The sequence below is a fragment of the Mytilus californianus genome, unplaced genomic scaffold, assembly GCF_021869535.1.
Source record: "Mytilus californianus isolate M0D057914Y unplaced genomic scaffold, xbMytCali1.0.p SCAF_77, whole genome shotgun sequence".
In the NCBI taxonomy this organism is placed as follows: Eukaryota; Metazoa; Mollusca; class Bivalvia; order Mytilida; family Mytilidae; genus Mytilus; species Mytilus californianus.
This window is the reverse complement of record NW_026262731.1, coordinates 458,310-530,398: the sequence shown is the minus strand read 5'-3', so window position 1 is coordinate 530,398 and position 72,089 is coordinate 458,310. Positions and strand designations below refer to the sequence as shown.

General features: G+C 33.7%; 2 protein-coding genes and 1 long non-coding RNA gene across 3 annotated transcripts; all 3 read right to left on the bottom strand.

The window, feature by feature from the left end:
* Positions 1–16,871: 16,871 nt before the first annotated feature.
* On the bottom strand, positions 16,872–36,558 carry LOC127710408 (uncharacterized). The gene is made up of 8 exons (XM_052216238.1): positions 36,504–36,558; positions 35,747–35,800; positions 32,268–32,324; positions 30,154–30,252; positions 28,589–28,630; positions 28,335–28,373; positions 26,831–26,938; positions 16,872–17,032 (listed from the first exon to the last, which is right to left on the bottom strand). The coding sequence occupies exons 1-8, from the start codon at positions 36,556–36,558 to the stop codon at positions 16,872–16,874; spliced, it is 615 nt and encodes a 204-aa protein (XP_052072198.1).
* A 4,100-nt stretch (positions 36,559–40,658) lies between these two features.
* Positions 40,659–57,264, bottom strand: LOC127710407 (uncharacterized). The gene is made up of 6 exons (XM_052216237.1): positions 57,159–57,264; positions 50,965–51,011; positions 48,868–48,960; positions 43,694–43,766; positions 40,916–42,547; positions 40,659–40,675 (listed from the first exon to the last, which is right to left on the bottom strand). Exons 1-6 carry the CDS (start codon positions 57,262–57,264, stop codon positions 40,659–40,661), a joined length of 1,968 nt encoding a protein of 655 aa, XP_052072197.1.
* Positions 57,265–60,200: 2,936 nt separating this feature from the next.
* On the bottom strand, positions 60,201–63,218 carry LOC127710416 (uncharacterized). The gene is made up of 3 exons (XR_007986177.1): positions 63,148–63,218; positions 62,608–62,696; positions 60,201–60,318 (listed from the first exon to the last, which is right to left on the bottom strand). It is a non-coding gene; the product is annotated as an uncharacterized LOC127710416 (long non-coding RNA).
* Positions 63,219–72,089: the final 8,871 nt, after the last annotated feature.

The following is a 72,089-nucleotide window of genomic DNA, read 5'->3' as shown; positions in this document are numbered from 1 at the left end:
GATGGTACAGTTGACAACAATGTTACAGGTGACAGTAGACGGTAAAATTGACAAATGATGTTACAGATGACAGTATATGGTACAGACGACAAATGATGTTACAGGTGGAAGTAGATGGTGCAGTTGACAAATGATGTTACATGTGGCAGAAGATGGTACAGTTGACTAATGATGTTACAGGTGGCAGCAGGTGATACACTTCACAAATGATGTTACAGGTGGCAGTAGATGGTACAGTTGACAAATGATGTTACAGATGGCAGCAGATGGTAGAGTTGACAAATGATGTTACAGGTGGCAGTAGATGGTAGTTGACAAATGATGTTACAGTTGGCAGTAGACGGTACAGATGATGAATGATGTTACAGGTGGCAGTAGATGGTACAGATGACAAATGATGTAACAGGTGGCTGTAGATGGTACAGTTGACAAATTATGTTACAGGTGGCAGTAGATTGTACAGATGACAAACAATGTTACAGATGGCAGTAGATGGTACAGATGACAAATGATGCTACATATGACAGTAGATGGTACAAATGACGAATGATGTTACAGGTGGCAGCAGGTGGTACAGATGACAAACAATGTTAGAGATGGCAGTAGATGGTACAGTTGACAAATGATGTTACAGGTGGCAGAAGTTGGTACAGATGACAAATGATATTACAGATGACAGTAGATGGTACAGTTGACAAATGATGTTACAGGTGACAGTAGATGGTACAGATGAGGAATGATGTTACAGGTGGCAGTAGATGGTACAGATGACAAATGATATTACAGGTGGCAGTAGATGGTACAGTTGACAAATGATGTTATAGATGACAGTAGATGGTACAGATGACGAATGATGTTACATGTGGCAGTAGATGGTACAGATGACAAATGATGTTACAGGTGGCAGTAGATGGTACAGATGACAAATGATGTTACAGATGGCAGCAGGTGGTACAGATGACAAAAAATGTTACAGATGGCAGTAGATGGTACAGTTGACAGTAGATGGTACAGTTGACAAATGATGTTACAGGTGGCAGTAGATGGTACAGATGAGGAATGATGTTACAGGTGGCAGTAGATGGTACAGATGACAAATGATGTTACAGGTGGCAGTAGATGGTATAGTTGACAAATGATGTTATAGATGACAGTAGATGGTACAGATGACGAATGATGTTACATGTGGCAGTAGATGGTACAGATGACAAATGATGTTACAGGTGGCAGTAGATGGTACAGATGACAAATGATGTTACAAATGGCAGCAGGTGGTACAGATGACAAACAATGTTACAGATGGCAGTAGATGGTACAGTTGACAGTAGATGGTACAGTTGACAAATGATGTTACAGGTGGCAGTAGATGGTACAGATGACGAATGATGTTACAGGTGACAGTAGATGGTAGTTGACAAATGATGTTACAGTTGGCAGTAGACGGTACAGATGATGAATGATGTTACAGGTGGCAGTAGATGGTACAGATGACAAATGATGTAACAGGTGGCTGTAGATGGTACAGTTGACAAATTATGTTACAGGTGGCAGTAGATTGTACAGATGACAAACAATGTTACAGATGGCAGTAGATGGTACAGTTGAGAAATGATGCTACATATCACAGTAGATGGTACAAATGACGAATGATGTTACAGGTGGCAGCAGGTGGTACAGATGACAAACAATGTTACAGATGGCAGTAGGTGGTACAGTTGACAAATGATGTTACAGGTGGCAGAAGTTGGAACAGATGACAAATGATATTACAGATGACAGTAGATGGTACAGTTGACAAATGATGTTACAGGTGGCAGTAGATGGTACAGATGACTAATGATGTTACAGGTGGCAGTAGATGGTACAGATGACAAATGATGTTACAGGTGGCAGTAGATGGTACAGTTGACAAATGATGTTATAGATGACAGTAGATGGTACAGATGACGAATGATGTTACATGTGGCAGTAGATGGTACAGATGACAAATGATGTTACAGGTGGCAGTAGATGGTACAGATGACAAATGATGTTACAGATGGCAGCAGGTGGTACAGATGACAAACAATGTTACAGATGGCAGTAGATGGTACAGTTGACAAATGATGTTACAGGTGGCAGTAGATGGTACAGATGACAAATGATATTACAGATGACAGTAGATGGTACAGATGACTAATGATATCACAGGTGGCAGTAGATGGTACAGATGACTAATGATGTTACAGGTGGCAGTAGATGGTACAGTTGACGAATGAACTTACAGGTGATAGTAGATGGTACAGTTGACAAATGATGTTACAGGTGGCAAGAGATGGTACAGTTGACAAATGATGTTACAGGTGGCAGAAGTTGGTACAGTTGACAAACAATGTTACAGGTGGCAGTATATAGTACAGTTGACAAATGATGTTACAGGTGGCAGGAGATGGTACAGTTGACATATGATGTTACAGATGACAGTAGATGGTACATTTGACAAATGATGTTTGTCAAATGACGTTACAGATTGCAGTAGAAGGTACAGTTGACTAATGCTGTTACAGGTGGCAGTAGATGGTACAGTTGACAAATGATGTTATAGATGGCAGTAGATGGTACAGTTTATAAACTATGTTACAAGTGGCAGTAGATGGTACAGTTGACAAATGATGTTACAGATGACAGTAGATGGTACAGATGACGAATGATGTTACAGGTGGCAGTAGATTATACAGTTGACAAATGATGTTACAGGTGGCAGGAGATGGTACAGTAAACTAATGATGTTACAGGTGGCAGTAGATGGTACAGATGACTAATGATGTTACAGGTGGCAGTAGATGGTACAGTTGACAACAATGTTACAGGTGACAGTAGACGGTAAAATTGACAAATGATGTTACAGATGACAGTATATGGTACAGACGACAAATGATGTTACAGGTGGAAGTAGATGGTGCAGTTGACAAATGATGTTACATGTGGCAGAAGATGGTACAGTTGACTAATGATGTTACAGGTGGCAGCAGGTGATACACTTCACAAATGATGTTACAGGTGGCAGTAGATGGTACAGTTGACAAATGATGTTACAGATGGCAGCAGATGGTAGAGTTGACAAATGATGTTACAGGTGGCAGTAGATGGTAGTTGACAAATGATGTTACAGTTGGCAGTAGACGGTACAGATGATGAATGATGTTACAGGTGGCAGTAGATGGTACAGATGACAAATGATGTAACAGGTGGCTGTAGATGGTACAGTTGACAAATTATGTTACAGGTGGCAGTAGATTGTACAGATGACAAACAATGTTACAGATGGCAGCAGATGGTACAGATGACAAATGATGCTACATATGACAGTAGATGGTACAAATGACGAATGATGTTACAGGTGGCAGCAGGTGGTACAGATGACAAACAATGTTAGAGATGGCAGTAGATGGTACAGTTGACAAATGATGTTACAGGTGGCAGAAGTTGGTACAGATGACAAATGATATTACAGATGACAGTAGATGGTACAGTTGACAAATGATGTTACAGGTGACAGTAGATGGTACAGATGAGGAATGATGTTACAGGTGGCAGTAGATGGTACAGATGACAAATGATATTACAGGTGGCAGTAGATGGTACAGTTGACAAATGATGTTATAGATGACAGTAGATGGTACAGATGACGAATGATGTTACATGTGGCAGTAGATGGTACAGATGACAAATGATGTTACAGGTGGCAGTAGATGGTACAGATGACAAATGATGTTACAGATGGCAGCAGGTGGTACAGATGACAAAAAATGTTACAGATGGCAGTAGATGGTACAGTTGACAGTAGATGGTACAGTTGACAAATGATGTTACAGGTGGCAGTAGATGGTACAGATGAGGAATGATGTTACAGGTGGCAGTAGATGGTACAGATGACAAATGATGTTACAGGTGGCAGTAGATGGTATAGTTGACAAATGATGTTATAGATGACAGTAGATGGTACAGATGACGAATGATGTTACATGTGGCAGTAGATGGTACAGATGACAAATGATGTTACAGGTGGCAGTAGATGGTACAGATGACAAATGATGTTACAAATGGCAGCAGGTGGTACAGATGACAAACAATGTTACAGATGGCAGTAGATGGTACAGTTGACAGTAGATGGTACAGTTGACAAATGATGTTACAGGTGGCAGTAGATGGTACAGATGACGAATGATGTTACAGGTGACAGTAGATGGTAGTTGACAAATGATGTTACAGTTGGCAGTAGACGGTACAGATGATGAATGATGTTACAGGTGGCAGTAGATGGTACAGATGACAAATGATGTAACAGGTGGCTGTAGATGGTACAGTTGACAAATTATGTTACAGGTGGCAGTAGATTGTACAGATGACAAACAATGTTACAGATGGCAGTAGATGGTACAGTTGAGAAATGATGCTACATATCACAGTAGATGGTACAAATGACGAATGATGTTACAGGTGGCAGCAGGTGGTACAGATGACAAACAATGTTACAGATGGCAGTAGGTGGTACAGTTGACAAATGATGTTACAGGTGGAAGAAGTTGGAACAGATGACAAATGATATTACAGATGACAGTAGATGGTACAGTTGACAAATGATGTTACAGGTGGCAGTAGATGGTACAGATGACTAATGATGTTACAGGTGGCAGTAGATGGTACAGATGACAAATGATGTTACAGGTGGCAGTAGATGGTACAGTTGACAAATGATGTTATAGATGACAGTAGATGGTACAGATGACGAATGATGTTACATGTGGCAGTAGATGGTACAGATGACAAATGATGTTACAGGTGGCAGTAGATGGTACAGATGACAAATGATGTTACAGATGGCAGCAGGTGGTACAGATGACAAACAATGTTACAGATGGCAGTAGATGGTACAGTTGACAAATGATGTTACAGGTGGCAGTAGATGGTACAGATGACAAATGATATTACAGATGACAGTAGATGGTACAGTTGACAAATGATGTTACAGGTGGCAGTAGATGGTAAAGTTGACAAATGATGTTACAGGTGGCAGTAGATGGTACAGATGACAAATTATGTTACAGGTGGCAGTAGATGGTACAGTTGACAGTAGATGGTACAGTTGACAAATGATGTTACAGGTGACAGTAGATGGAACAGATGACAAACAATGTTACAGATGGCAGTAGATGGTACAGTTGACAAATTATGTTACAGGTGGCAGTAGATTGTACAGATGACAAACAATGTTACAGATGGCAGTAGATGGTACAGTTGACAAATGATGCTACATATCACAGTAGATGGTACAAATGACGAATGATGTTACAGGTGGCAGCAGGTGGTACAGATGACAAACAATGTTACAGATGGCAGTAGGTGGTACAGTTGACAAATGATGTTACAGGTGGCAGAAGTTGGAACAGATGACAAATGATATTACAGATGACAGTAGATGGTACAGTTGACAAATGATGTTACAGGTGGCAGTAGATGGTACAGATGACTAATGATGTTACAGGTGGCAGTAGATGGTACAGATGACAAATGATGTTACAGGTGGCAGTAGATGGTACAGTTGACAAATGATGTTATAGATGACAGTAGATGGTACAGATGACGAATGATGTTACATGTGGCAGTAGATGGTACAGATGACAAATGATGTTACAGGTGGCAGTAGATGGTACAGATGACAAATGATGTTACAGATGGCAGCAGGTGGTACAGATGACAAACAATGTTACAGATGGCAGTAGATGGTACAGTTGACAAATGATGTTACAGGTGGCAGTAGATGGTACAGATGACAAATGATATTACAGATGACAGTAGATGGTACAGTTGACAAATGATGTTATAGATGGCAGTAGATGGTACAGTTTATAAACTATGTTACAAGTGGCAGTAGATGGTACAGTTGACAAATGATGTTACAGATGACAGTAGATGGTACAGATGACGAATGATGTTACAGGTGGCAGTAGATTATACAGTTGACAAATGATGTTACAGGTGGCAGGAGATGGTACAGTAAACTAATGATGTTACAGGTGGCAGTAGATGGTACAGATGACTAATGATGTTACAGGTGGCAGTAGATGGTACAGTTGACAACAATGTTACAGGTGACAGTAGACGGTAAAATTGACAAATGATGTTACAGATGACAGTATATGGTACAGACGACAAATGATGTTACAGGTGGAAGTAGATGGTGCAGTTGACAAATGATGTTACATGTGGCAGAAGATGGTACAGTTGACTAATGATGTTACAGGTGGCAGCAGGTGGTACACTTCACAAATGATGTTACAGGTGGCAGTAGATGGTACAGTTGACAAATGATGTTACAGATGGCAGCAGATGGTAGAGTTGACAAATGATGTTACAGGTGGCAGTAGATGGTAGTTGACAAATGATGTTACAGTTGGCAGTAGACGGTACAGATGATGAATGATGTTACAGGTGGCAGTAGATGGTACAGATGACAAATGATGTAACAGGTGGCTGTAGATGGTACAGTTGACAAATTATGTTACAGGTGGCAGTAGATTGTACAGATGACAAACAATGTTACAGATGGCAGTAGATGGTACAGATGACAAATGATGCTACATATGACAGTAGATGGTACAAATGACGAATGATGTTACAGGTGGCAGCAGGTGGTACAGATGACAAACAATATTAGAGATGGCAGTAGATGGTACAGTTGACAAATGATGTTACAGGTGGCAGAAGTTGGTACAGATGACAAATGATATTACAGATGACAGTAGATGGTACAGTTGACAAATGATGTTACAGGTGACAGTAGATGGTACAGATGAGGAATGATGTTACAGGTGGCAGTAGATGGTACAGATGACAAATGATGTTACAGGTGGCAGTAGATGGTACAGTTGACAAATGATGTTATAGATGACAGTAGATGGTACAGATGACGAATGATGTTACATGTGGCAGTAGATGGTACAGATGACAAATGATGTTACAGGTGGCAGTAGATGGTACAGATGACAAATGATGTTACAGATGGCAGCAGGTGGTACAGATGACAAAAAATGTTACAGATGGCAGTAGATGGTACAGTTGACAGTAGATGGTACAGTTGACAAATGATGTTACAGGTGGCAGTAGATGGTACAGATGAGGAATGATGTTACAGGTGGCAGTAGATGGTACAGATGACAAATGATGTTACAGGTGGCAGTAGATGGTATAGTTGACAAATGATGTTATAGATGACAGTAGATGGTACAGATGACGAATGATGTTACATGTGGCAGTAGATGGTACAGATGACAAATGATGTTACAGGTGGCAGTAGATGGTACAGATGACAAATGATGTTACAAATGGCAGCAGGTGGTACAGATGACAAACAATGTTACAGATGGCAGTAGATGGTACAGTTGACAGTAGATGGTACAGTTGACAAATGATGTTACAGGTGGCAGTAGATGGTACAGATGACGAATGATGTTACAGGTGACAGTAGATGGTAGTTGACAAATGATGTTACAGTTGGCAGTAGACGGTACAGATGATGAATGATGTTACAGGTGGCAGTAGATGGTACAGATGACAAATGATGTAACAGGTGGCTGTAGATGGTACAGTTGACAAATTATGTTACAGGTGGCAGTAGATTGTACAGATGACAAACAATGTTACAGATGGCAGTAGATGGTACAGTTGACAAATGATGCTACATATCACAGTAGATGGTACAAATGACGAATGATGTTACAGGTGGCAGCAGGTGGTACAGATGACAAACAATGTTACAGATGGCAGTAGGTGGTACAGTTGACAAATGATGTTACAGGTGGCAGAAGTTGGAACAGATGACAAATGATATTACAGATGACAGTAGATGGTACAGTTGACAAATGATGTTACAGGTGGCAGTAGATGGTACAGATGACTAATGATGTTACAGGTGGCAGTAGATGGTACAGATGACAAATGATGTTACAGGTGGCAGTAGATGGTACAGTTGACAAATGATGTTATAGATGACAGTAGATGGTACAGATGACGAATGATGTTACATGTGGCAGTAGATGGTACAGATGACAAATGATGTTACAGGTGGCAGTAGATGGTACAGATGACAAATGATGTTACAGATGGCAGCAGGTGGTACAGATGACAAACAATGTTACAGATGGCAGTAGATGGTACAGTTGACAAATGATGTTACAGGTGGCAGTAGATGGTACAGATGACAAATGATATTACAGATGACAGTAGATGGTACAGTTGACAAATGATGTTACAGGTGGCAGTAGATGGTAAAGTTGACAAATGATGTTACAGGTGGCAGTAGATGGTACAGATGACAAATTATGTTACAGGTGGCAGTAGATGGTACAGTTGACAGTAGATGGTACAGTTGACAAATGATGTTACAGGTGACAGTAGATGGAACAGATGACAAACAATGTTACAGATGGCAGTAGATGGTACAGTTGACAAATTATGTTACAGGTGGCAGTAGATTGTACAGATGACAAACAATGTTACAGATGGCAGTAGATGGTACAGTTGACAAATGATGCTACATATCACAGTAGATGGTACAAATGACGAATGATGTTACAGGTGGCAGCAGGTGGTACAGATGACAAACAATGTTACAGATGGCAGTAGGTGGTACAGTTGACAAATGATGTTACAGGTGGCAGAAGTTGGAACAGATGACAAATGATATTACAGATGACAGTAGATGGTACAGTTGACAAATGATGTTACAGGTGGCAGTAGATGGTACAGATGACTAATGATGTTACAGGTGGCAGTAGATGGTACAGATGACAAATGATGTTACAGGTGGCAGTAGATGGTACAGTTGACAAATGATGTTATAGATGACAGTAGATGGTACAGATGACGAATGATGTTACATGTGGCAGTAGATGGTACAGATGACAAATGATGTTACAGGTGGCAGTAGATGGTACAGATGACAAATGATGTTACAGATGGCAGCAGGTGGTACAGATGACAAACAATGTTACAGATGGCAGTAGATGGTACAGTTGACAAATGATGTTACAGGTGGCAGTAGATGGTACAGATGACAAATGATATTAGAGATGACAGTAGATGGTACAGTTGACAAATGATGTTACAGGTGGCAGTAGATGGTACAGATGACAAATTATGTTACAGGTGGCAGTAGATGGTACAGTTGACAGTAGATGGTACAGTTGACAAATGATGTTACAGGTGACAGTAGATGGAACAGATGACAAACAATGTTACAGATGGCAGTAGATGGTACAGATGACAAATGATGTTACAGGTGGCAGAAGTTGGTACAGATGACAAATGATATTACAGATGACAGTAGATGGTACAGATGACAAATGAAGTCACAGGTGGCATAAGATGGTACAGATGACAAATGATGTTACAGGTGGAAGTAGTTGTACAAATGACGAATGATGTTACAGGTGGCATAAGATGGTACAGATGACAAATGATGTTACAGGTGGCAGTAGATGGTACAGATGACGAATGACGTTACAGGTGGCATAAGATGGTACAGATGACAAATGATGTTACAGGTGGCAGTATATGGTACAGTTGACTAATGATGTTACAGGTAGCAGTAGATGGTTACAGTTGACAAATGATGTTACAGATTGCAGTAGATGGTACAGATGACAAATGATGTTACAGGTGGCAGTAGATGGTACAGATGACAAATGATGTTACAGGTGGCAGTAGATGGTACAGTTGACAAATGTTGTTACAGGTGGCAGTAGATAATACAGTTGACAAACAATGTTACAGGTGGCAGTAGATAGTACAGTTGACAGTAGATGGTACAGTTGGCAGTAGATGGTAAAGTTGACAAATGATGTTATAGATGGCAGTGCATGGTACAATTGATAAATGAGTATACAATATCTCTGTATCAGGTGTGGAAACAGTCTTGTAGTATTCAATATCTCTGTATCAGGCATGAAAACAGTTTTGTAGTATACACTATTTCTGTACTCTTGGAGAGGAACAGTCTGACATCATGTTAGTTCAAGTAGTAAACAAATATTTATAAGCTTACCATAAACTGCATCATGTTTTGCACCAGGCACCTACTGCACTACCTACAATAAAATAAAAATTGAATATTTCTTATAATTGCCACTTTAATAATTACACTGTGGATTGATAACATTTTGTGTGGTACCAATTTTACTTGATTTCTTTGGTATAGGGAACTCAGGAATTTTAATTTAATGGCGTATAATTTGACTTACAGCTTGTTTACAAATTAATGATACATGAAAATACCTATTTTCCACAAAAATAAATGAATCTACAGTATTGTACAATTGTCAAACAATGAAGTTTGGTTTTATAAATCCAACATATGCCCAAAACAAGAAACATAGAAAGCATGCAAGATAATTGGCATATTGTCATGATATCTTCAACTGAATCAAATTTTATGATTGTTGTTCTGGCTGTGAGCTATTAGAGTATAAACTACAGGTAGTGATGTCAAATCAAACAGTTTTGCCTGAACAGTAGGATAAAATTTGACAGATTAACAGGTTAACTGGTATCTTTATATATATATATATATATATAAATAGTACCGGACAATTGTACATTATCGTGATATGATAAGTTTATCCTTTGGCATTATAAGGCTCTTTGAGCGTTCCCAGTGAAGTTTTTAATTTTTACTTTAGATAATCGATTTTTTTGTAAAAGTTAACAGACAACTGAGTCAGATGAGGCCAAGTTATGATAAATGAAATCATGTAGTAAATGGTAAAATTTAATCTGCTTAAAACTGTTAAAAATACATATATATATTTAGGTTTACAAGCTGGTTAACAATAGCAACAATATACTGGACAATAGATCTGTCAAATCAATTACCCCAGACAGTATTAATACTTTTAATTCACATTTATATAAAATCTATTGTAATTGCCAAAAAAAACTGTTAATCGGTTAGTATTTTTTGTATTTCATATTGGGTCCTTCTGACAGTTAACCAGTTAAAAGTTGACAACATTAGTATAAACAAAGCAGTTCTAAATAGTTTGGAAAGTAATACAAATTGTTTATTTCTGGATCTTTATTCTGTCTTAATTTAACACAAAATGATACTTTTTTTACAGAAAATATATTTATTGAAATATCAACATTTATAGAAAAAAATTATTAATGTCACTTCCAGGACATGAAAGGTGCAGAAGTTTGATACATGACTGATAGCAGTTTCACTCGTTTAATTTTACATGAAATACGTAGTAAATAAAGTACTTTAAATTGTGAAAAATTTCCATTATCCACATAATTCAAAAAAAGTTTTAATTTTTAAATCAGAATTGGTGATAGTCTTTGCTGAAAAGTTTATAAACAATGAAGTGATACTAATTTGTCACAGAATTTTCTTTACAATAATAACTGTACTGGACAATTTTTGTGGAACAATTTGCCAATATCATTACGAAATATAACACATGTTAATCTTTCAAAAATAAAATAACAGATCATTTATTGAAATCAACCAGTTGAAAAAATATTGAATATTTTTCATCATATAGATATAAGAAGATGTAGTATGAGTGCCAATGAGACAACTCTCCATCCAGGTCACAATTTATAAAAGTAAACCACTATAGGTCAAAGTACAGTCTTCAACAAGGAGCCTTGGCTCACACCAAACAGCAAGCTATAAAGGGCCACAAAAATGACTAGTGTAAAACAATTCAAACCAGAAAACCAACGTTCTAATCTATATAAACTAGCATCTTCGCTAGCCAAGGGTTACGATCCACTTCCCTCCTCTCCACCCTTGGCAGATTAAGCCAACATTTGTGATAACAATGTGGCGCCATCTATCGGTAGATTAAAGTCACGCCCATTCCGAACACATTATTCTTGACCAATGGTAGCACTCGAACTCTTCAATTTGGAGGTAAAAACACTGTAGCGTCTAAATTCTACACACTTGGAAAAGCAGGAAACGAAAATATACGTTGACATTCATGCATTTGTGCAAGAAACATACACAGGAACTTCTATTAGTTGATTAAAAACATCCAAATTGTCACTAAGTATAGTCGTATGTTTAGGGATGTAAAGACTTGTTGCACAATAAGCACGTGGCAATTGTTAACATACACTTTCTACATTTACACGTGATCATGTTATAGGTGCTTTATGATTGGATGCAGCGAGTTTCGACTGCAACCAATGAAAATCATAACCTTGTGTCTCCGAAATTCTATCTCAATCCGCCAAGGGTGGAGAGGAGGGAAGTGCATCATAACCCTTGGCTAGCGAAGATGATAAACTAGAGGCTCTAAAGAGCCTGTGTCGCTCACCTTGGGCTATGTGCATATTAAGCAAAGGACACAGATGGATTCATGACAAAATTGAGTTTTGGTGATGGTGATGTGTTTGTAGATCTTACTCAACTGAACATTCTTGCTGCTTACAATTATCTCTAACTATAATGAACTTGGCCCAGAAGTTACAGTGGAAAATATTGTAAAAATTTACAAAAATTTACAAAATTATTTGTAGGTCTACTTTGCTGTACATTATTGCTGTTTACAGTTTATCTGTATCTGTAATAATACTGAAGATAACCAAAAGCTGCAAAATTTTCTCAAAATTACCAATTCAGAGGCAGCAACCCAACAACGGGTTGCCTGATTGGTCTGAAAATTTCAGACCAAATAGATTTTGACCTAATGAACAATTTTATCCTCGTCAGATTTGCTCTAAATGCTTTGGTTTCAGAGATATGAGCCAAAAACTGCATGTTACCCTATGTACTATTTTTGCCATGTCGGACCATCTTGGTTCACTGGTGGGTTCATCGGACACATTTCTTAAACTATATACCCTAATGATGATTGGGGACAAGTTTGGTTAAATTTGTCTTAGTAGTTTCAGAGGAGAAGATTTTTGTAAAAGATAACAAAAATTTACGAAAAAATGTTAAAAATTGACTATAAAGGGCAAAAACTCCTTAAGGGGTCAACAGACCATTTTGGTCAGGTTGACTTATTTGTAGATCTTATTTTGATGAACATTATTGCTGTCTACAGTTTATCTCTATCTATAATAAAATTCAAGATAATAACCAAAAACGGCAAAATTTCCTTAAAATTACCAATTCAGGGGCAGTATCCTTGATTTAATAGATCGGACGAACAATTTTTCTGTAATAAAATTGTCATAAATTGGTCAAAAGATTAGCAATTATCACAACATTAGAAAAATGCCAATCAGAGAACTTTCAAGTGAACAAGCTAACAATCTAAATGCAATTAAAAGGAATACCCTGAAATCAGATTAACATTCTACATATTTACATGCCTTTAATTTGTCTAAGCACACAGTGGTTCAACATGTTTATTGAGGACTACGCCAGAATTTGTCCAAATGTGTCAAAACAATCAGGTATCTGAGTTAACGTCGAATTCATAAGTTGAAAAACTGCTTGAATGATCTACCAAGTATAAAAAAGAAAATTTAGTATAAATGCCAATGAGACAACTCTCCACAAGAGATCAATGACCCAGAAATTAACAACTGTAGGTCACCGTATGGCCTTCAACAATGACCAAAGTCCATGCCGCATAGTCAGCTATAAATTTAAAACAATTTAAAAAGAAAACTAACGGCCTAATTAATGTACAAAAAATTAAGGAAAACAAATATTTAACACATCAACAAATGACAACCACTGATCATGCATTAAATTACAGGCTCTGACTTTAAACAAGAACATACAGAATGTGGCGGGATTAAACATATCAACGGGTGCCAAACTCTTCCCCTAACCTGGGACAATGGTGTAACAGTACAACATAAGAACAGACTATAAAAATCAATTGAAAAGGCTAAACTCATCAGATGGGTACAAATAAAAATACATCTAACACAAACACAAAGTGGACGTGGGAGGGTACTTGTACATCCCAACAACAAAATGAAAACTAAGAACAGATTTAAGAATACTTGTAGTTACTGACAGCTTGTTCAAAGAAATTAACAGCTACTAAATAATGTCATGCATCTAAGACTAAACTATCCATCATTACACATCCAATGAATTTAGTGTAAAGACGTCTTAAGCATAATTCATAATGGTCTTGTTGTATAGATTATAGGTACTGACTTTGTTTATCATTTAAATGACGTTGTATGGCGTTATTTTTAACCTTTTCGGTTTGATCCATTTTTAAGGATATTGTTTTGGCGTGGCTCCGTACTTATACATCCCGCCATTGTGTTATCATGCTGCAGTCATTATTGTGCTCGTCTGTTTTTTGTTTTTCGCACATGTCCTTTGTCTTTATGCAATTTTGTTTTTCTTGGTTGAAAATAGTTTTGTTTTAAAAAGAATAAAATTATAAAACAATGTTGACTGCTGTACCCTATTTTTACATATTATATCTGTTTGTTTTGCTCACACATTGTTGTCAATATAATGTTTTATTATGTAAAATTGAGAATGGAAATGGGGAATGTGTCAAAGAGACAACAACCCGACCATAGAACAGACAACAGCAGAAGGTCACTAACAGGTCTTCAATGCAGCGAGAAATTCCCGCACCCGGAGGCGTCCTTCAGCTGGCCCCTAAACAAATATATATACTAGTTCAGTGATAATGAACGCCATACTAAACTCCAAATTGTACACAAGAAACTAAAATTAAAAATAATACAAGACTAACAAAGGCTAGATAGAGCCTCCTGACTTGGGACAGGCACAAAAATGCAGAAGGGTTAAACATGTTTATGAGATCTCAACCCTCCCCCTATACCTCTAGCCAATGTAGAAAAGTAAACGCATAGCAATACGCACATTAAAATTCAGTTCAAGAGAAGTCCGAGTCTGATGTTAAAAGATGTAACCAAAGAAAATAAGTAAAATGACAATAATACATAAATAACAACAGACTACTAGCAGTTAACTGACATGCCAGCTCCAGACTTCAATACAAGTGAGAGGCTTAGCAAGCTATAGAACTAGGTTTAATCTACCATTTTTTTTCAAAAGGAAATGTCTGTACCAAGTCTGGAATATAATTTTAACAGTTGTTAGCAATTAGTTTGATGTGATTGAGCTTTTAATTACATTTTGACATTTGCTTAAAGACTTTCCGTATTCAATTTTTCTTGGTGTTTTCGTTATTTTACTTTTTTCATTATAAGCGATATGCATGTCTTGGTTGAAACGCATGTTTCATCTGAAATCAGCTACATAAGTTCCTTCTTCTACCTATATATAGCTAAGTAGACATGCTGCTTGCTTGGCTATATAGAAATACAGAATAGGTAGCATAATCAATATATGTTCACACAATATAGTACAGGAGTTGGTTTCACAAAAAAACTTACGACTACGATTGGTCTTAAGTTATGAACAAATCAGTATACTTACAATCAATTTTAGTCGTAAATTTTTTTGTGAATCGACTCCAGACTTTCAAGAACAATTCTGATACTGCTTTATGATGATTTCAATAATTTGAGACACTAATTTCATCTCAAACGAGAAGGACAAACGTATAGAAATGAAATCAGTTACAGATATCTATATTTCCAGTTAAGTATATCAACAGCAATTTATTTTTTTCAGTTACCCATATCATCACGTTTTTTGGACGACCGATTTCTCCTTTTAGTGGTTAAACTATGAAAAATCCCATTGTATTTCAGTTTCAAATTTAGGAAATTAGTCTTATAAGACAGGAAATACCGAAGAATAGAACATGGTTATTTCACAATCTACAAAAGAAATATTGACTAGAAAGTCGTCCACCTTCTTTGGATATACGTAACTGCAGTTACGGAGATCACATTTACCCAAGTGAACCCAACAACAGGTTGTCCGTTTCATCTGAAAAATTCAGGGCAGATAGATCTTGACCTGATAAACAATTTTACCCATGTCAGATTTGCTCTAAATGCTTTGGTTTTAGAGATATAAGCCAAAAATACCCTATGTTCATTTTTTAGCCATGGCGGCCATCTTGGTTGGTTGGCCGGGTCACCGGATATATTTTTAAAACTAGATACCCCATTGATGATTGTGGCCATGTTTGGTTAAATTTGGCCCAGTAGTTTCAGAGAAGAAGATTTTTATAAAAGTTAACGACAGATGACGAACGCCAAGTGATGAGAAAAGCTCACATGGCCCTTTTGGCCAGGTGAGCTAAAAACGAGAAACACTTATGAACCATATGAACAAATGACAACTACTGAACATCAGTTTTCCTCACTTAGGACAGGTGCAAACAATTGCAGTCGGTTTACACGTTTTAATAGGTACCAACCTTCACCCTTATCTGAAACAATAGTGTACCATCACAACATAGAAAGACACACTATAAAATATCAATTGAAATGGCTTAACTCAATCAAAAGACATATTAACACAAGTGAACATACACTAAATGAATTAATTTAATCCATGATATAATGTAAATACAAAATCAATAAAATAAGGGGTGAATAATTAAAGTAACAGTATTATACCGCTGTTTATTTTGTTTTATCATGTGTATTTTCATATCATTTATGCAGTTGTATTGAAAATTTTCATTTTACTTGACTTTCATACTAATATATGCCCTTTATGTTGCATATTTGTTAATGCTTTTCCTATGATGAGGGCCTCAGGGAAGATCAGTTAAATAGAACTGTGTTACCCTCTAAAAATAAAGTTGTTGTTGTTAGTTCTGAGCCTGATTATGAAAGGTTTTGCCACCTACAGCAGTGGTAATTAATCTATTCTAGGGGTAGATAAAGTATTTCGAACAATTCAAAGTTTATAAACACTTAGTTTATTAAAATAAACACATACCTTACATGGAATATTTATTCTTCCTCTGCTGATAATTTTTCCTGGTCTTATTTCTTTCATTGAAGACTTTGTATTTTATAAGATCTCTCCTAATAACAGGGTCTGTTTCATTGGCCATTACTTTTGGATATTTTTTCATAAATACTTCAATGGCCTTAAAACCTGAAATACAATATTATTTTAATGACTTTTTTAAAAGTTTTTAATGTTCAACACCATTAACTGTTAACACAGAGATATGTCACGCTTTTTTGTAATTTTGATAACGCAAATGTTGAAATTAAAAAAGCAATACTATAACATGAAAGTTATGCAAATATTCAAAGTGAATGAACCATGACTGATGGTACATGGCTAAACAATCTCCATGGAAATGAGATGTGCCAATGCTAATACAACTGCATACCAAATATCATTGACTTATCATAAGTCGTTTCCTTTAAACAAACCTACACACAAACATAATTAATTTAACTTGTAAACTATGTAAAAGTTTCATAGTCAATGATCCATGATGAGGGGGTAACGCGACTATATAATCTCCATGGAAACAAGACTGGGAAATGTGATGTGCTAATCCTTATACAACTGCATACCAATTAACATGGGCCTACCACTAATCATTCAGGTTCCCCTACCCTTGAACTGACCTGATCACAAACTTTAATACATGTAAACTAAGCAAAAGTTTCAAAGTAAATAGACCATGACTGAGGGGGTGGTGCCAAATAATATCCATGGAAACGAGATATTCCAATGCTTATACAACTGCATACCAAATATCATTGACCTACCACTTATGTAAAGTGATTCTCCATAAACTGACCTAGTCACAAACTTATACATGAAAACGTAGCAAAAGTTTCAAAGGAAATAGACCACTGGGGGGCAGGTCTAAATATTCTCTGTGGAAATAAATGTGTCAATGCTAATACAACTGCATACCAAATATCATTGAACTACCACAATTGTTTCACCATAAAATAGACCGAATCACAAACGATTACAATTGTTGACGCCGTTGCCTGAAACAGCATATCTATGTCTTGCTATTTGGCCCTGTCAAGGGGAGACAAAAATCAGAGTATTACTAAAATATCTCCCTGTTTCATTTCATTTGAGTTTGGTTCATAGTTTGTTTTCAGTAGCACTCAAATTGACAAACCTTGGTATACAAAAGCATCATACAGTGAAACTTCTCAAAAACAGCAACCAGTCGGCTCACATAAAACGGCCAGTTTCTGGGGTCGGCAGGTTTGTTTAAAATTAAAATCAATCCAGAGTTACTTCACTTCAATATTTGTGTTTGATTTTATATGAAAATGTATTTCACGTTAATCAGAATATATGTTTTTCTCTGTGAGTTTTAGTTTTGCATATTATTATTCATTTAAAATATATCTACAACTTCTATTTTATGGAACTCATTTTTTTAAATTTTGCAAGAAAATATTAAATAAAATATACCCTCTTTTAATGATATTTTTGTAACAGTCTATTAAAATGTTCTCTGTCATTATCAAAATCATGTATTATGATTTAAAAATAACTGCATGTGTTACAATATAATAGCACTATAATTATTTTTACTTGTCATCACATTATTAGCTTGGGTACTGACATGAACTTGAAAGGTGAACAGTAGTCACTGGCATGCAGGTGAACTGATTGGCTGAATTATAATCTTTGGGTATATAACAATTATAGGTTAGGATTAAGGATTTCAGATAACAAGACCGGTTTTATGAGGTGAAATGTGATTTATTTTGATGAACCAAATACAAAAATACTAAAGGGCCGTGGCCAGTTTTATAACGTGAGATTAAATGACCATTTAATTGAATACAAATCAGCTAGTACTTCCTGATCTGGCCAGTTCTAGGTGAGAGCCTGTATTCAGAGAGACCGGTTTAGAGAGGTTTCTTTGTACTGACTTTGACCACGTACTGACAGTACTGACCCTATGATAAGAAAATATTGATTGGTTTGTGTATGGTGCATAAATTTTTTTATTAAAGCTCTAAGATTGCAAAAGCATCATAGGATTGATGTCAGGTCACTCTGACATTGACTCCTATAATAGTTAATTGTTTTTCCAAAATTAGGTCAACATAATTTCAATGATACAAAATGTATGTTGAGGGCATGAAGACAGACTTACCCTTCTGTAGCACTTGAGATCACCCCCTGTTTTTGGTGGGGTTCGTGTTGCTTAGTCTTTAGTTTTCTATGTTGTGTCTTGTGTACTATTATTTGTCTGTTTGTCTTTTTATTTTTTAGCCATGGCGTTGTCAGTTTATTTTCAATCTATGAGTTTGACTGTCCATCTGGTATCTTTCGCCCCTCTTTTATATTCCTATTAACACACCAAACTTTGTTTGTATGGAGTGTATAACAAGGAAAACTTAACATTGACGAGGGAACAGGAAAATGAGATAAAGGACAGATAATACCTGCCAAACAGACATGCTCAGTGGTTGTCGTCTGTTTATGTGGTTCATAAGTGTTTCTCGTTTTTTATATAGTTTAGACCATTGGTTTTCCCGTTTGAATGGTTTTACACTAGTAATTTTTGGGGCCCTTTATAGCTTGCTGTTCGGTGTGAGCAAAGGCTCCGTGTTGAAGACCGTACCTTGACCTTTAACGGTTTACTTTAATAAATTGTGACTTGGATGGAGAGTTGTCTCATTGGCACTCATACCACATCTTCCTATATCTATGTACAATGTACAATTAACCCATACACCAAATATAGTAGTCTTATAGCTTATAGTATCAAAATAAGCTGTTGACACAGAAATATGTCTCACATTTTTGTAATTTTTATAGTATAATGATAATATTGAATCCAAAAGGAAACATTTAAACATATAAATGCAAAACATTCAATGAACCATGACTTAAGGTACAGGACCAAATGATCTCAATGGAAATGCAAAATGCCAATGCTTATAAAGCTGCATACCAAATACCATAAACTTATCCTTAGTGGTTTCCTAAACATTAACATAAATACAAACGTTAACTTATGTTAACATTTATGTTTATGTTAATGTTTAGAACCCAATAAGGATAAGTCAATTGTATATTGTAATCTTGTTAGGGGTTTGGCCAAATTATCTCCATGAAAAAGAAGACTGCATTTGTTTGCACCTGTCCTAAGTCAGGAACCTGATGTTCAGTGGTTGTCGTTTGATAATGTGGTTTCATTATTTTATATAGATTAGACCGTTGGTTTTTCTGTTTGAATGGTTTAACACTAGTCATTTTTGGAGCCCTTTATAGCTTGCTGTTCCACCAAGCGACCCACAGGTCTGTGTTGAAGACTGTACTTTCACCTATAATGGTTTAATATTACTTTTACAAATTGTGACTTTGATGGAGAGTTGTCTCATTGGCACTCATACCACATATTCTAGATCTTCTGTCTTTTGAAAATGCTAATACTATTATTTACTTTAAATTAGTGCTTCATCTTAAACTGATATAATCACAAACTTTAACAAGCAAACTATGCTCTGAATACTGTATTTTGGTCATAAACAAGCTCCTGTCTAAATGTCATAAAATTCCATGTAAAGGTTTCTCAAAGTTATTGATGTCTAAAAAAGCTTTAGCCTTAGACTTTATGTCCCTTTACTGAACTTAGTTAAGTGTAAATCAGGTGCCTTTTTTATCTGCACTGTAACTCTTCAGCATTCGGTCAGGGCACCAAAGACATAGCAGACTGGTTATTAGTACAACTGACATATATACAGCATAAGGGAGGATCTGGGTGGGACAGTGTTATGAATTAATCTTAGACTATATCTGATGTTAACTATAGAAAAACATATTATCCATTCATTAATAAAATATGAAAAAAACGAAAACAAATATTTTCTAAATTTCACTCTGGGTACTGTCTTTTATAGTCATAAACAAGCTTTTGTCTCAATTTTATGAAATTCCATGAAGGCTTGACAAAGTTATTGATGACTGAAAATCTTTAACCACAAGTCTTAATCTGAGTGTTAACTGTAAAAAAAAAACTAAGTTCATTTAGTAGTAAATAATGAATAAAATTCGTAAGGGTTCTGCGGAACCCAGTGTCTCGCCTACTTTTTCTGTTAATCGCAGGCTCAACAAAAATGAGGAAGTAAATCAATAAAAATATTCCTCTTGATACTATCTTTTGATTGTAAGATTAGCTTCTGTCCAAGTTTGGTAAAAATCCAGGATAGTTTATGAATCTAATAAATGTTTAATAACTAAATTAACTGCAGACTGAATTTAATGTTAATTGGAAGAAAACAAAATTTCCTTCTAGATATTAGCATATGATCATAAACAAGCTTCTGTCCAAGTTTGGTACAAATCCAAAATAGTATAAGAGAGTTATTAAAATTTTAAAAACTTTAACCACAGAGTGAATGTGTTGTTTCCTGGCAGAAAATCTAAGTCCATTTAAAAGTAAAATACGGAAAAAATGGATTTATTTTTTTACAAAATGTCCTTCTAGATACTAGCTTTTGATCATAAACAAGCTTCTGTCCAAGTTTGGTACAAATCCAGGATAGTTTAAGAAAGTTATTAAAATTTTAAAAACTTTAACCACAGAGTGAATGTGTTGTTTCCTGGCAGAAAATCTAAGTCCATTTAAAAGTAAAATAAGGAAAAAATGGATTTATTTTTTTACAAAATTTACTTCTGGATACTATCTTATGATCATAAATAAGCTTCTGTCCAAGTTTGGTACAAACCCAGGATAGTTTAAGAAAGTTATTAAAATTTTAAAAACTTTAACCACAGAGTGAATGTAATATTTCCCGGCAGAAAAACTAAGTCCATTTATAAGTAAAATACAGAAAAAATGGAATTTTATTTTTACAAAAAAAACTTCTGGATACTATCTTATGATCATAAACAAACCACTGTCCAAGTTTGGTAGAAATCCAGGATAGTTTAAGAAAGTTATTAAAATTTCAAAAACTTTAACCACAGAGTGAATATTTGTGGACGCCGCCGACGACAACGACAACGCCGACGGAATGTAGGATCACTATGTCTCGCTTTTTCGACTAAAGTCGAAGGCTCGACAAAAATCAAATAAATATTTTCATAATTTTGCTCTGGATACTGTATTTTGATCATTAACAAGCTTCTGTCCAAAATTAATAAAATTCCACATGAGGCTGAAAAATTTAATCACAGACTGAACCTAAATGTTGATGCAGATGAAAAAGGAAACTAGGATCCCTTTGTTGTGCTTTTGCAAAATAACTTTTCAGAGAGGTTGCGCCCTGTGCCCTTTTTAAAGTTTCCAGGGTGCCTTTTGCCTTTTTCATAGTGCCCTGACTTTTTGAAGATCGATTGTATTTTATTTTGTTCGTTTTGTTACATCGAGATGACCATGAGGGCATTCCAATGTATTGCTATCGCCTGGATTTGCACACGTAACTTTCATTTTGGGTTTGTAACCGATCTATAAACATGATAAATATGTGGATATTAACTAGTGCAAACTAACATTCCTTATCGTTTGTTATAAATACATCTCTTCAATGAATACTGATAAAAATATGTTTGTTTAGAACATAAATTAATAATATGAAAATGTTTTGTCGTTAGATATATATATATATAAATAAGTAAAAAATCATTGATAATATCTATGCACACGTACCGAAAAATTGTGTTAATTAAAGCATGCAGAAGAATATCTCAAAAACGTTATGCGACAATCCCGGCAAGGACCGGTAACTCTGTAATTATTTTTGCGGGAAAATATGAATGCCTACTCATATCCAATCTTTTAGAAAAATCGAATTTTTACAGAAGAATGTCCACCATGCACTTGCACTGCACTATTATTAGAATAGTAGAATAGAATGATATACAAATGGATGAAAATTATATATACATGTAACTGTTATATTAGTATAATATATAACAACAAACCAGTGTATACTGATTTGTATCACTACAATATAATAGTTATTACGGTGAGGTTGAATTTCCTGTCATTTATTTATCATCCACGCATGAAATTGTCTCAAAAAAAAGTATATCTCTGTACATTAACCTCAGTTTCAGGTATAGAGATGTGATTTTTTCTGTGACAAGTGCTTTTGACCTTCCACAAGAACTTGCGGTCATTCGATGTTCAGTACTTCAGTACTTTGATTATGATCTGCTATTTCGAAATTAAACTGCCTTGTCAACACTGCATGCTCATTGTAATATAAATAGGTAAAAATATGTTTAACTGTTGTTAACAGCTGATCAGTACACAAGTTATTTAATGATGATTTGAACTCATTAAATAAGTATCTATATAACATTATGAGTTTATGTTTCTTGTCTTATTCCAATCACAATGCCCAAGTGTGAAAGACGTTTACAAGATGAAATTAAAAAATCTAAAGAGACGAAGTCAGAAGTTTGGTCGACATTTTTAGTACTATGTGGGTCTTCTGTGTCAATTTTGTCAGTTCCAATTTTAAATTGAGTATTTGATATTTGTAGAAAAACTTCGAGATTTTTTAACCTTTTAGATTTTACAAATGAAACTTTCTAACAATAGTCCTGGGCTATGATGATAATTGAACAAAAACATCTTAAATTTTTAAAAACCTTTTTGATGTTTCAAATCATTCTTTCTAAATTCTAAAAACAAGAAAAAATATTTTTTTCAGAATTTGGAATGGAAGTAGTAAAAATGAAAGTCCAAAAAAACATGATGATAACTTAAAAAGAAAAAATCTAGAGTGTAGGGCCTCCACATCTACAGAAAGCCCTAATAAAAGAAGAAAACATAACAGTGGACATGGAATTGGTTTTGATTACATATGGCAGTTCGGTAGACCATGGCTACAAAATATTCACGATGCCATAATTTGTCTGATACCGTATAGGCGGTTATTTTCGCGGGGTGTTTATTTTCGCTTATTTTGGCGGATAAACGAAAATCGCGAAAATTTATGCATACGTTTGGTAGTTTCGAAGTTAACATGGTTAAAGGATTTTGTAAACGATCTATTTTTCCCTGTTGGCAGGTCAATAACAGTATATGTTAGTTTTAACAAGATAAATGCCAAAGGGCATTGTACATAAATGTATTTTATAAAATGACTGTCAGGTGTGTATACCCTTATTAATAAGTGTCAATTAGAGTAAGAGTGTAAGGTACTCTTATCAGGTAATTATCCCATATTAATAAGTGTCAAACTATATAAGAGTTGTAAACACTCATGATAATTTTGTAACCTAATTAGTAAGTACATCAAAGGTCCGGTCAAATCTAATCAATCGTAAAATTTACAAATCATTTGAATACTTGTAACAAATAATTATCTAAGTTAGTGGTATTCTAATGATTAACTGTATCAGAAACTAATCAATAAATAAGAGGTCATTTCGGTAAAAAAAATAATTAATTGACCATAACAATAGACACTTGTTTGTCAAGTTTTACAACTTTTTAACTGCAAAAATTTCAGTAACCACCAAAATATTTAATTGGGATTTAAGAATCCACCAAAATAAAAACCGCCAAAATTTTTCGTATACTTTGTTGCCCCCAAATCGCAAAATTTTACACCCGCGAAAATAACCCGCTATATGGTATGTCAAAAGCACAGTAAAATTGATATATGGAGTAATGCCGGATGCAAAACCTTGCGGTTAGATAAAATAAAAGAACATGAACTATCCTCTGAGCACTTGGCCTCTGTTAATCGAAATTGACAAAGAATTTTAATGCTTAGTATACAAGTTGGATAATTGTAAATGAATTACTTAAACTTCTGAGTGATGAAGTAAGAGAAATATGTTCAATGATATGAGAAAAAGCTCAACCTACTCATTCATGGTTGATGAGGTTATGGACATCACCAATAAACATCTTGCTATTTGTGCTAGATATATAAATTATGAATGTAATATAAAGGATGCTTTTATATGCGACCCACTGATAAATGATGCAGTCAAGAAAGAACAATCATGGCTTGCCGAAATTCTTATAAAATGAAAAATTAGATTTAACTACACTATATCCTAACATTGTGCATTTACTGAGTACAGCTGCTGTATTTCCATTAGGCACAGCAGAGGTAGAAAGGTTTTTTCCTAGGTAAAGCTTTTAAAGTGTGACCATAGAAACAGAATAAAGCAGGACGCCTTGCAAAACATACTGCATAAAAGCTAAACTGTGACAAGCAATACTTTGAAAACTTGTGTAACAAGGTGCTTGACAAGTTTTACAGCTTAATCAGACACATTTTGTTTAACTAGATACTCTTATAATGATGATTGTGGTCAAGCTTAGCTAAATTTGTCTCACAGGAGAAGATTTTTGGAAAAGATTTAAAAAATTTACAAAAAATTGTTAAAATCTCACTATAAAAGGCAATAAAATGCTTCGCTGAGCGCAGCCTGATACGACCGCACAGGTCGAACCCTGAACAGTTGGGGCAAATTTGGACACAATATTCAAGCTTGATACTGTCTGAATTTGGATTGTGATCAAATTTTTGACATAATATAGGTTTCTGACACAAAATAAATGTGGTCAAAGATCGTATAAATCCATTGTGCAATACTGTGTAATTGAAGATTTCTTCTTGAAACTTTTCAAAAATTCGAAATTTTAAAAATTTGGAAAAAAAAATATGTATCCCTTAAAAAAAATTGGGAAAAAAATCCCCCCCCCCAACTTTTTGAAACCACCCTTGGAGCAATAACCCCAAAACTCAATCCCAGCCTTTCCTTTGTAGTATGGAACCTTGTAGTACAATTTCAGAGAGATCCATACACTTACACACAAGTTATTGTCTGGAAACTAGAAAAATGCTTGTTTTTGGCCCTTTTTTTGCCCCTAATTCCTACATGTTTAGGGCAATTAACCCCAAACTCAATCCCAGCTTTCCCTTTGTTATATGGAACCTTGTGGTACAATGTCAGAGAGATCCATACACTTACACACAAGTTATTGTCTGGAAACTAGAAAAATGCTTGTTTTTGGCCCCTTTTTGGCCCTTAATTCCTAAACTGTTGGCCCAATAACCCCTAAAATGAATCCCAACCTTCTACTCGTGGTATTAAACATTGTGGTACAATTTCAGAGCAATCGAAATACTTACACACTAGTTATTATCCTGAAACTAGAAAAATGCTTGTTTTGGGCCCCTTTTTGGGCCCTAATTCCTAAACGGTTGGGACCATCATCCCAAAAATCAATCCCAACCTTCCTTTTGTGGTATTGAACCTTCTTAAAAAAATTTCATAGAAATCCATTCACTTAAACTAAAGTTATTGTCCGGAAACCAATGTGTCTTCATACGACGACGCAGACAACGCAGCTGACGACGACATCATACCATTATACAATCCCAAAAAATTTTTTGTGGTCGTATAAAAACTCCTTAAGGAGTCAATTGACCATTTTGGTAATGTTAAATTTTTTGTAGATCTTACTTTGCTGTACATTATTGCTGTTAACAGTTTATCTCTATCTATAATAATATTGAAGATAATAACCAAAAACTGCAAAAAAAAATTTAAATTACAAATTCAGGTGCACGACACAACAACACATTGTCTGATTTGTCTAAAAATTTCAGGGCAGATTCTGATCTTGACCTGATGAATAATTTTACCCCTTTGTCAGTTTTGCTCTAAATGCTTAAGTTTCAGAGATTATAAGCCAAATCTACATTTTACCCCTATGTTCTATTTTTAGCCATGGCTGACACATTTTCTTTTAACTAGATACCACAATTATGATTGTGGCCAAGTTTGTGTAACTTTGGCCCAGAGGAGAATATTTTTGTAAAAGTTAACGACGGACAATGGACACCAAGTGATAAAAAAAGCTCACTTGGCCTTTTTGGCTAGGTTAGCTAAAAACTTATGCAGTGTCAAAAAATACTTTTTTCATACTGAAACCTTTTAAAAACTTGCCCTTATACTATAACATACCAGGTAGTGATCCTTTGGACTTTTCTTTAGACACGTCTTCGACATAATCCTTGAAGTATGTTCTTACAACCTTTTCATCCTCCTTATTCCAATTAACATATCTCCTTCCTACAATGAAAATTACTATGGTCACTTAGTACTGTTTCAATAAAGGTACAAATTTAATAACAAACCCAGTAGTTTCAGTGAAGATTTTTTAATAAGTTTACGACGACAGACATCGACAACGAATGACAGACGCCAAGTGTGATGACATTAGATCACATAGGCACTTTTGGACCCCGGTGAACTAAAAATGATACCTGTTGCTGTAGTGCCCAATTTGAAATTGACTTCAAGATGATAGTTACTTTCATTCAATGCTTTAAAAATGGTACTTGTTACCTGGCTATGTAATTAATACTTGAATAGTATAATCTTTTAAACATCTAATCACTAATCTCAGTGTCATCTATTTATGGTTAAGCACAACTTCATCAGTAATACTACATGACTGTCAGTCTCAAAGTACAATCTTTCTTACTATTGCAATAGCCTGATCTAAATTAGAGGTTCAAAGGAGCCTGTGTCCCTCACCTGAAATTTTTGTTTACAATTGATGGATGAAATGATGCAACCATTATACTTTTGCTTTAGTTTCAGAGATATAAGCCAAAAACTGCATTTTACCTCTATGTTCTATTTTTAGCCATGTCAGCTATGTTGGTTGGCAGGCGGGATCATTGGACACAATTTTTAACCTAGATAACTTATGATGATTGTGGCCAAGTTTGGTTAAATTTGTCTCTGTAGTTTCAGGAGAATATTTTTGTAAAAGATTTCAAAAATTTACAAAAAATTGTAAAAAAATTACTTTAAAGGGCAACAACTCCTTATAGGGTCAATTGACAATTTTGGTCATGTTGACTTATTTGTAGATCTTACTTTGCTGAACATTGCTGTTATCAGTTTATCTCTATCTATAATAATATTGAAGATAATAACTAAACATGCAAAATTTCCGTAAAATTACCAATTCAGGGGCAACAACCCAAAGACGTCTTGTCTTGTTCGTATAAAAATTTGTGGCAGATAGATCTTAACCTAATGAACATTTGTAAACCTTGTCAGGTTTGCTCTAAATGCTTTAGTTTCAGAGATATAAGCCAAAAACTGCATTTACCCCCTATGTTCTATTTTTAGCCATGGTGGCCATGTTGGTTGGTAGTTAGGGTCATCCAACACATTTATTAAAACTTAATACCCCAATGATGATTGTGGCCAATGCAAGTTTGGTTAAATTTGGCCTTGTATTTTCAGAGGAGACGATTTTTGTTAACGGACGACGCTGGATGACGGACACCAAGTGATGGTGAGCTAATGTCACTTTTTTCATAATAAAATTCAGCTTATCAATATTCTGAGTGCCAAAAAAATCTAACTTTTAAAGTTCAAATTATATCATACTCAATATTGAAACTTGCATAAAATTAAGGAGATATGGTAACATTTTTTTAAAACTTACCTTTCTTTTTACTTCTGATTTGTTCTTCAATTTGGTCATCTGCAATTTAAAAAGAGAGGACATAACAAAGGAAAGATTCATTCTCATAAGTTAGCCAACCAAACAATAAATTTTCTAATTAGAATGAATTTGATATAATTCAAATGATTAGCTGATGTATAGAAATTCATACATTCATATATTTCAAATAAAATTTGTTGATAAAAATTTATAATAGTTAATATCCACATGATCGATAATACTTAATCTTTTACCTTTACTTTTTCTTTTTAACCCTCTCTTGTGTGAACTGCTGCCTAATAAGGAAAAAAAAAGAAACATGGACTTTTAAAGAAAAATATGCTATAAATCCCTTAACCATGTTATTGCAATACTAGTTGCAGTGCATGTCAAAATAAAGTTGATAACTACAATTATGTATTTATAGGATTAAAATGTCTATGTGGATATTTTAAATCACTATAAAATCTACATTTGGTTACTGACATAATAAAATGCCTTTGAATACTATAGTGGTTTTCAATATTCAGACAAACAAATGTTGTCTCATTTTTACTGTAAAAGGTATTCAAATGTAGTATCATGTCAGAGTCCTGATCTTTACCATAGAAAAAATAAGAAGATACCAAGACAAAGCATACCATAAACCTTACTAAAAGTCAGGAAATACTCCTCAAATGCTTTTCTATGATAAACATTTCCAGCTTCACTAGTTGTAACCTTTGTGTTGTTCCTTAGAAGCGAAAATATGGTGACAAGTTTCATTCAGTGAATAATAAAAATTAAAGATAGAGATACTTTGGCTGCAATAAATATTTCTTTTGAATGGGCCATATCAAGATTGTGTGAAAATCAGGAATTGTATTCTTTGATCTATTTTCACATTATGACTAGGAATAGCAACATTATATTGCATACTTCATACTGTAAACCAACTTATTTTCGCAACAAATTATGCGAATATAAATCGTCGTGGAAAGTAAAACTTGGATGTTTCCTAATTAATCTTCCTCGAGTTAATTTGAGAATCGCAAAATTAAATCTCCGCGATATGGGATAGAAACAGCTAAACGCGAAATTAAGTATCCACGAAAAATAAGTTGTTTGACAGTATTTCTTTTAATTGATTAATTTTTGTTGTTGATAATTCACTTCTATATACTGACTAGTGTTAGTTTTATCCTGTTGTAGACTAGACATAGTTTTGGTTTAAGTAAAAAATCATGAGTGCCTAGTGAATTGAATGGTCTTTTCTATTATTTTCTTTCAAACAGTTTTATTCTTATGTAGTAATCAATGTTTATTGAGAAATTGATTAGTGTTGATGTTAGTATTCTAAAAAGAATGAGACAAGGGTTTCCTATCTGGAATTCTTTTTAGGAGGGTTGACTATCTCACAGGTGTTATTAAACCAAGGTTTCTGAATTGTTTGATTGAGATATACAAATTATTTTATCACATCCATGGCAATAATACCAAATCTCCTTATTTACAATAGTTCCAAATTCTGGAACGATGTGTGGGAAATTATTAAAGAAATGCCATTTGAGAAATTGCACAACTTTAATAAGGGTGCAATCTTTCTGTAAATTTTTTCAAATATCCTAGGATTAGTAAATTACCAAAGATGGTACCTTTTTCAACCTGCTCCCGTAACATTATTGTACTGGTTTTTGTTCATCATTGAAGGCTGTACTTTGACCTATATTTGATTACACCCACATCACTTAATCTTCGGTAGATTAAACTATTTCAATTGTAATCATACCACACATCCTTACAATTTTCATTTTGTGTTCAAGTAAGCCAAAATATATACCTTCACCATAATCTGTACTATAGTCACTTTCTATACTAGAATCATTCTCTGAGTCACTTTCTATACTAGAATCATTCTCTGAAGAACTGTATACCACGACTGAAAAATAATTATCAGAAGTTATATTTTAACAATAGATAACCTAATATAAACATATGTTCATTGAATTCTTTTCTGAACAATTTTAAAAATACCAATTAGTTTAAATAAGATTTTGAAGGAAATATGTTAAGTAAATTTTCTCAATGGCTATTCTGCTTGAACTGAGAGAATCTAGTGTCAAATACTTCCTCTCCTGCAAACACTAAACACTTATTCTTTTCAAGGTTAAATTGTCCCCTTGGGTGCAGGACATTTTAGTAACAAATTTGTAACTTCAGGGGTACTCTTGAGTTTAGCATTTTAGTGCTAATATTATAGTCCTTTTAGGCTCTGGATTAATCCATTTACCTGTATTTTCTATGGCCCATTTGAGCAAAAATTTATACCTAGTTGAATAATACTACAAGGCCTATGATAAAACCATGAACAGTAATGTATGCTAGGTTAGTGTCTAGTTTGTTTGTATTTAAAATTTTGTTAAAAATAGAAATAAATGTTGTTGAAACAAACAGAAGATAAAAATGCAATATGTGATGGTGTTTCTGTATACTATTATCAAATTACAATTCTCCAAAATGTCCTCCACAGGTCTTGTTTTAGCAAGGACATTATCAATTATAAATTCACAAGAAAATGTTCTTGTAAATAGTAACAATAAAAACATCATTGAGATAAAAAAAAAAATATATAAAAAAATGGTATGGTATAACTTCCATACAATGATATTATTTCCCTACTCCAATAGCAAATGAGGAATACAGCAGGCTATAGGAGCTTTGAGTAAAATTGGTTTAAAATGTTGCTATATAAATAATTTCTTAGAGTACAAACTTCAATTCATTTTTGATAGGTGAATACCTCTCTTGAACTTGCCAATATTTCAAATATGTATCCAGCTATAGATGAGAGAAGTTCATTTTTTAACAATTTTTTTTTTTATTTCACCTTCTAATGCAATTAACTCAATAAATAATGAAAATAAAACATCATACATGTTTGCATATGTTTCTAATAACACATGCACAGTAATGTAAGATTGTTTAGAAATAATTTTATTTATATCATAAGTTACTTTTTCTGATAGTTTATGAATCTAATAAATGTTTTAAAAACTTAAACATGTTAAACTGCAGACTGTGTGTAATGTTAACTGGAAGAAAAACTAAGTCCATTTATAAGTAAAATACGGAAAAAATGGAACAAAATTTTAACAAAATTTCCTTCTAGATACTATAGCTTTTAATCATAAACAAGCTTCTGTCCAAGTTTGGTACAAATCCAGGATAGTTTAAGAAAGTTGTTAAAATTTTAAAAACTTTAACCACAGAGTGAATGTAATGTTAACTGGCAGAAAAACTAAGTCCATTTATAAGTAAAATACGGAAAAAATGGAATTTTTTTTTTACAAAATTTACTTCTGGATACTATCTTATGATCATAAACAAGCTTCTTTCCAAGTTTGGTAGAAATCCAGGATAGTTTAAGAAAGTTATTAAAATTTCAAAAACTTAAACCACAGAGTGAATGTAATGTTTCCTGGCAGAAAAACTAAGTCCATTTATAAGTAAAATACGGAAAAAATGGAATTTTTTTTTTACAAAATTTACTTTTGAATATTATCTTATGATCATAAACAAGCTTCTGTCCAAGTTTGGTAGAAATCCAGGATAGTTTAAGAAAGTTATTAAAATTTCAAAAACTTTAACCACAGAGTGAATATTTGTGGACGCCGCCGACGACAACGACGACGACGCCGACGGAATGTAGGATCGCTATGTCTCGCTTTTTCGACAGAAGTCGAAGGCTCGACAAAAAGACAATGCAGACTAAAAAATCTGAAAGGTAAAACATATCATCGTAATAATAAATGGTATAATTTGATATTTTGAAGGTCTTTTACAGCCATTTCATACATTTAAGTGATAATTTAAAGCATATAATTGAGGTGGTTAATTATGCTTAACCCTGTATTTTTGTGCAACTCAAAGTTAAAGTAAGAAAATACATATTACATTTCTTTTGTCCTTTCTTTTCAGTACTTTTTGTCAATTCACTGCTACCTTCATCTACTAAAAGTGGAAAAAAACAGTAATTCTTTAATTTTATATACAAAAATAATTTATTAAAATTAATTAAATAAACTAAACACAAGTGAACCTGAACGCCTGGTAAATCTTCTGTCAGTAGATTTCATACAGTGGTATACAGGGTTGTTACAATAAAAACATAAAATGAAGAAGGTAAGGTAACAACAACACTTTAAGGACAGACAATTAAAAAGTCACAATGTTGCTATGGTGAGTAACGTTATAAATAACAATTGAAAGAGAAAGTGAAAGTAAGTAGATTATATGGAAGTAAACTATTAAAGGGGCTCTAGCTGTCAAATTCATGTTCACCAATTTAACTAAAATTCTCATATTTGATTTATAACAATGTAAACATTTGTCCAAACTATTGAAAGTTTTAAATTAACAGTTTACAGGTCATGAGCTCTATAATATGTAGCTTCGTTTCGTGTGTATTTTAGTCCAGACGCCATCATATTAAATATCGAGTTAACCTTTGATGACCATATAAGCGATTTAAACATAAATATAGATATAAATAGATTAAGCAACTTGTGCAATTAGATTTTTCTAGGTCTGTTTAATTTCATATTATAGATTAAAAATATATGTTTATTATTGTTTTTACCTGTATAAGAATGATTTTTTGTGGATCTAATCAGTCAATCAAATAATTAACCTTTGTTTCACTTTAAATGTTGACATTCTTTTCCCTTAAATAACTTTACACGGACAATTCATGCATTATCCATCTCTAGCTAAGGAGTTACATTGAAGTTCATATGAATACGGATGCATTGGGATTGAATTATTCACTTGCAAGTGAATAATTCATCATCAATGTTTCTTAGATTAATTTGACAAAATTGAACCATACTGGCTGCTTAAAGCCAATAATTATTTCACTATTTCACTTTCATTAATGATTGTACAAAAAAAATCATATTTTAGATTTTTTATATATCTCGTAGCTAGTGCCCCTTTGAGATAAATTAAAAATACAATTTTGTTGTTGTTAAAATGATAATATATGTGTACATGTACTATAAATTGAAAATATGTTACATGCAATTATCTAAATTAATGAATGCATACCATTACAATACAAATTATTATACCTTACATATGTACTAAACAATTCTATTGGGTAAAACACTATCACATGACATGGAATAATTCAGTAAATTTTCATTTAAATTGAAGGAAGCATGAATAATCCTAAAAATTAACACCCAGCGATGAATAACCCTACAAATTAACACCCATTGGGGAATAACCTTTTGAGCCTCTTGGTTTCTGCACAAGTTCTTTCTCGTAGAAAATGACTTCATCAACGTTTGTAAACAAAATGGCAAGCCAGCGGTTTGGGAACTCTACAGAGGACAATATACAAAGACTTCTTTGTGACAAAGACGCTAAAAACACAAAAAAAGCAACCAAAGCAGCTTTGACATGTCTGATGCAATTCATGTTATCGACAGAAAGAGATAACTTGGTATTTGATACACCAGAAAAACTGAACGAGTGTTTAATCAGATTTAACACAGACGCCAGGAAAAAAGATCATAAGCATATTACAAATTTTCAGCTCTGAAGGGATTAAGATTAGGACTAGCCAGGCATTTCCTTTAGGAAATGGATGTTGACATAATAAAAGACATATAAGATTCAAAAGGGCAAATGATATATTTAAAGCCGTTTCTTTGCAACTGAAACGGGAAGGATTTGGGATCATTGACCACACCCCATCGTTGGGTCAACAAGACTTGCAAAAGTGATATGGAAGTGTTGCCATGGAAACTGATACCCGTGCAGGACTCCCTACACAAAGTATGGTTTGATATTATGTTTCACTTATGTCGGCAAGGACAAGAAAACCTATGAGAAATGAACAAAAGAACCTTTGCCATACAAACAGATGCCAGTGGAAGGGAGTATGTTTTCCAGGCCCATCATCAGCTTGATAAGAACCATCAAGAGAGTTCAGATAGCTGCATTACTGAAGGTCGCATGTATGAGTACCAAGTAAGGAATAACTCTAATCTAACCAACTATAGAGAAAAGTTCAGCAAATTTCAAACAAACAAAAAAAAGAGAGAAAAATTGCAACTTCTAAATTACACAAAAAAAATTTAAATTTGATTTGATTGTCAAATAGGCTATTGAGACTTACATGGCTTCAATTCGTTTGCTGTATTGTTTTTAAGTTGATGAAAAATCAGAGGAAATGTTCGTTTAACTTGCATGAAAAGACATTGATCACAATAAAAATGGTAAATACCAAATAAAAAAAACCGAACTGAAACTCTTTAATTATCACTTGATTCGTATGAGCATGCCCAAGTTTATAGAAGTGAATGTATTTATAACTATTAACATGAGAAATTGACAGATTTGTTTACCTATATTTTAATTTTTTTTTTAGATCACCCTCTGTGTCCTGTGGCAACTTTCAAAAAGTACTTGTTCAAGCTAAATCCAAAAAGAGATGACTTATGGCAGTGTCCACTAAATTCTTACAACCACTCCTGTGAAATATGGTACATGAACCAGGTTTTAGGAAAAAAACTTTGGCTAACTTAATGAAAGTTATCTCCAGACAAGCTGGTCTATCTCAAGAATTTACAAACCACTCAAATCATATAAAGTTCAATTTTGGACCCTTTAGAACTCAATGTGGACCAATTTGATAAAGGGGCCCAAATATCAAAAATCTACATACATGGTTAGATTCAGCATATCAAAGAACCCCATATATTCAATTTTTCAATTTTTTTGAAATCAAACAAAGTTTAGTTTTGGACCCAGATTTGGACCAACTTGAAAACTGGGCCCATAATAAAAAATCTAAGTACATGTTTAGATTCAGCATATCAAAGAACCCCAAGAATTCCATTTTTGTTAAAATCAAACTAAGTTTAATTTTGGACCCTTTGGACCTTAATGTAGACCAATTTGAAAACGGGACCAAAAATTAAGAATCTAAATACACAAAAAACTCAATAACTCTAAAATAAAATTTTAGATCATCACCAAAAAGTATACAGATCTTTAGATTAATATAACTACGAAGTGTCTAAATTTTTAAGCAACAATCATAAATCGTTTTTGAGATACAGCGCGACATGTGTAAAAACACACATGTGGACACTGGACAGACAGACAGACAGACGGACGGACGGATGGCCGGACACCGGACATTTGTATACCATATTATGTCCCGTCAAAATTTTTACCGCCCTATAAAAAATTCTTTTATTTATCTGTGTAAAATACAGAGGTCCTTTCTTGGCAAATTTTTCATACTGCAATTAATGGTTTGTGAATTTAATTGCATTAATATAAAATTTTCATGTTTTGTTACTTTTATTATACTAAGGCATGAGTTCAATTTGAAGAAATGCAATTTAATGAATATTTACCTTCACTTTTTGCACACTTGTTGTCATTCAGTGATGATGGTCCTGCGACATCCTCTAATAATACAAAGTAAATATAGAATAACAGAATGAATTGATTTATATAGAATTGCCCAAACACTAATTAGTGAAATAACCCATTGCCAGTTAGTAATAGATTAAACAGGTCAAGAGCACATGGTAAGCCCTTATATTATGCATATATTGAAATTGTTGCAAAAATAAAATGAGGTCTTTAGAAGGCATACAATAAGAGGCAAATAAAACTGCTCTGTAGAAAAATATGCATGAGGATACCCTTAGGCATATATATGTACTGTCAATTATGACTGTAAAAGGTCCAATAACTCTGGAATGACAAACGATACATTTCAAAATCAAGAGATCATTCACCTATCCAAATAATTCCCGAAAACAGTATTAAGGTACCTGGGGTGTCTTAAAGTTTGGGGATATATGTTTCTTAAATTCCTGTAAAAGACTTCTGGGTCAATCTTCTTTCAAATTTCAATATAAAAACTAGGGGTCATAGATCTTGTTTTTTCTTTTAAATTACATTGAAATTAACCAAATCACTGTTATGTTATATGGGTTATATAGTAGAAACTCAATTTTGAGGAAAGGTTTAAAGATAGAATTGGTTAAAATTCAATGAGAGCATTCAGCTCGGCTCTCCATAAATACATACTTCCAAAATATCAAATAAAAGTAGAATGAATAACTGGGTGGACAGGTATAGTTGTCCTTATTGCACTCATACCACATTTCCTTATTTTAATAGAGATTGCAGGGTCTTTTGCTTGTACTGTGTCCATGCGGTAGAATGTGTCCCTGTGCTTGTTGTGTATGTCCTTAAATTTAACAGCTATGGGTTTTTTGCTTGTGAGAAGCAGGGATGGGGTTGATTATTTTAAAATGTAATCGATTAAATTACAATTACTTTGCTAATAAAATGTAATCGATTACATTACAAATTACACCTTATTTCAAATGTAATAGATTACATTAGATTACTTTTCTTTAAATATGTTAAAGTAATCATGATTACTTTGGATAACTTTTGATTACATTCAATATTGCAATATCAAAGAATTTCTTATAACTTTTTATCCTCACGAAAAAAGCTAATTTAGGTGATTTTTTTTAAGCCTTAATTTATTCATCTTATTTAAAAGAATTTAGACAAGTTCAGTGTAACATGTGAAAAGTAGACAAGTGTCCTTTCTCTATGTAAAAGATATAACTTTGTTTTATTCTACAAATTTTAATCAACTGCCCAATTAACAAAAAACCTGAACAAGTAATGAAAAATCAATTAAGTATAGTTTCATTGTCTGAGGGGACATAATTGACACATCCATAAATGTTTTTACAGGTGTTAATCACTACTTTTTACAAACAATAGGTGAGCTTGGGTATTAAAATTTTATTGTCTTAATCACAATATCAACAAGAGGTTCTCAAGAGCCTGAATCACTCAGCTGTATTTCAGAGGAGAAGATTTTTAAATGTTAGTAAACTTGATGAACAAATTGTGTTAAATTGTCTTTAAAGGGCAATAACTCCTTAAGGGGTCAATTGACAATTATGGTCATATTAAATTTTTTGTAGATCTTACTTTGCTGAACATTATTGCTGCTTACAGTTTATATATATCTATAATAATATTCAAAATAATAACAAAAAACTGCAAAATTTTGTTAAAACTACCAATTCGGTGGCAGCAACCCAACAATGGGTTGTTCGATTCGTCTGAAAATTTCAGAGCTGATAGATCTTGACCAATTGAACAATTTTACTCCTGTCAGATTTGCTCTAAAAGCTTTAGTTTTTGAGATTTAAGCCAATAAAATGCTCCGCTGAGGCGCAGCTTGATACGACCCCAGAGGTCGAACCCTGAACAGTTGGGGCAAGTATGGACACAACATTCAAGCTTGATACAGCACTGAATTTGGATTGTAATTAAATATTTGACACAGCATAGGTTTCTCACTAAGAATGAAAGTGGTCTAAGAACTTAAAAATTTTTAATTTACCTATTCAAACCATATCATTATTATTTGTTTTTATATATAAATCAGAAATAACGAATTTAAAATGGAAAATTTTAAAGAAAAAGAAGGAAAAAAAAATCCCCCCCAATTTTTTGAACCCCCTTATGATTCATCACCCCCAAACTCAATCCCAGCTTTCCCTTTGTGGTATGGTACCTTGCAGTACAATTTCAGAGAGATCCATACACTTGAAAACAAGTTATTGTCTGGAAACTAGAAAAATGCTTGTTTTTTGGCCCCTTTTTGGCCCCAAATTCCTAAACGTTTCAGGCAATTACCCCCAAACTCAAACCCAGCTTTCCCTTTGTGATATGGAACCTTGCAGTACAATTTCATAAAGATCCATACACTTACACACAAGTTATTGTCCTGAAACTAGAAAAATGCTTGTTTTTTTGCCCCTTTTATGGCCCCTAATTACTAAAATTTTGAGGGAATTACCCCCAAAATCAATCCCAGCCTTCCCTTTGTGGTATGGTGCCTTGCAGTACAATTTCAGAGAGATCCATACATTTGAACACAAGTTATTGTCTGGAAACTAGAAAAATGCTTATTTTTGGCCCCTTATTCCTAAACTTTTTGGGCAATTACCCCCAAACTCAATTCCAGCTTTCCCTTTGTGACATGGAACCTTGTAGTACAATTTCATTAAGATCCATACACTTACACACAAGTTGTCATGAAACTAGAAAAATGCTTGTTTTTTGCCCCTTTTTGGCCCCTAATTCCTAAAATTTGGACGCAATTACCCCCAAAATCAATCCCAGCATTCCCTTTGTGATATGGAACCTTGTGATACAATGTCAGAGAGATCCATACACTTACACACAAGTTATTGTCATGAAACTAGAAAAATGCTTGTTTTTTGCCCCTTTTTGGCCTCTAATTCCTAAAATTTGGAGGCAATTACCCCCAAAATCAATCCCAGCATTCCCTTTGTGATATGGAACCTTGTGGTACACTGTCAGAGAGATCCATACACTTACACACAAGTTATGTCTGGAAGTTACAAAAATGCTTATTTTTGGCCCCTTTTTTGCCCCTAATTCCTTAACTGTGGGTACCATAACCCTCAAAAGCAATCCCCACCTTCCTTTTGTGGTATTGAACCTTATGGTAAAATTTATTGAGATCCATTCACTTAAACTAAAGTTAGAGTGCGAAAACTAATGTGTCTTCGGACGACAACGACGTCGCCGACGACGACACCAACGTCCTTCCAATATACGACCACAAAAAATTTTTTGCAGTCGTATAAAAACTACATTTGACCCCTATGTTCTATTTTTAGCCATGGCCGCCATGTTTGTCGATGGATCAAAACTTCGGATACAATTTATAAACTAGATACCCTAAGAAACATTTAGTTAAAGTTTGAAGGTATTTGGTCCAGTAGTTTCAGAGGAGAAGATTTTTGAAATAGTTTACGACGACAGACGACGACAGACATCGACAACAGACAACGGATGACGATGGACGCCAAGTGATGGCATAAGCTCACATGTGGCCCTTCGGTGAGCTAATAAAGTTAAAAGTGGTTTATTGTCATTATTTATATAATTGTTTAAAAAATATTAATACTTGATGTAATTAGAAAGCACATACCAAAAAATATTTATGGACATTTTTGTTGTTCCTTGCATGATTGACAACTTGAACTCATTGTTAGAGTCCATTAACTTTGAAACATTCAAAGGATTTATATAAGTTCAAGCTTCAAGTGATGGTTAGCTTGCCTTGGCTAACAAATTTAAAGTCGACAGTAAAATTGACAAATCACTGCATCTCGCATCTAATTATCAATTCTATTGAAAAAGCTTTTGAAAAAGCTTATCTACCATGCCTTTCCAAATCCAAAAGGCTTTGCAGTAGCCCTAAACACATGAAACAGTTTCAAAACTACTTTTGAAAACGTCTACTAAAAGATTATCTACTAATTACTGTAGAGTCATAAATTTTTACCATGTTTTTTATTATTGCAAAAATTGTGGTGAGAAAGGACTTGCAAAACTCCCATCTAAAATTTGGATAACATTATTTCTATGCAGCTTTTCCATAAATCTCAATAATCAAACTCGCATTTGTTTCGATTGTTCAATGATCACAATAATTTCTAAATCTGTTTAATCTAAAATTTTATAGATGACAGAGTGAATACTTGACCCATTTAAAATTTTTATTCATATTTTGCATGAGTAATTGAGTAAGCAATGTAAAAAAAAATGATAATAAATAAAAGGGGCTTTACCACCCTCTTCCAAAAAGTAGAAGTTTAGATTGCTAGCATGCTTTTAATGAAAAAAGGAGGAAATAACACTAATGCCACTATATCAGAAAATAATACCTTGACTATTGGGTTCCTCTTCTCCTGTTTTATTACCTGAATCTAAAACAGAAACAATGCAATTGTTATTTAAACAAAACCTATAAAACACTTCTCATAATAAGATAACTGTTGACACAGAGATATGTCTCACCAGTAATATCAGCATAAAATTCTGAGGAAGAGTCAGATGAAACCTGTACACTATTGAATCAATATAGTTGACCTCCTGAATATGACATCTGACATACAGACTTGACCATGAAAACTTCCCCTTTATGACTGATACATAAATGTCTCAGGTGAGGTCTGATGAACCTTGTCTGACAGACATGTACAGATATGTACACCTTGCAAAGGTCCTGTATACAAAATATAGTTATCCTATTACTCATAATAATGAGTATTTCAAATGATAAAAAATTTATACATTTTTTGTATGCAGTCATTAAACTATGAAAATGAGGTCAAGGACAATGGACATTTGACAGACAGAAACTTTATAACATATGGTATCTGCACAAAAAGATATGAAAACCTAAGGTCTACTAATTTCTGAAATATAAATTGTATACAAATAGTTTACTCTGCTGTCAATGCCGACAGATAATAATCCTTATAGCTCCCATTCTAAGGCTTTTTCAGAAATGGTATTTTAAACTTTTTTGAGTAAAATGTAACTATCTTGTTTGATAGAATAGACAATTTAGATCAGAACAGCTATAAATCTGATGTTTGGACCATGTAAAATCAATATGTTTACACGATTTAGCTTAGAACATAAATGAAACTCACCTAAATCAAATTGGTGAAAGAACTTCCCCACTTTAGTTATTTCTTGTATTGCCAATGGACATTGATAAACGTGTTTGTTAACTTCTTCAGAATGTCCCATATGTCTGTAGAAGGCTTCTCTTGTAGCATCTGTTACCTCCAAATTGGCAAATAATGTTGACATGTAATGCCTCATCTGAGTAGCATTAATCCTTTTTGATAATTCTGCCTTCTTACAAATTTTGTTTACACTTTTCCAGCCGCATACATGAAAGTTTGAATCTTTAATATTAGGAAATACGTATATATTAGTTTGTTTAACACCTGCTGCTTGTCTAATTTGCTGATCTGTTAGTTTTGTCATGGCCTTCCATGTGTCTTCAGGGATGAGAATTGGGAGAAGGTGACTAACACATTTACCAGATTGATATGTCAATTTATATTTCTGAAAAAGTTCCAACTCCTCTGGGTTTTTCACCTTTTTCATTTGGCTTTCATCTACCCATGCATCATCCTTTGCATCCATCCATTCTTTTAAAGTGAGTCTGCTTGGTTCCCCTCCTCTTTTTGCATGGAATAATGTTAGTCTACTAACTATAAGATCTCTGAGAAAGGTATATTCATTTGGTTCTAAAAACTTATAAGGGTCATCCAACTCTTTTATTTGTGTTAAGATAAACTGCCTAAGCTTATTAATGTCATCCTCTACTGGTAGCTGTCTAGGTCGTCTCAAGTTTTCTTGCCTATTTTTTTTGCAATTATACTCAGCATCACTAAATATTTCTCCTTTATAGTAGTCTAATAATGTATTGAAATCGTCAACTTTACTCATTTCATCTTTCTTGTTTTCTAAAATATATTTTCCTTTTAAGTGGGTAAGGACATTTTGTATAAGATGACCAACATTCTTTTTCAGTCCTGACTTCATCCCTCCGTCATCTTTTGCTGCCATTGAATTAATTCCATCCATAAAAACAGGAAAGTTCTCCATTTTAAAAATATCTAATGCAGATGTTACAGTTATATCTGATTTTTCAGCCTCCTCTTTAACATAGAAATATAAATTGGCAATTGTTCTCATCTGCTTCGTAATACTTTTCCTATTTTGCTGGGATTTGTCTTTTCTGGATACCAACTTCCTATAATAATGAAATCCAAAATCTTTTATATATGGATCACTTCTACAGAATCTTCCACTCTGGTCATCCCAAAAGGAACTCAAAATATCTTCCTTATATTCTTCTGAGTATTTGACATCCTTAACAGTTTCTATGGGTATAGCAACAGGAACCCTAGTGCATCCTTCTGCTGCAAAACATTTTATTTTGTGATTCTTCATATGTTCTTTTACAAAAAAACCATTGCAAGAAGAGCACATGGCTCTTTTCTCTATCTCACCATCTCTGTCTTTTCTTGCTTTTCGTTCTTTAATCAATTTTTTTTCGTTAAAATCATCCTCTTTCATTTTTAATAAATTATAATTATGGTAGCCTTTTCTCTTTAACACATCAAATGCCTGGTTCCTATCCCTTGGTGGGAGTTGCATTGCCATGATAACATCCTCTTCTCCTTTATGTTTTGTTTTTAGATGTCTGGTCAGATGAGTTTGAAATTTTCCACAAAACAAACAAGGTCTTTTAGGTTTGCCATTAGCTGTAAAAATGGAATTATTACTATATATATATATTTATATATACATGTATATGATACTTGCTAACTGGCAACTATGAAAACTCTTTTGATAAATTGTAGCTATTTTATGCTGCTATTATGCAGTTAACATTTTGTTTGTTTATGTACCTTACATTATACATATGACTTAAACATACATTTCTTAAATTCTAACATATTCAAGTTCTTCGAATCCTTGACTCTTGCATTTTTTGGTTTGAGCAATCCTGAAAAAAGCAAATCTAGAAAATTGTTTCAGAAGCACCAAAGGAGTACGTTTCATAAGGGTTTTATTTGGCCCCAAATGATAAGACCATTGTATCGAGAAAATAAATATTTCAATCTGATGAAGAGTGAAGTTTTCTTATAAAGCGATAAAAATTTACAACAACAAAAGGCAATGCAAAAGTAGAGCTTTTGGTGTAATTTGACAAAATCCACTAGAATTCAAACATAATTAGGTCCATGAAATATTAGAGTGCAGGCACTGACAAACTAAATATAAGTTTGAAAATCAAATATGGAAAGTGTTATCACAAACATTATGTAAAAAAAATTATTGTTGTAAACAAATGTTCATGCATGTTTCCAATCCGAAAAATCAATGGAAATTTTGACCTTTTTTAATTGAACTGACATGGAAAAATAAATTCTGTGAGATGATGAAAACAAGTGAAACTGCGAGCTTCTGCTCACTGATGATACTCCCACCCAAATGTTTCAGTAAACAGGAACCTGTTGAGTGATTAATTAGTCAGGAGCCTGTAATTCAGTGGTTGTCGCTTGTTATTTTGTAACATACATGCAGTGTAACCTGCCTAATCCAACATCTGAGTATTCCAACATCCTGCTTTAACCCACATTTTTTCATGGTCCAAAATTATGCCTATCCTTGCAGAAAAACATGAGTTTTCCAACACCCTGCTTAATTTGATAATTTTTTTTTGTCCCCTAGTGTGTCAGATAACACAGGTTACAATGAATTTCTTTTTTGGTCATTTTTTGTACTTAGTTTTCTCGTTTGAATTGTTTTACATTTGTCATTTCAGGCCTTTTATAGCTGACTTTACGTATGGGTTTTGCTCATTGCTGAAGGCCATACAGTGACCTTTTGTTCATAAAATTTACCTCTACATAAAAACAATTCAGTTTCTTCATTAGCTCCATCATCAATTACTGTTTCATTATACCTATCACCAGTCTAATTAAAAGAAAAAAATATAGCTTATCATTTTTATCATTACCAATACTGTTATTGAAGAATTAATGCAACTATGACTAAGAGATCTAGTGATAACAGATATCCAAAAATGATAAATGACAAAATAAAAATTTAAACTGCATATGACCTGTATTTCATGTTTCATAGCAATGTGTTAAAATTAAAAAGATACTGTAAAACACTATTTTTGCATTTGTTTTCAACTCATTGTTGAAGATTGCTCTTTTTGTCGAGCCTTCGACTTTTGTCGAAAAAGCGAGACATAGCGATCCTACATTCCGTCGGCGGCGGCGTCCACAAATATTCACTCTGTGGTTAAAGTTTTTGAAATTTTAATAACTTTCTTAAACTATCCTGGATTTCTACCAAACTTGGACAGAAGCTTGTTTATGATCATAAGATAATATTCAAAAGTAAATTTTGTAAAAAAAAAAATCCATTTTTCCGTATTTTACTTATAAATGGACTATTTAATACTGAGGAAGGCCCAAAGTAAAGGTAGTGCTAAGAACAGAATTTTAGTATAAGTTTAAATTCTTAGAAGTTTGGGGCATATTAATGTTAAAAATATGCCACACATCCCTATGTTTTGACCTTTGTATTACATAGTAGTGCAATTTTTTTTTACGAAATTCATAGTAAAAGGGGCACAGTTTTACAAAAATGGCTCTAAAGAGAGTTCCTATGTGAAATTGCATTGTCTATATTTACTGAAGTGCAATCTGAAGACCGTATGGTGACCTAAAGTTGTTAATTTCTGTATCTCTTGTGGAGATTGAGTTGTCTCATAGGCAATCATACCACATCTTCTTATTTTTATTTTTGATATCACCTTCAAACCAAAAAGATAATGATCATAATCACTATATGAGACCTGCCATGACAGTTTGTGTCCAATTAAATAAGTTCTTATTTTAAATATATGATGTCTGTGATAATATTTTTCCAGAGAAATGCCGTAAAAGGTCAGGGAATTATCAAATATTTTAGTCTTTGCTGGAAATGAAAAATCACTTCTGATGTTAGAGTAAACAAATTTCGCTGCCGAAATATGGCAAGTCAGGATAGTATTGCTTTACATCTTTCTACCGCCACCACAATTACTAGGTTTTATTTGAAAAGATTGAGATTTAGATTTTCTTGATGAAATTTAATAACAATAGTGAATGATCTATACCCCGTGAACTCTGAATCAGAAAAGTCTGAGAGACAAATTTCATACAGTGACATAGAGTCTGACACTGACACTAACAGTTCCATTTATGATGAATGTGTGGCCAGGTCTTAAGCTAGTGGAAGTACTGATGATATTAGTTATTAGTTAACAAATGCACACATTCAGGAGATCAGATCAGTTTTTGCATTGAAATCTAACACATGTAAAAGTATATGTATGGGAAGCCATGCAGTACAATATTGACTGGGAATCGTTGGTTGAATATAAAAATATATAAAATAGCCTCCCTTTTTTAACGAGTCAAGTTACATAACTCCTCAATGTCATTATTTTATAATAAAAAACACAAGGGAGGTTATTTCAACCAGTTGCCATGTTTCAAGGAAACTGCTCCAAGCATTTTTGAATTACTTCCTGAAAACTGAAAAATCACCATTTATTAATGAATAAAACCCCATAACTTAAAAAGTAGAATCAAAAGATTAAAATAATAAACTAGAGGCTCTCAAGAGCCTGTGTCGCTCACCTGATTCTACTTTGGTTTTGGAAATCATGTAAAAAATAGATTAAAATCATAACAGATACCCTAATAATGAGTGAGGCCAAATTTGGTTTAATATTGGTCCTGTAATTTAATAAAAAATCCTGGTGGCCATCTTGAACAGTAAATCGGCAACAAAGTAGCAACACTTAATCAGCACCTCATAAGAAACATTTATGCCATGTTTTGGTTTCATTCCATTCAGTGCACCTCTAGAAGAAGCATTTGTATGTATTTCCCATAGGGTCTTATGTTAAAGGAAGTCCCCCCATTGGCGGCCATCATGGATGAAGGATCAGCTTCAAAGTAACAAAACTTAGTCAGCACCTCATAAGGAACATTCATGCCATGTTTGGTTTCAATCCATTCAGTATGTGGTTATCTAAAAGAAGACATTTGTATGTATTGTCCATAGGGTCCTCTGTTAAACATTGTCCCCATCTGGCAGCCATCATGGATGAAGGATCAGCTTCAAAGTAACAACACTTGGTCAGCACCTCAAAAGGAACATGCATGCTATGTTTGGTTTCATTCCATTCAATGGTTCTCTAAAAGAAAACATTTGTACGTATTTCTCATAGGGTCCTATGTTAAACTAAGTCCTCCGCTGGCGGCCATCTTAGATTATGGATCAGCTTCATAGTAACAACACTTGGTCAGCACTTCATAAGGAACATTCATGCCATGTTTGGTTTCATTGCATTCAGTGGTTCTCTAAAAGAATACATTGGTATGTATTTCCCATAGGGTCCTATGTTAAACTAAGTCCCCCGCTGGCTGACATCTTGGATGATGGATCAGCTTCAAAGTAACAACACTTGGTCAACACCTCATAAGGAACATTCTTGCCATGTTTGGTTTCATTCCATTCAGTGGTTCTCTAAAAGAAGACATTTGTATGTATTTCCCATAGGGTCCTATGTTAAACTAAGTCCCCCGCTGGCGGCCATCTTGGATGATGGATCCGCTACAAAGTAACAACACTTGGTCAGCACCTCATAAGGAACATTCATGCCATGTTTGGTTTCATTCCATTCAGTGGTTCTCTAGAAGAAGTCCAAATTGTAAAAAGTTAACGCCGACGACGGACGACGGACGACGGACGCCAAGTGATGAGAAAAGCTCACTTGGCCCTTTGGGCCAGGTGAGCTAAAAAAAGGAGCTTACATCAACAGATATAAACAATTAACCATGCATTTTTTTAGTTATTGTCCAACATGTTGACAACACACAGACGTACAACAGTATACCATAATAAGTCCAGTAACTAGAGGCTCTCAAGAGCCTGTGTCGCTCACCTTGGTCTATATGCTGCAGTACATATTAAACAAAAGACACTCTACAATAACAAAGACAAAAATAGAATTCATGACAAAATTCTCTGTTTTTGTGTTTTTATGGGGTCAATTGACAATTTTGGTCATGCTTACTTATTTGTATATCTTACTTTACTGGACATTCTTGCTGCATATAGTTATCTCTATCTAAAATGATTTGGCTCAGTAGTTTCAGAGAAGATTTCTTTTAAAAGATTACAAAAATTTACGAAAAATTGTAAAAAGCTGACTTTAAGGGGCAAAAATGAAAAATGCAACCATTATACTTTTGCTTTAGTTTCAGAGATATAAACCAAAAACTGAATTTTACCCCTATGTTCAATTTTTAGTCATGTCGGTCATGTTGGTTGGCAGGCATGTCATCAGACACATTTTTTAATAGATTGTGACCCAGTTTGTTAAATTTGTCTCAGTAGTTTCAGAGGAGAAGATATGAGTAAAAGATTACAAAAATTTAACAAAACATTGTGAAAAATTGACTTTAAAGGGCAATACCTCCTGAAGGGATCAATTGACAACTTGATCATGCTTACTTATTTGTTTAGCTTACTTTGCTGAACAATTTTGCTGTTTACAGTTTATCTCTATCTAGTATAATAATCAAGATAATAACCCAAAACTGCTAAATTTCCTTAAAATTAACAATTCAGAGGCAGCAACCAAGCAACAGGTTGTCTGATGCGTCTGAAAATTTTAAAGCAGATAGATCTTCACCTGATGAACATTTTTACCCAATGTCAGATTTGTTCTAAATGCTTTTAATTTTGTTTCAGAGAGATATCCCAAAAACTGCATTTTACCTCCTGTTCTATTTTTAGCATAGGCAGCCATCTTGGATGATTGGAAAGGTCATCGGATAAATTTTTCAAACTAATTTCCATAAGGATGATTTAGGCCAAGAATGGTTTAATTTGGCTATGTAGTTTCAGAGGATGAGATTTTTTTTAAAAAGATGACAAAAATTTACCAAAAATTGTGAAAAAATTGATCTTAAAGGGCAATAACTCCTTATTAAGTCAAATGATAATTTTGTTCATGTTTACATTTTTGTAGAGCTTACTATACTGAACAATTTTGCTGTTTACAGTTTACCTCTATCTAGTACTATATTCAAGATAATAACCAAAAACTGCAAAATTTCCTTAAAATTACCAATTCAGAGGCAGCAACCCAAAAAGGGGTTGACTGATGCTTCTGAAAATTTCACAGCAGATAGATCTTCACCTGATGAACATTTTTACTCGTGTCAGATTTGCTCTAAATGCTTTAGCTTCAGAGATATATCCCAAAAACTGCATTTTACCCCCATGTTCTATTTTTAGCCAAGGTGTCCATCTTGGATGATTGGCGGGGTCATCGGATACATTTTTTAAACTAGATATCCTAAGGATGATATAGGCCAAGTTTGGTTTAATTTGGCCCAGTATTTTCAGAGTAGAAGATTTTTGAAAAAGATTACAAAAATTTACAAAAAATTGTGAAAAATTTACCTTAACGGGCAATAACTCTCTGATACATTTTTTAAACTAGACACCCTAAGGATGATATAGGCTAAGTTTGGTTTAATTTGGCCCAGTAGTTTCAGAGGAGAAAATCTTTGTAAAAGTTATTGGACGACGAACGACAGACGATGAATGACGGATGACAAGTGATGAGAAAAGCACAATTGGCCCTTTGGGCAAGGTGAGCTAAAAAGGTGTGTACAAATGCATATTTTTAACCGCTTTTTATGTACAATCTATCCTTTTATAGATCTATTTTAGAAATTATTTATTAATTGTAGCTCTTGAATTATCATATTTTTTATACTCAGATGAAGTATTAGTTGAAGAGTTCTAAATGCATACAAAATTCATAAAAAATGAAATATTATCAAGTCATAGGTATTGGGCCATAAATATTTTTTTCAAACAACAAATTAAAATTAGTGAACAGTTACATATATAATAGTTGCTTTTATCTATATGTATTGTTGGCTGAAAAAGAAGCTTGCTTTCTAGCTTTTTAACATGGTCATCTACTTACAACTGAAGGACTGACATTTTCTTCTTTACTGACTAATGCTGGTTTGACAATAGAGGAAATGTTTGTTGAATCATTCACACATGAATTGTTCAGCTGCAAAAAAACGTAAATTTTGATTACAAGTTTCAGAGGTGAGGATTTTTGTAAAGTTAACAACGACAGATGGTGACAGACTACCTTGTGAAATTTACTAAGTCCGAAAATACCACTCATTTTGAGAGTATTAGAAGAAAAATCTGTGGACATATAACTTTCACTATGTTTACAAAGAACCTACAAAATATTTAAGCTGTAGCTCAAATACTGTAGGAAGATAGCCAGATATATCATGTATCTATATTCATATGGACAAAAAAAGACAGAATGATAGATTTTCCATACATTAAATATAGTTGGGGCTAAAATGGACACAATATTAGCACTTGATACAGATCTGAATTTGGATTTTAATTAAACATTTGACACATGATAGGTTTCTGACACAGAATAACTGAAGTCAAAGAACTTAGAATTGGTTATATGATTTGAATTTACATTATTTTTTTTTGCTTTTGAGCAATACACTATGCTGTTGCAAATTGACCCCCACCCAACACCAACACCCTCTTTTTTTTGGCAAAAAAAAAAATATTTGAAGAAATTTTCTTTTTAATATCTGAAATCTGAAATGAGAAAAAAAATTGTCCCCTCCCACAATTTCTTATTTACCCCCTCCCCCAAATTTTTTCATATCCCCCACCCACATTTTCCCTTTTCCCAAAAATAATTCTTCCCCTCAAGATATGGTCATAATTTCAATTCAAATTTTTAATGGAGTTTGCAACCATAATTACCCATTTAAATACATTGTACTTAAATGTGATTGGATCTTCCTTAGACTGCATTCATACACTTAAACACAAGTTATGGTCTGGAAACTACTAAAATGCTTATTTGGGCCCCTTTTTTGGCCCCTAATTCCTAAACTGTTGGGACCATAACCCCCATAATTAATCCAAAACTTCCTTTTGAAGTAATAAACCTTGTGTATAAATTTCTTGGATTGCTATTTACTTACTAAAGTTATTGTCTGGAAACCAACCGTCTTTGGAAGAAGACAAAAACTATGACAACGACAACATGATACCAATATACGACAACAAAAATTTTTGCGGTCATATAAAAACTAAACCAAACACAACATTTACATCATGAACCAATGAACTATAAACATGAGATCAAGGACAGATGAAACCTGCCAGACTGACATGTACTTCCTACAATCATTACATAAACTACATATAGTTTACCTAAGTGCTTAAAGTATTTCAGAAACAGAACTATTCACATTTCTTTAACATTGATCAGTCTGAAATGAGATTGAGGTCAGTGAAACCTTGTCTGAAGGACATGCAGACGTTGTAAGAGACCCATATACCAAATAAAGTTATTTAATCACTCTTAATAAGTGAGACATTCACATTACAAAAAATTATGTGCCATAGTACAAGGGTGCGTCACTCACACTGTCATTTTCTATCTTCAGTGGATTGTCAAATTTGGGTTAATTGGTATTATAATTAGAAAGATCATATCATAGGGAACATGTGAACTTAAGTTTTCAGTCAATTCGACTTCAACTTCTTCAAAAACTACCTTGACCAAAAAATTTACCTTGAAGCGGGACAGATGAACTGATGAACGGACAGTAGAACAAACAGACGTACAGACCGAAAAACATAATGCTAGGTTGGGCAAAAAAACTATAATTTTTTCAAGCTGTCACTGAACCAAGAAAATGAGGTAAAGGACAACAGACATATGGCAGCAAAACTTTCATAATAAAAGGTTTTTTAATATAAATAGTTTATGCTGCTGCTGAAATAGTACTCCCTATGTCTCACATTCTGTTACTTTTGTCGCATGTGAGACAAAGACTAAGTTTTGACCAAAAGAAATTTCCTAATTTCCAGTGAAAAGTTATAAGATATTAACATCTCCATGTTATGCACAGTTAAGTAGTGGTTTTAAAACATTATAAAAACTGTACCCCTTCATTGGTACATATACATCAGCAAACTAATATTCAGTTATAAATAACAAGTAAATAAAGCATACTCTGACAGTTCTTCTTGATTGTAGTGCCTGGTGCAGTCTTGTCAGACCTGAAAAATAAAATATTTAAAGTTCAAAACAGCCATGCACAGCAATGTCAGCATAAAGCAACTTCACAAATGTTTCTGCATTGAGAAACATTACTAACTTAAAAAATCTGAAAAATGTTCTACAGGAATCTACATATTCATACCCTTTGTTTCAGTAATAAAACAAACTAGATATCATTGAGATGGGAGCCATCTCTGTGGGCCCCGCTGTGAATAATGTGTGGTAAAAAATTTGTATCTTTATCATTGGACATGGAGTTGTCAACTGAAACCAAAGTTTTTGACCTTGACCTTTGACCTAGGAAGTTGTACATAAATTATGACACACCCTCTGGTGTTGGTTTATATACATGTCAAGTTTAAACTTTGAAATCATAACGATTCTCAAGATATAGAGTGGACACGATCTTTACCACTGGACATGGGGTTGTCAACTGAAACCAAAGTTTTTGACCTTGACCTTTGACCTAGGAAGTTGTACATAAATAATGACGCACCCTCTGGTGTTGGTTTATATACATGGCAAGTATAAACTTTGAAATCATAACGGTTCTCAAGATATAGAGCGGACAGGATCTTTACCATAGGACATGGGGTTGTCAACTAAAACCAAAGTTTTTGCCCTTGACCTTTGACCTAGGAAGTTGTACATACATTATGACACACCCTCTGGTGTTGGTTAATATACATGTCAAGTATAAACTTTGAAATCATAACGGTTCTCTAGATATAGAGCGGACACAATTTGTTAGGGACAGACGGACGGACGGACAGACTGATCACTATAGGGCGGCCGCCATTCGGTGGGGCCCTAATTACATGACAGAACAACTGATGATACCCTCGATGAAATATTTCGGTAAACAGGAAGTTGCTGAGTGGTGAATCTGAAAACACATCGCACAGTAAAACTAACTTATATAAACCCTGAAACCAAATTTCACAAAACCTTGTATTGTAGTTCCTGAGAAAAATGTGACGAAAATTTTCAACTTGGCTATCATGTGTAAAATGATACAAGTGTTTGGTAAACAGGAAGTTGTTAAGTGATGAATCTGAAAACGCATAACATGGTATAGCTGACTTATATAAACCCTAAAAATAAATTTCAGAAATCCTTGAATTGTAGTTTCTGAGAAAAATGTGACGAAAATATTCATGGGACAGACAGACTGACAGACTGATGGACTGACGGAAGGATGGACAAACAGAGGTAAAACAGTATACCCCCACTTTTTGAAAGCAGGGATATAATAAAAATTAATATGTTATCTCAGGCAAATTTAATGAAAATCATTCAAATAGCTTTATTTCACTGTCAGCTTGCTTTAACAAAAAAAACAAAATATTTAGAATAGGCTATGACTTAAATAGAATTTCATGATAACTAGAAGATGCCTGAGAAATTGCGGTACAATTGGGCAAGTGTTGAGACAAAGAGTCTTTAAATTTTGCAGGCAGCCCATCGACTGAGCATGCACTAAAGCATACAAGCGAAGATCGATAACAGTCTCAGAACTGGGATATATTCTCAAAAATTGGCGTTTTCTGTGGAAAAATAACAGTTTCAGACAAATTTGGGAATAACAAAACATTACATTTATGTGTCATATCACAAAAATTTCTGACTTTGTATGGTTTCAGAGGAGTTTCGGCTCAATGCAATCGGTCACTTCCTTTAGTACATAGATTCTTGGTAAAACATGACAAGATTTAAAAAATGTACACTTGTTTGAAGTTATTTAAAATTCCATTTAGTTGTAAACCATCTGTGAAGATGCAACCTATATGTGACTTAAGCCAAGATATCCAGGTTGTGGGAGTACCTAAGCTTAAATCAGTTTATTGAATATATATCAATTATAGTTTAAAAAGAAGCATCCTCTAATAACAGCCATTTTATATTTTGGCCCAGCAATTTCCAGCAGCATGTATTTTCACATTATTTTATTTGCAATATTTTCTTTCTTATAAAATGAATATATAATAGAAAGAATGAGACTTTTTTTAGTTATTTTTGTGTATTTGGATTACTGTCCCCTTGATGTTAACAACCTATCTCCTATTCAAATTAAATTTAAATAAGTCTATCCTACCATTCTGCAAAATTACTTCACTCAAGTTGTTATAAATGCATCTTAGGTTAAGTGTTTCATAATAAATTTGGAATGCATAAAAGTATGAGATTTGTGACTAGAATTTTAACATTACGCCTTTTTTTGCTATGACAATTCATGATGGCATACATATTAAAGCTCAATAAGTTTGGTCCATCAAAAAAATAAAACACATAAGTACAGATAAAAAAATTGTAAGATTTCCCCAGAACCCAGTGTCTATATACTTCTTTATGAATCTAATAAATATTTTAAGAACTTTAACTGCAGACTGTTTGTAATGTTAACTAGAAGAAAAACTAAGTCCATATTTAAGTATTTATACAGAAAAACAGGAATTATATTTTTACAAAATTTCCTTTTAGATACTAGCTTTTGGTAATAAACAAGCTTCAGTCCAAGTTTGGTAGAAATCCAGAATAGTTAAAGAAAGTAATCAAAATTTTAAAAACTTTCACCACAGAGTGAATGTAAGGTTAACAAGCAGAATAAAATGCTCCGCTAGGTGCAACTTGATACGACCGCAGAGGTCGAACCCTGAACAGTTGGGGCAAGTATGGACACAACATTCAAGCTTGATACAGCACTGAATTTGGATTGTGATCAAATATTTGACACAGCATAGATTTCTGACACACAATGAATGTGGTCTAAGAACTTAAAAATTTTTAATTTACCTATTCAAACCATATCATTATTATTTACTTTTATATATAAATCAGATATAACCAATTTAAAACGGAAAATTATAAAGGAAAAAAAATCCCTCCCCCAAATTTTTTGAACACCTTTATGATTCATCACCCCCAAACTCAATCCCAGCCTTCCCTTTGTGGTATGGTACCTTGCAGTACAATTTCAGAGAGATCCATACACTTGAACAGAAGTTATTGTCTGGAAACTAGAAAAATGCTTGTTCTTAGGCCCCTTTTTGGCCCTAAATTCCTAAACGTTTAGGGCAATTACCCCCAAACTCAAACCCAGCTTTCCCTTTGTGATATGGAACCTTGTAGTACAATTTCATAAAGATCCATACACTTACACACAAGTTATTGTCTTGAAACTAGAATAATGCTTGTTTTTTTCCCCTTTTTTGGCCCCTAATTCCTAAAATTTTGAGGCATTTACCCCCAAAATCAATCCCAGCCTTCCCTTTGTGGTATGGTACCTTGCAGTACAATTTCAGAGAGATCCATACACTTGAACACAAGTTATTGTCTGGAAACTAGAAAAATGCTTATTTTTGGCCCCTTATTCCTAAACGTTTTGGGCAATTATCCCCAAACTCATTTCAACCTTTCCCTTTGTGATATGGAACCTTGTATTTTAATTTCAGAAAGATCCATACACTTACACACACGTTATTGTCATGAAACTAGAAAAATGCTTGTTTTTTGCCCCTTTTTTGGCCCCTAATTCCTAAAATGTTGAGGCAATTACCCCCAAAATCAATCCCAGCATTCCCTTTGTGATATGGAACCTTGTGGTACAATGTCAGAGAGATCCATACACTAACACACAAGTTATGTCTGGAAGTTACAAAAATGCTTATTTTTGGCCCCTTTTTGGTCCGTAATTCCTTAACTGTTGGTACCATAACCCCCAAAATCAATCCTAACCTTTCTTTTGTGGTATTGAATCTTATGGTAAAATTTCATAGAGATCCATTCACTTAAACTAAAGTTAGAGTGCGAAAACCAATGTGTCTTCAGACGACGATGCCGGACGACAATGACTACGACGACGATGCCAACGTCATACCAATATACGACCACAAAATTTGTTTGCGGTTGTATAAAAACTAAGTCCATTTATAAGGAAAAAACAAAAAAACAAAAACAAAAATAATTTATTTTTAAATCTTCTGATCATAAAAAAGCTTTTGTCCAAGTTTGGTAGAAATCCAGGATAGTTTAATAAAGTTATTAAAACAGACATGTGACAGAGTTGTCAAGCCACAACTGGAGATTTGGAAATTTTCAGCTGGAGTTTGGGCCTCATAACTGGAAATTTTTTATCGATCTTTTTATCGACATACACAAGATTTTTTTTAGGTGTTTGAACTGCATATCTTCCTTTTTTGTTAAAAGAACAATTATTCAATACCTTTAAACACCTGCATAGCCACTTTTACTTGATAAAATAGAAGATAAGGGGGGTTCAAATATTTATTCATCATATATAGTTCCAAGATAAAGTGATCAGCCATCATACATAGTTGGCAGAAAGTACCTCTGATTTAGCTACATTGTCAACTTTGGTACCACTACTGAACATGTTTGTAATAGAAGGTGTTGAATTGATAGAGTTGTGGGCTTTCTGGTGGGTAGCAGTCTCCATATTTTTGGTCAAGTAATTAGGGCCACCATAGTCAGCTTTGCAAGAAGTGTAGTAAGCATGGTCTCGACCCTTGGCACTGGACTTGCACCATTTGAAATCTGTTCTCCAGGCAGAGTTAAATTTGGCTAGATACTTGGTCTTCCTTAACATGCTACTGGGGTATTTGGTGATAACATACAGTTTGCATTTGTCAAATTATAAGACAAACTATAGGTATTCCATTGGCTTGGATAGAAAACAAGCCATATATATCATATTTGAGTTGATTTCATTTGACTTTGAGGTTCAGTATAAACTGTTCCATTTTTTCAGCATCAAAAATTTATTAAAGTCGTTGTTTATACTTTTCCACTGTCAGTATTTCACTTTTAATCATCCAGATGTGTGTATTAAACTAGCTAGTTGATTACTAGGTAAATGCCAATCATCTTTTGTTGTTGTATATAGTCTAATCCTTAACACCTTCATTGATTACTCGAGGCTAATTTCCTATTTACCTTTGTCACAAATTCAATAACAGGAAATGGTGACTTCCTTTTTTCTCTGACTTTTCCCATATCAATTTCAAGTTTCTCAGACTTTTTCCCTGTCCGTATCTATTTTGTAAACAGAAATTTGTACTGAAAATTTTTCGAGATTGACATTTTCAAAAAGCGGAAGATTTCAAATTTTAATGGGAGGGACGGAAGAGGGTCTGAAAAGGAGGAGATTTTAACTCCTGCCGGAAGAATCACATGTATGTTAAAATTTCAAAAACTTTAACCACAGATCTAGAGTGAATGTAATGTTAACTGCCAGAAAAACTAAGTCCATATATAAGTAATATACAGAAAAACAGGAAAAATATTTTTACAAAATTTCTTTCTGGATACTATCTTATGATCATAAACAAGCTTCTGTCCAAGTTTAGTAGAAATCCAGTATAGTGTAAGAAGTTATTAACATTTTAAAAGCTTTAACCAGAGTGAATGTAATGTTAACTGGCAGAAAAACTAAGTCCATTTAGAAGTAAAATACAGATAAATTGGATTCTTTTTTACAAAATTTCTTCTGGATACTATCTTATGATCATAAACAAGCTTCTGTCCAAGTTTGGTAGGAATCCAGTATAGTTTAAGAAAGTTATTAAGATTTCAAAAACTTTAACCAGTTTAAGGGTGAATATTTGTGGACGCCGCCTCTGCAGACGGAATGTAGGATCGCTAAGTCTTTGCTTTTTCGACAAAAGTTGAAGGATGGACAAAAACATACACAATTATAATTTATACACAAATATTTACAAAGGTCAGTCACTAAAATTTATAGAATCACTCGTGGCAGGAAACAAGTCCTAAAAGATCACTGCTGATGGTTATCTGCTTAGAATTCTCTTATTGTAAATTTGTCATAATTGTCCAAATCCTTTTAATGTATTGTAATTAATGAATTTTAATTTAAACAATTCATTTTATCTTGGGTAGGGTCAAATGAATTCATTCAGTTTTTATATCAGGTGAAATATGTTCTGAACACTATAAAAAACAGCATGCGGTGCAGATGAACTGATTTTGATTTTGTCAAGTGTATGTGAATGAATGTTGTGTCATCAATTTATACTACAAAAGTTGGTCCTCTTTTCTTCATCTGTAACTTTTCTATGAAAAGTGTTTACTAAACTATAATTTCAGATAATGTGTATATAAAGCTTTACCTAGATTTCTCATTATCACAGCACCAATATGTAGGCGGTACATTAGTAGGTCTTCTGGTGTCATTTGAAATCCTACATCACCATTTGAAAGGACTGTGTCTGCCATCTAATCAAGTAATAAAAAACACCACTTTGTATTCAAATTTGATAAATTATTGACACTCTAGTGTTAGTTTTTTCTTTTTCTTTATTGCTTTAATTATGCATACTTACGTACAAATGTAAAATGAAATAAAATTAAACTAGATGTGTCAAAACCACACGAATGGCACCATCTCAAAAAGTTGAAAAACTGCAATTTCAACAACACATGTGGACACAAACATGATGGTAGTCTCACATATCAAAAATCAACTGTGATTTTCAACAACTTATCAAAGTCCAAAGCCCGTAATTTTGGCAAAAATCAGGGGAGCGAAACCTAATTTAAACTTTAAATCTATAACTCATCATGGTTAACTCACATACCAAAAATCAGCCCAATATCTGAAGGCGTGTAGCAAAAAAGTCCATATAACTGTGATTTTCAACAATTTATCAAAGTCCAAAGCCCGTAATTTTGGCAAAAATTAGCGGAGCGGAACGAAACTTAAACTTGATCTGTAACTGAACATGGCTTACTCACATACCAAAAATCAGCCCAATATCTGAAGGTGTTTAGAAAAAAAATCAGTATAACTGTGATTTTCAACAATTTATCAAAGTCAAAACTCCGTAATTTCGGAAAGAATTAGCGGCGCAGAACGAAACTTAAACTTGATCTATAACTCATCATGGTTAACTCACATACCAAATATCAGCCCAATATCTGAAGGAGTTTAGAAAAAAAGTCCGTATAACTGTGATTTTCAACAATTTATCAAAGTCAAAACCCCGTAATTTCGGCAAAAATTAGCGGAGCGGAACGAAACTTATACTTGATCTGTAATTTATCATGGTTAACTAATAAACTAAATATCAGCCCAATATCTGAAGGCATTTAGAAAAAAAGTCTGTATAATGGTTTGTTGCGGAATGACGGAATGACAGAATGACGGAATGACTGAATGACGGACAAGGGTAAAACTATATGGCCATAAAAATCTTGCATTCAAAAATTAGAGAACATTTGTGAGTACGCTCACATACCCCACACCCTCATATTGTCACTGGACAAACAAAATCTCAAAAGATTTCTAAGTTCAAAGACACATTACTCTACAAAGGTCAACTGATAAAAAATTTCCTGTGAATATGCACATTTACACTGTATGTCCTCATTATATACAAAGTTTCATGAAATTCTGTTGTGTGGTTTTTGAGAAGTTGCGATGACAAACTGTTGCAGTAGTATGATTAGGCCGAAATTCTAAGTTCAAAGGGGCATAACTCCTAGAAAAAAAAATCAATAGTAATTTCCTGTTGAAAAGCACATCTACATTAAATGTCCTTATTATCTACACTGTTTCCTGAAATTCTGTTGTGCGGTATCAGAGGACTGATGGACTGACAGAGGGACAGATGGACAGGTCAAAAACATTATACCCTCTGCAACTTTGTTGCATGGGTATAAAAAAGTAACTCATAAAAGACTTTCAAGTGAATTCAAACTTGTTGAGCAACCAACCACTTAGCTAGCTACACTACAAAAAGTCATTCCTTAGAAACTAAATGTACTGAATTGTAGTTGTAGGAGGGAGCTGAGCCAACAATTTGGGGGGACCTTTAAGTTTGTGGGTTTTATTCACCCTCTATGGTCAGTAGGGGGTCATTAGTTAATCCTGTAACAAATTTATCGCATGACAGCTTTAAACCAATCAAAAATGGACAATTTATTCGCATGTAATATTCCTACATGGTTACAGGAAGTTGTTGAGTGATGGATCTAAAAAGGCATCACAAGGTATAGCTGACTTATATAAACCCTGAAACCAAATTTCAGAAATCCTTGTATAGTAGTTCCTGAGAAAAATGTGACGAAAATTTTCAAGTTGGCTAGCATGTGTAAAATGATACAGGTATTCGGTAAACAGGAAGTTGTTGAGTGATGAATCTGAAAACACATCACACGGTATAACTGACTTATATAAACCCTGAAACCAAATTTTTGAAATGTTTATGATGTAGCTCCTGAGAAAGGGAACCGATGGACTGACGTACTGATGGATGGACTAATGGACAGACAGACAGAGGTAAAACAGTATACCCCCACTTTTTTAAAGCGGGGGTATAAAAATGAACAAAAAAACAAATATAAACAAACAAGAACCACTTAATTACAGGCTCTTGACTTGGGACAGGCACATACATACAGAATGTGGCAGGCCTAGGTAAAACAGGTTAGCAGAATCCAACCCTCCCCTAACCTGACACTGTGTTGTAACAGTACACCATAAGAACAAACTTAAACAAGTAAAACTGTGAGCTGCGGCTCACTGATGATACCCCCGCCGAAATATAATTTGGTAAACAGGAAGTTGAGTGATGAATCTGAAAAAATCACACGGTACAGCTGACTTATATAAAACCTGAAACCCAATTTCAGAAATCCTTGTCAAGTCATTCTTGAGAAAAATGCGACGAAAATTTTCAACTTGGCTATCATGTGTAAAATAATACAAGTGTTCGGTAAACAGGAAGTTGTTGAGTGATGAAACTGAAAACGCATCACACAGTATAACTTACTTATATAAACCTTGAAACCAAATTTCAGAAATCCTTGTCAAGTAGTTCCTGAGAAAAATGCAACGAAAATATTCATGAGACGAACGGACTGACAGATTGGCTGACGAAAGGATGGACAGACAGAGGTAAAACAGTATACCCCCACTTTTATAAAGCGGGGGTATAAAAATCATTTGAAAAAGGCTAAACTCATCAGATGGATACAAATCCTACACAGAGTGGATTTGGCCTGGTACATGTATATCCCAACAACAAAAGAACACCAAGTACAGATTTGAGAGTATCACAGTTACTGACAGCTAGTTCAAGGCCAATAATAACTAATAAAAAAATCATGTATGTATGACTAAATTAAGTTTTTTAAATAATATATCAAACCTTCAATACATAAACACCACATGATGTGCCATCCATTTGCTTTGAGTGCTCTAGGACTTGTACTCTCCATGATCCTTCCCCATCAAGCATAAAATCTGACCTTTTCTTCATAAAGTAACTGAAATTTGAAAGTTATAACTGAATATCTTGTAAATATGGCAATCACTATAAAATAACTTACTTCTCATATTGTACAGATTTCTTTCAGAGGCATGAATATATATACAGGGTAATGCTCCAAACATTAGATCTCTTCCAATACAGTTTTGAAAAAGATCAACTTGAGTCGTCACTACAAAAAGTTAAGGATCATCATCATAAACAGGTAAATTAATAAGATTCTAAGTCTGTATAGAAAAAAATAAAAAAACAAAAATACCTACTTGATAATTCAAAATGAAGTCCCTAATCAAATGGCAAAAGCTCAAACACATGAAACAAATGGATAACAATTGTCCTATTCCTGACTTGGTACAGGCATTTTCTTATGTAGAAAATGGTGGATTAAACCTGGTTTTATAGCTGTTTTTAAAGTTGTTGACCTTCAACAATGAGAAAAAAACATACTGAATAATCAACTATCAAAGGCCAATACATGAAAAAAATAAAAGTGAAATAATTCAAAAGAGAAAAATATTGGTACTACAGGCTCCTCACTTGGGACAGGCACATTAAGAATATGGCTGGGTAAACATGTTTGTGCGCACTCATCCCTCTCCTAACCAGCTGGGACAGAGGAGTAACACCAGCTTTTTATCATAAACTAGCTTCTGTCAATGTTTGGTAGAAATCCAGAATATTTTAAGAAAGTTATTACAATTTAAAAAACCTTAACAACAGAAGCATGTAATGCTAACTGGCAGAAAAACTGAGTCCATTTATAAGTAAAATACGGATAAACAGTTTTTTTTTTTTTAACAAAATTTACTTCTTGATACTATCCTATAATCATAAACAAACTTCTGTCCAAGTTTGGTAGAAATCCAGGACAGTTTAAGAAAGTTTTTACAATTATAACCTCAACGACGACAGAATGTACGTAGGATCGCTATATCTCACTTTTGCGACAAAAGTCACAGGTTCACAAAAATCAATGTTAGTACTGGTAATAACAATATTTAAAGATTTACCATGGTGTTAAATTGGTAACCTTTAAGAATAAGTTTAAATGAATCAATTCTTAATTTACATAATTTATCAGTAAGAATAGATACCCAAAAAATTACATTCAAGATAAGCACAAGTTAATAAACATGAGGCTCTCAAGAGCCTGAATCGCTCACCTGTATTTCAGAGGAGAAGATTTTTAAATGTTAGCAAACTTGATGAACAAATTGTGTAAAATTGCCTGTAAAGGGCAATAACTCCTTAAGGGGTCAATTGAATATTTTGGTCATATTAACTTTTTTGTAGATCTTACTTTGTTGAACATTATTGCTGCTTACAGTTTATATATATCTATAATAATATTCAAAATCATAACAAAAAACTGCAAAATTTTGTTAAAACTACCAATTCGGTGGCAGCAACCCAACAATGGGTTGTTCGAATCATCTGATAATTTCAAGGCCGATAGATCTTGACCAATTAAACAATTTTACCCCATGTCACATTTGCTCTAAAAGATTTAGTTTTTGAGATATATACGCCAAAAACTGCATTTGACCCTTATGTTTTATTTTTAGCCATGGCGGCCATGTTTGTCTATGGATACAAACTTCGGATACAATTTATAAACAAGATACCCTAAGGAACATTTAATTAAAGTTTGAAGGTAATTGGCCCAGTAGTTTCAGAGGAGAAGATTTTTAAATGTTAGCAAACTTGATGAACAAATTGTGTAAAATTGTCTTTATAGGGCAATAACTCCTTAAGGGGTCAATTGACAATTATGGTCATATTAACTTTTTTGTAGATCTTACTTTGCTGAACATTATTGCTGCAAAATTTTGTTAAAACTACCAATTTGGTGGCAGCAACCCAACAATGGGTTGTTCAATTCGTCTGAAAATTTCAGGGCCGATAGATCTAGACCAATTGACCAATTTTACCCCATGTCAGATTTGCTCTAAAAGCTTTAGAGTTTTTAGTTTTTGAGATATAAGCCAAAAACTGCATTTGACCCCTATGTTCTATTTTTAGCCATGGCGGCCATGTTTGTCTATGGATCAAAACTTCGGATACAATTTATAAACTAGATACCCTAAGGAAAATTTAGTTAAAGTTTGAAGGTATTTGGCCCAGTAGTTTCAGAGGAGAAGATTTTTGAAATAGTTTACGACGACAAACGACAACAGACAACGGACGACGACGGACGCCAAGTGATGGCATAAGCTCACATGGGGCCCTTTGGGCCCCGGTGAGCTAAAAATTGTTCAAATTAAGACTAAAAGTCTTTTATACTTACTACCAGTTCTCCATCAATTCATGCATAGACAGGAACATTTCACCCATTGGATTATAGTAACATATCATTTTTTCTTGTGGAAAAATAACCTGTAAAGTACATAAAACACAAAATATATATGAACAAAGAGAAAATTTAAATACATTTGCATCTTTGTAAAATATATCTCCTAGCAAAATATGGGTTTTTTTTGGATTAAGCCTAATGGCTCACATCATCTGAATATTTGTGACATAATTTAAAAAGATGGCAATGAAAAGCTTTGATTCTTTGGCATGTTGTGTTAGCTTCTTGAATAATTAAATTTGAATATCTCTTTGGCATCTTTGGCCTCTCTTTTAAACAAGATATATAGCATATTATGCATTTGTCTGTACATGATCAGCCATATGAAAAGACTAAAACTCTAAATATATCTGTTTATGTATGCAGAATCTACAGAGTGAGACTAAAGTATAACTGGACATACATATGACTGCAGATTGTGAAATGTACAACTTATGTTTCAGATCTATGTTCAAATCAAATATCTTGACATACCAATAATGTCCAGTGATTTTGTCCTTCATTAACTGCTCCAATAATGCAATCATAGTCCTCGAAGTTGACCTACAAATAGTAATAGTAACAACATTTTAACAGCAAGACCAATTAGCAATCAAAATAGTGTTTAATCTTCTCATGACTAAACTATAATTTTGACTTGAGTTCTGAAATGCACACTGTAAACTCAGAAATTATTCTGTTCATTATAAATCTTGTGATTTTTTAAAAATGGATGAAAATGCATGATTAATTTATATGATTTAAGGAAAATTTGGTCTCATTGAGATACAAGGATATAAAAAAAAATTGTAAAATGTTCCTTTTATGAAATACAGGGAAGTTCCAGAACAACCAATTTTTCCAATTTCCAAAGCCTATGAAAACAATGACTGAAGACAAGATCTTGCACAGTAAAATGGTTGAAAGTTAGAGAAAACTGGTACTGTTTATGTCAAAATATTTTTGCAAAAGTCATCTCATTATCATAGCATTTCAATTATTAGTTTACAGTTTACAATAAGACAGAACTTTTACATGCAAAATAGCTGTCGTCACAAATTGATAACTTCCTGTCAATCTGGAAACCTAAAAGAAAAACAGTATCTAAAGCAGTCCTTTTTCATAGCGCCCTAGTTGGTGTTTATGCAGGTTTTACTGGACATTTTGTGAAATTTGATTAATTTTAAAAATATCTGCATTTTTACAATCTTTGTGCAATACACTTATAAATATAATTATATTTACCTCCTGTAAACAGCCATGTATATCTGCTTGCCTAGATGCAATTGCTGTCATTATAGTACTGTTAATATATATTGTTTTCTCTGATTCTGAAGTCAATTGATGCAAAAAGGCATCAATTACCTGGAAAGAAAAGTTTCTCAAAGTCTCATTTTGGTATCCAACATCATAATCTCACTTTTATTACAGGGCCGTAACTAAATTGAGGCAAATGCCTCATGTAGGAAATTTAAAAAACAAAAGCTGGTCTTCATATGCAAGTTCTGTTCACTGTCTGACGTAGCCCCCGTTTTTCAGGATCCATGTTTCTCATTTATTTTTAGTTTTCAGTGTTATTTGTCAATTATTTGTTGTTTTGTGTTTTCTCTGTTCCCAGGTTTGTCTTTTGTTCAATGATTGCCATTATCTGTTCTGTAAGTATTGCATTCCATTTGTAACATGTGTAACTTAGTAATTTTGTTTTAAACTTGAGTTTTATTTTATTTTCATGGACTTGGTATCTCTTTTTACAAACTACTTTAAATTGTACCCCAGTTAGAAACTACATCTTTTTGTAATTCAAATGTGTTATAAAAACTTACTTGACATAGTTATATTAATGATAATCAGCCCCCTCTTAACCTACTGTGGATTCATTTATTTTTGTTGATATCAATTTTCAAGGACTGTGGAAAACTTGCATTTTCGTGGGTATTTGATTTCGTGGTTTGGTCAATCTCTGCATACAAAGCCTATAGAAAATGTGTAATTTGTTAAAAATTTGAATTTGTGGTTCACCTTTACCCTGGAAAATTGGTATCCAACGAATAATAATGAATCCACAGTAATTTGAAAAAAAAAATCACATAATTGACAGGTATAAAAGATTTTCTGTAAGCCGAAACACCAAATAAAACCAGACACTTGGGTAAATCTAAGGGCTAGCTATATGTTGTATATCTGTATGTTGAATCCATACTTTCCGGAACTGTTGTATTGCCTTATCCGTGATTGGTGTGATTATTACATGTATCAGCCTCTTTTTGTGTTTGAATCCAAAGTAAAATGATCATAATTTGAAAGCTCTTCGTTTTATTTATATTATACTTGTCTTTAGTCCCCTAAACCTAAGTCAGGTGTATTTCATAGTGGAGAACCTAAAATCGTAACAATTGGTACCTGATATATACAAAATGAACATATGAAACATTAAAATGAAGCCTTGAAATAGTTGTCAACAGTACAAAACACGTGGTTTGACTCACAACGTTACGTGAGGGCAGAAAATGGCTGTATATTTGAATAAAACTGTTTATTTGTGTATGTGAGACTTATCTCATTACATTTGAACTTTCTATGACAAGAAGATGGAGTGTTTAACTCATGATGAAAAGTATATAGAGTTAGATTGGCAAAGTCCGACCGTGTTCCTTGAGAGCGAAAATTTTCAAAATATGAAATTAAGTAGGGGTCAAATTTTGGAAGATTTTTATGGACAGATAGTTGAGAAAGCTCAGATTTTGAAAAAGAAGGACCATGAAATTCTCTCTCAGTTTATCAAGGGTTTACCGGAACAGCTTGCGTTTTTTGTTAGGGCTGGTACACATAAAGACAGTGCTAGTGCATTGTCCGCAGCTAAAATGGGCGAAGCCTATGGGTATAGGAAGGACGATGTAGTTTGTGTTGCAGCTGCTAAGCCAATGGTTGTTAATGATAATAATCCGGTTCAAGAGTTACAAAACCAAGTTAAAGAGCTCACAAAAGCACTATCAGAATTAAAATCATAAAATAACGATATCAAACCAGGAATGCCTCCAAAATATCAAAACCCTCGTTACAACAATAACTTTTCAAGTCAGGCAGGAAATAACCAATCAAAAACGTGCTTTAATTGTCAGGCTCCTGGTCACTTTCGAGCATATTGCAACTGGAATGGTCACGGTGAAATAAGTCCAACTCTGCAGTGTCAACTTTGTCAGCAATTTGGACATGGTGCTTTTCAGTGTCACCATCATAGTAATCCTGGAAACTAGTCGAACCCTGGGGTCATAGGGCACGCCCCCTCGGGCGTTCATCCATAGGTGCCAGAAAAAGGAGTCCGCCTCAAAGTCGTCAACGTGAAGAAATAAACTATGCTAATTATTGCACTGATACTGAAGACTGCGAATTTACTGATGAAAATTTAACTAGTTTCAAATCTCAATTTATTCATATGCCCGTCAAGGTTAATGTTTGAATCCAAAGTAAAAGGATCATAATTTGAAAGCTCTTTGTTTTATTTATATTATACTTGTCTTTAGTCCCCCAAACCAAATCAGGTATATTACATATAACACAATGTGTATGTTTGTCGACCTCTTGAACTCAAAATACAGCCATAAATCTAACAAGTTCATGCTTGTGTCAATTTCTTTAATCCAGTCATGTTTTTGTACCAATGTGTTCAACGATTCTTGCACTTTGGATATCATTTACAGTCCAAATTTCCTGACACAAAGTCATTATATAAATAAAAAAAAATCAAGAGTTTTCTTATCAGAGAAATTTGTGACATAGCGCGACTTGCCTTCCAGGACACAGCACATTACTCGTTACTCAAATATTTCATGCCCATCTCGTAATTAATCAATCTTTATTCTCAGTCGACGATTTTGTCATCATAGAGCAGCAGAATATGTATTAAAAAAAAAAAAAAAAAAAAAAATCAGGGCGGGACGATTTCTGAGACAATAAAAAGGGACTATATTTTTATGTACCTCATCTGGCAAAAAGCCCCGCAAAAAAAATAAACTTTCTAACGTTATGCTGATGTTACCAATGGTGCCTAATGTGTCATTTGTACCAACTCGTGTCCATTGCCACACTTCTGATATACCTAAAAGTAATAAAATAAATGTTAACTAGAGATAATATGTGCAGCTGATCCTAATAACAATAGGTTCACTCTATGGCAGACATGTTAGTTTGAAAGCAAACATGAACTTTTTCGATTTTATGTTCTCAAGAAAATGTTTTCTGGAGCAGCAGTATCATACCAACAACAGATTTTAATCCTACCTACCAAACTATACGTATATTTGTTGTTAGTCGGTTTCTCATTAGTTGTTATCCTGTTGGCAGTTTCTGCTCTAATAACATAAATAAGGAATTCATTTGTGCATTTCAGTTTAATGAAATATGGTCTAGGTAGGCAAAATCAAGAAAAACTGTTTATCCCCCTCCCCCCTAACACCACCCCCCCCCCCCCCCACACACACACACACACCCAACACCACCATCACCATTGTGTACCATCCCTATATTAAGTCAGGCTATCTGGATCATGGGCTATTAGTCGTTTTTAGAAATTTTTCTTATGATTTAGATGGTGGTGGATGTGGTCTGTTGTAATACAGGTATCAAATATTTTAGATGATCCTCTTTTATTATTTTTATGTTCTCAAATTTGCTGTATAAATAATAACTTACAAGTTTTTGCCATTATATCTTGCTCTAAAATATCAATAATAGGTGTTGCAGTATATAGAGGTGTAATTAGTTTCTCTGAACCTGCAGCTGGTGACAAGTGGGCATTTTTAGATTCTAAGGTTATAATTTCACTTGCTGGCACACTGTCTTTAATCCTCTCAGTGTTTTTGGATTCTTTTCTTGAAATAGCAGCTTTCTACAATTACAAAAATCAAAAATTCTAAGAGAAAAGCAATATTTGATTGGTTGATAAATTGATTGTTGGTGTTTAACATCACTTACAGTAACATGACTATATGCTATCCTAGTTAATTAGTAAACTCACCTGTCATGTGTGAAATTCAAAATCACGATCTCAGTGTTGACAGACTTAAGAAGCAATATATGAAATTATAAACAATCATTACCAATTTTTTTTTTAAAAGTTCTTTTGTAAAGTGCAAGTGTTAAACTTCAATGTTCACTCCTTGGTATCAATTTTCTGAGATAAAGAACAAATCATATTGTTTTGGATTCAAACCGAGGGAAGTTTATTGTTTGTTTAACCTTTATATTTGTATGTGTCACAAAAGACAACAACACTCAGATATTTTTACCGCATAGTAATAGTTTTAATGGTCAACATGTTTCACCTATAGATAGGTGTCATCAGGACAATGTTACATATCAGATTTACAGTGAGGTGCATTTCTTGCGGTTAAGTGGTTAAGCAGTTAACTGGAAGTGTAAGTATAATTACGGTAGTTATGGTGACGTTATATAAATAGAAAATGAAAGTGAAAGTGAAATGACATCGAGAATATAAATAGAATGAAAAGTAAATGTTGTTTGAATAAATTAATAAATTTAATAAGTAAAATTAAATATCCTTTAATTCAAGACAACTGTGAATACCTAGCAGTATCCACTCGTTTTTACCCTACCACGCAATCACCACTTCGGGTGTTGGTTCACTTGATAGAATTACGCTTTATATTTGTAGTTTACCTGTACATATAAAATCCTTAAAAAATTGGTACATCACTAATAATTTTGAATTGACAGCATAAATCATATTAATCATCGCAGTGTCTACTTACTTTTGAGAAATAGTAATTTTTCAATTACTCATGTCTACTTCCACAAACAAAATAAATCCACTACAACAAACCTAATCTATTGCTTCTATATATGATTGATTACAATATAATAGAAATCCATATCAGTTTTAATCATATTGTTTTCACTATTGTCACACACAGTATTGTGGTTTTCTAACTAACTTTTTACTCATTTACTTGAGTCAATGGTTTTCAATGTCCTTTATCTAACTTTTATATTCAATCGACAACTTGGTCTCACATTATCATCTTTATTTTCTAAATAGTGAAAAATGTTCAACTTTAATTTGGTTAAAAATTATTCCTGTGTAAATGTGTAGGACTGGGAGGAGGGGAGGATGCTGATGTGTGAAATTAGAATGACCATTTGCTGATGTGCAATGGTCTATATAACGTGTAATGGTTGTTTAAAATCAACAGATGTTCAATTATTATGAGATGAAGCTTTTTTAAGTGGTTAGTATATAAAATGCATTTGTTATTTTCTATGTATGCATGTCCTTAGCTATAGTTGCATATCAAATGTGTGATTGTCCTCTTTGATTTTCTGCATGTGACATAATTCTGGGTTAACATTCACTTTTTCTTTGTTCTTCTTTTCAGTTTCTTTTTCACTGTAATATTATAATAGGAGAGTCTGTCTGTGAACCTGTATGTATTAAAAAAACCAAGCTCCATTGTACATAAAATAGAACTTGTAAGATTTTCAGCAAAAAATATGCCACAGAAGGTTGACTTTCCCTTTTACACCAATCACATTTCCTTTAGTATAGTATATGGGTTTTATAATCTCCTTATTAACCGAAAAAAAGTCAAAAAAATGCTTCTAATAAACAAATTGACCTCAGCGTTACCCCAATTGCACTTAGGCTATCAACAAGACAGCTTTACAATGCTACCATTGTACTTCAGAGTAATCAAAATCTCACTTCAGCGTCAAACCATTGCACAGCAGTGTGACCATCGTGATTCAGAGATCTTCTTATGTTAGTAACAGTATACTTACATTGCTTGAATTATAAGGAATATCCATATCTGTGGTAAGCTGTCTAGAGAATTGATTATCAACTATTGGAGGAGTCCACTGTGTTTTCCTGAAGCACAAATTATTTGTGAATTTATATGTGAGGCCAAATAAAATAATATGTGTTTCGGACTTTCCTATTACATCTTTGAAAAAAATAGGGTAGGTAGGTAGGGAATTTTTTTTATTTTACAATTTTTTTTTACATTAAGTCTATGGGAGAGAAATTCTGACTTTAACAGTGCTTATTGAAAAATGACCCAAAAAACTTTAAGGTAGACTATTTCTAAGCTTAAAATATAGGGTAGGTAGGGAAATAGGAAACACACATATTTTTTAATTTGGCCTGACTGTGATACATGTCATATGTGTTTCTAAGATTAGATTTGTAAGACTCAGATCGACTTCCAGTCTCTATTTGACGTCCCTTCCTCAAATCGACGTCCAAATCTGACGTCACAATAAAATAACATTCCAAATCGACTGCCAATTTTATGTCCCTCTAATCCACGTCCCTTTTATGGACTTGTCGCAGAGAAATCATGTCTTTATTAACTGGTGAGTTAAATCTAAAACTCAAAAAGTTGTTGAAAAATATAACACCAAATCATAATACTTTTCAACAATTGGGCGTACATTTTTATTCTTTTTATTGTTTGAGTCTGTATACTGTCCTCTAGATGTCTTGCGATTATCTTTGTCTTTGGTTTGTTGTCTCATTGCCGTACAATGTATATCCATATTTATTTGTGTTTTTTTTAAACAAGAATGGAAAACAACAACATAGATCAATAAAATGAATGTCTTGCACCAAAATATTAATATTTATGTACATGTAGTAGTAATATGATGTCAGTGATTGTCTTTTTTTCTTTATCTAATGTTTGTCCTTTTATTTTGATACCAGTTATAGTTATAGTCAAAAAGACAAAACCATTATCATATAGAAAATATCAATAAAGATCAATTTAAAAATAAATTATTCAATGACATCGCAATGAGAGGAGACTTTGATAATTCAGACGTTGTGTCTGTGATTCATAACGTCACATTGGACGTCGATTAGAGGATTAAAATATTATACACTGATTTGAGAATGCAGCGTCAGATTTGGACGTCGATTTGAAGAACAGGCGTCAATTTGAGGAATGGCCGTCGATTAGAGACTGGACATCAATCTGAGTCTAACAGATTTGCCAAAGAAATGAATTACTAAAAGGCAAATTGGTTCTTGATTAAAGGTTAAACAACCAGTACAAAAAGAGGATAAAATTTATCACCATTTGTGAAGCGTAAGAAGTTTACTAAAAATAGTTCTTTGAATAACTGTTCACATCTTAATAAAATTACGTAAATATCAGTTTTCCTCTTATCTTTTTAATTGTTTTAATGAAAGTTGAGAAAACTGTTGAAAAGATAAATTTAACAGCAGCAAAAATATCACATTTCATTCATTTGTACTAGCATTTACAGTAATTGCACATTACATGTTACGATTTGGTCTCTTTTCCTAACAAATAAATAAAAAAGATCAGGTGTAAAACTTCAACAAATGTGCAATCTTTCTGTGAAGTTTCAGGAATCTGGATTGAAAACTGTAGGAGGAGTTAATTACACAAATTGATTACACAAATTAGGTATCCAGATGTCCCTGCCCAACTGCCAATCTGCCAAACATCAATATACATTTTAACCAATTTTTTAAAATTGTATCAAACCAGGCCAAAAAGCTGTCTACTTCTTGAAAACTCAATTTTCATAACTGATAAATTTTACTTAAAATAAAGCACATATTATATCATTACCTAGTTTTGACATTAAAATAATAGGTTTTGCCCGTTGAGTCCTTGGCATCTTTCCAGTTTGGTGGTAGAACAGGTGCTAGGAACTGAGGGGGTGATGGTGGTGGAGGAATATCTTCTTCATCGGAAAAATTCAATTTTGAAAAATCATATGAAATCTGAAATAAGAATAGAAAGAAATTATGTTCTACTCTGGATTCATTTATTTTTGTGGATACCAATTTTGTGGATTGAGGAAAGTTTATAGTTTTGTGGATATTTGATTTTGTTCTTTTTCCAAATTCTGCATACAAGACAAATGAAAATTTGCACTTTATTCAACATTTATATCCACAAAATACAAAAGAAGGACAATAGAAAACAAATTGCCCTTCTTCTATCCAATTTGTTGGGGCATAAAAATATTACTCATTTAAATACAATCAAACAGCAAATAAATCTATTGCAAGGACATGTGCTCTTTTTATGCCTAAATAAAGGCAACAGTAGTATACCACTGTTTTCGAAATTCATAAATCGATTGAGAAAAAACAAATCCGGGTTACAAACTAAAACTGAGGGAAACACATCAAATATAAGAGGAGAAAAACAACACAACAGAAACACTAAAAATCGAGGCATGCCTTTGACATGCATTGAGGAAAAAATGGCTGGTCATTCAATGCATACTGTAGAACTTTGGTATTAAGATAATTTTTATATTCTAAATTTAAAGCATATACCAGTTTCCTACAAATATTCACAGTGGGATTTCCAGTGAACGAAAACAAATGAAAATTCACTCTTCTTATGATAGAGTTGAGAAAGTCAATAATAAAACAA

What these genes read in the sequence shown, in the direction of transcription:
- LOC127710407 (XM_052216237.1), bottom strand. Translation starts at nt 57,264, where the DNA reads ATGGCAGACACAGTCCTTTCAAATGGTGATGTAGGATTTCAAATGACA. An exon ending in TGTGATAATGAGAAATCTAG is followed by an intron (nt 51,012 to 57,158) that starts GTAAAGCTTTAT and finishes TTTATTTTTCAG; the next exon opens with GTCTGACAAGACTGCACCAG. An exon ending in AATCAAGAAGAACTGTCAGA is followed by an intron (nt 48,961 to 50,964) that starts GTATGCTTTATT and finishes GTTTTTTTGCAG; the next exon opens with CTGAACAATTCATGTGTGAA.
- LOC127710408 (XM_052216238.1), bottom strand. Translation starts at nt 36,558, where the DNA reads ATGGACACAGTACAAGCAAAAGACCCTGCAATCTCTATTAAAATAAGG. An exon ending in TATTAAAATAAGGAAATGTG is followed by an intron (nt 35,801 to 36,503) that starts GTATGAGTGCAA and finishes TTGTATTATTAG; the next exon opens with AGGATGTCGCAGGACCATCA. An exon ending in TAGTACAGATTATGGTGAAG is followed by an intron (nt 28,631 to 30,153) that starts GTATATATTTTG and finishes TTTCCTTATTAG; the next exon opens with GCAGCAGTTCACACAAGAGA.